At 40.4% G+C, this 67,385-nt stretch overlaps 2 protein-coding genes across 6 annotated transcripts; one reads left to right on the top strand and one right to left on the bottom strand.

Moving 5' to 3' along the window:
* Nucleotides 1–15,405: 15,405 nt before the first annotated feature.
* KLF2 (KLF transcription factor 2) lies at nt 15,406–17,873 on the top strand. The gene is made up of 3 exons (XM_085040263.1): nt 15,406–15,562; nt 15,710–16,601; nt 16,978–17,873. The coding sequence occupies exons 1-3, from the start codon at nt 15,488–15,490 to the stop codon at nt 17,151–17,153; spliced, it is 1,143 nt and encodes a 380-aa protein (XP_084896389.1). The 5' UTR covers nt 15,406–15,487; the 3' UTR covers nt 17,154–17,873.
* Nucleotides 17,874–24,337: 6,464 nt separating this feature from the next.
* On the bottom strand, nt 24,338–65,943 carry EPS15L1 (epidermal growth factor receptor pathway substrate 15 like 1). Of its 5 annotated transcripts, none has more exons than XM_085040377.1 (25): nt 65,800–65,943; nt 61,747–61,788; nt 61,434–61,523; nt 61,136–61,183; nt 60,358–60,453; nt 59,711–59,773; nt 58,753–58,878; nt 57,189–57,248; nt 56,612–56,848; nt 55,897–56,054; nt 55,302–55,458; nt 54,511–54,573; nt 52,906–52,991; nt 52,469–52,541; nt 51,785–51,946; nt 50,761–50,958; nt 50,326–50,490; nt 48,280–48,406; nt 48,113–48,163; nt 47,637–47,713; nt 46,468–46,528; nt 46,013–46,095; nt 44,398–44,530; nt 34,260–34,465; nt 24,338–29,678 (listed from the first exon to the last, which is right to left on the bottom strand). In XM_085040377.1, exons 1-25 carry the CDS (start codon nt 65,827–65,829, stop codon nt 29,532–29,534), a joined length of 2,739 nt encoding a protein of 912 aa, XP_084896503.1. In that variant the 5' UTR covers nt 65,830–65,943; the 3' UTR covers nt 24,338–29,531. The 5 variants fall into 5 exon arrangements, with proteins under 5 accessions (XP_084896503.1, XP_084896502.1, XP_084896504.1 ...); XM_085040376.1 differs by having other exon boundaries at nt 47,577–47,713; nt 65,800–65,942; XM_085040378.1 differs by lacking the exon at nt 54,511–54,573 and having other exon boundaries at nt 47,577–47,713; nt 65,800–65,942.
* Between the last annotated feature and the right edge of the window lie 1,442 nt (nt 65,944–67,385).

Raw genomic sequence — 67,385 nt, 5'->3', positions numbered from 1 at the left:
TGCTTGCTCTAAAAAGCAACAAAAGATGAGTTATAATGCAAAAAATTTCTATCAGGCAGGAAACTGGATCTTTGCTAATATTAACAAATTCAGCACCTCATACTGACTATCCATGACTTTATAGAAAAACAGAAGGCCCTGAGTGAAAAAAACGCAAAACCTATCCCAATCCAAGGCCAGCAGAGGCAGCTTTTCACTTGCTGTTTGCAAGGAGGGAAACAACTTCTCTTGACTTGGCAGTAGTGGGAGGGAGCCAGTGTGTGGCAAGCAGCTGAGCCAGGCTGAGCTCCATGGCTTGACTTTGAGGGAAATGGGACAGAAGATGTGCACATTTCACCACGGCACTGGCTGGCTGGTATTTTATTGTAACTGGGAAGATTTTCTCTCTCTGGAGGCTTTCCCCTCTCCTCTCTGTGTGTCTCAGAAGGGAATTGAGTGTCCCATCAGAGTTAACAGAGAGCTAATGCTTGTATGGTTGGCTTACTACTCTGCTACTACATTGATCTAACCCAGATACAAATCCTAAAGACAAAGTCATACACCCTGAAGAGTTAAAAATGCTTTATTTCAGTTGTCATCCTGTATTGAGCTATTCTGGGTGCCTCAGGAAGGCTTAAGTTCTTTGGACATGCCCATTTGGGCTGGATTGGGAAGGGAGCATGTACAAAGATAAACATATCCAACAAAAAAATCATTGCTATGCTGTAGCTCCCAGTCTGGGAAAATAGGGAAAGGGCAGCTCAATTAAATGTTGGTTCAAAAATAATTTAAAAAAAAAAAAAAAAAAAGAACTCGGGGAGGGAAGGAGTTGGTCATACACATATCTTGAAGATTTTCTGCAGGTGGCTTCAGTTTCAAAGCTACTAGTGTGCTTTACTACAGAGGATGTGGCTGTCCACAGCCCCTTGAGGTTTTCTGATCAACTCTTAGGCTGCTGGAGGTAAGAGCAGGGATTTGTATTGAGGAGCTATGGAGAGAACTGACAGACATCTGCAAGCTGGCCTGGATGGATTCAATTACAGCCTTGAGACACAAGGCAACAAACCAACACCAAAGGCAAGTCACTCCAGCCTTTGAAATGCCAGTTTACAGTGTGAGCAGGGAAAAATAATACTTTGTTAACTTATTGCTTAGGAAAAAAAGAAGCAGAACACTTCCTTTAATGACACATCAGCTGACATTAGTGGTGCTTTTATGACTCTTTCCTAGTCACCAGTGAATCACTGGATGGAAGTGTACAGACTGTTCTTATCGAAGGGTTGCAATCCAGTGTTTCAGTGTCACCCAAAACAAGGTGCTTCTCTTGCTCCTGCTCTCTCTCATGTCATTGTCATCAGCAATTCATCCTGCCCAAGCTCTTGATCAGCCCAAGTTCTCATCTGATAACCCTGGAGGTCTGTGTGTCACAAGTAGATCCATTCCCAGACCAGACTTGGGGCTCTCGATACCCTCACTGCCATCACAGCTCCTGCTTCCTGCCACGAGCCAAGTAAGTCTAGACTTTACCAGGCATTATCCCCCTTGTATTCCCTTTTAATACAGTTCATATGTTTAGACATTTCCCTTCACAGACATTCATTCTTTCCAAGTTCCTTACATTTTACATTATATATCCTTGGTTTTGATCTTTTGCATCAAAAAATAGGGGTTTTTGAAGCTTAATAGTGAGGGCTCAGTGCATCTGCCAGAGTTCCTGGCACAGCCAGTGTCCTGCAGGAGCAATTACTTTCCAGTGAGTCTCCAAAATTGCTTATTTACTTCCACTTGTAGGCCAAAAATACTTTAAAATCAGGACAGTTTTTTCCAGTTACACAATCACTCAAAATATCTTGAATACATAAACTTCTACTGTAGTTCAACAGTCAATCTGAAAATAGCCAAAGCAGTTGGTAAAACATGTTAAAAAGTGCTCTCTCCTAGAATTCAGGCTTTAGAAGTGCAGTTCCATTGTCCAAGTCAACTGATGGCATGAAGTAAAATCAATTCCCCTGATTTTATAAAAACACAGGGAAAAAGAGACGGCAAAGGAGAGGGCAGCCAGTCTGTGCTGCTCTTCAACAGCTTCCTGAGTGGAATTGTTAGAACCAACCACTTCTAGAAAGTCCTTTCATGTCTATTTGTGTTTTTCCATTAGAATTTTTAAATTAATTATAGTGAGTTTATAACATTAGTGTGGGGCATCTGCTGCACCTACCGTTTTCATTTATCAAAAGCATTTATAAAACCTGTTTTGGACGACAGCAGTTTAAGTATCAGATCCCCTCCCTGTCTTGAAGGCACAGGTGACAAAGTGTCCAAGGATCTTCTAAAGACCTTCAGAAAATCTTCTAAACATCTCAGGGCACTTTGCAAAGTGAGGCTCCATTTGTTTTCCTTACTCATGCATATTTCAAATTCCCTTTTAAGTTTCAACGGCTTGCTTGGGTGTAATTCAGAACAGACTGGGGCCTTACATATTTTGCATACCAACGAGTTATGTGAGTCCAATTTCTGAAAAAAAGATTATATGAGCATTATGATGCAGTTGTGGGGTAACTGACTGGAAAAAATAATAATGCAACAAACCCAGAAGGAATTACTTTGTAATTTTAAGCGGATGTTCACAAATGAAAGCAAGCTTTGTGTCCATCAACAATGTCCAGAGGGGAATCAGCCTTTCTCCAAACCTACTGAAGAACCATGGTCTTAATATGTAGATTTAAGTTAATGGCACCCTTTATATATATATGTGTGTATATATATATATATATGTCATCTAGCCTTTAAATTATATTGAAAAAGTAGAAATAGCATGATAAACCTTCAAAGCTGAAATAAAAAAGAACCTGTGTTTTAACTTAGTGTTGAGTATTTATACAGCCGGCACCGTTTAGTCCGGCATGTTTGAATGAGTGCAAGTCTGTGGTTGCAGTTGTGTATAAAAATACTGTAGTCTGCTCCTGCTTTAGGAACTAAACTTCAGTTCCCAATAGCTCCCTCTGTAATTCTCTTTCCAAATAAAAGGACGAACTATTCCTGGCTCGTAACGGTGTATTTCTGTGGCTTCTTGAACTATAATGAAGGCAGTCTGGAATGTTAAAAATTACATACTCAATGCCAGTTCTGAACCCACGGCAATTTAAGCTTTAAATGTTTTGAAGTTTACATTTTGAGTCTGTTATTGTACAACTTTTTAATTAAAATGTTGCTGTAGTCCAGATCACTAATGCTTCTTGCTCAAAGATCCATTAACATCTATCTTAAAACCACTACCTAGGGAACTTGATAATTTTGGTATCGAGGGCTAAGGCCATCTGCTTGGAAAATTATTTGGTTTTTATTTGGCTCCTTCTAATTGTAGAAATTCAAAGACGTCTTTGATATCCACTGGATTCCAACAATGGAAACAGCAGTTCTCTTTGCATAAATGCTGCAGATCTGTCTCTGCTGCAGACTAAATCTCAATGCAGTTCAGCAAATAATCTGCCAAGCTTGTCACCAAGGAATAAGGCTTGGATTTTCCTGCAGCCACAATATTGATGTACATTATTATCTCAATGTTTTCCCATTGGAATGCTACTAAATAAATCAGAAAAATGTGACAAGCTCACTTCTAGATGTCCTTGTAACTCAGTAACAGCTATTCTTAGGATTCATAGCTCCATGGATTTTTCTTGTTATCATCTATAGAAGAGAACTCATAGACGTTTCTGTTTGAAATATGCCTTCACATTTATATCCTGTGTACAATGAAGTGAGACTTAAACCTGACTTTAACTCTTAAGTTAAAATTCCTCTCATACTCTGTGTAAACAGTGGGAATTGATTCCAGTGTCAGTGGGAGACACAAAACCTCAAAGCTGAAGTTTTAGTGGTGCTTGGGGTGGGTTTTCTTTTGGGGAGGTAGGGAGATCCTTCCTAAAGCCAGTGTAGGAGCTGGCCCAGTTTTTGAAGGAAATTCCCTCAAGGATTTCTCAGCAAGGCCCACAAAACATATCAACTGACTACAGGAATAACTCAGCAGGACAGCAATGGCTTTGTGATAATTCTGCATATCGAGGGGGAAGAGCTTTCCAGATGTTCCTTCTAACTCAGAAATCTATTTACATTTAGTCCAGGTTTAGATAATTTTGGTATTAGCAGAGGGCTAAGGCCATCTGCTTATAAAACTGTCTGGTTTTTATTTGGCTCCTTCTAATTGTAATACCTGTACAATGTAAAATCACAGAGCTATTATTCTGTTTGCATTTACTAATCATTGTACAATAATAACAATTTCCAGTGTAGCACCCACAGGATTCTCGCACAACTGCACATGCTGCCTAAATGCCTAGAGAGAGAGCTCTGCACAGCTCTAAAGTAGTAAGGAAATAAAATCCTTTCCCATCTGAAACAGCCACTCAGCCAAAAGGTGCATTGAAAAATAGAGTGGACCTCTCTAGTCTTTGTCTGTGTTGACTGTGAAGGCTTCAGACCTTGACTTTTACCACCCCACGCCTTGATATTATGTACTAAGAGCAGCAAACCCCCTCTGACATGACAATTAGCATGAGTTGTCTTCATAGCAATCACATGCTTTCACACCCAGCGCATCTCTTGCTGTTACACGGAATTCTGCATTGTATCTGATTTTTTGCTATGAATTTTGTTTTTCAGGTGTAAGTAAAATGAGGTGTTATTATTTCCACCTAATCAAGGCAAAACCAGTTTCACTTTCTTTGAAGCCTTTTATCTCCCTAGAACTGGATTTGAATCTCTGACTTCACCACCACAACCCCAGAGCCATAACCACAAGGCCACATGGTCCCAGAGCTGTTTTTGGAGGTGGTAGTGATGTGAGTTATTTTAGAAGCTGCTAGCTATAAATTTCAGTTATATTTGAAGGAGGGTAAGTGAGCTTTGAAAGTCTTTAGTCAGCCTGTCCTTCAGTGACTAGTAGGCAATTACTGAGGCCACTGGCAAGAGTGGGAATGGAAGTGTCGTCCTGCAGATTCTACCAGAAACCACTGAGTACAAACAAACAGCAATTGTGAACTACAGTTAAACTAATTGTCCTTGTTGGTATTACTGTCCCAAGACGGGTTGTGACGCAGAAAGTCAATCTGCACAAAGTCAGTTTTTCATTACAGTGAGCTCCAAATAGCATCAAAACAAGTAATTTTTAGACCTCTGGGCCGCATGTGATAAACGCAGCCCAACCACCTTGATTCTTTTTTAAAAAGGCTTCACCCTGACCCTTCAGTTCATGAGGCATTTTTGCACTCCTGGTTTCCTGCCTGAAAATAAACGTGAATCTGCTGTTCCATACCACTTGTTCCATAAACTACAAGGGAAAACGCTGGTAGCTATGACTGGAACCATTTTACATTTGCAAAATAAGGGTCACTTGCTAAAATGATACACTGGACTTAAAAGCCTCATTTGCCAGGGTCTATTCAAAGGAGAGCAGCCTTGACACAGCCAAAACTCCATCGTTTGGTATGACATGAGACAAAAGCCCCAAAAAGCAACAACTGAACTACACAACGAGTTATTAAAAGCTAAAAAATGTGGAATTCGGTTCTTTCACATGTAGGAACTGTTTACAATTTTCCTTTGTCATTAGAGTGATTTTCAACTGCACAAGTTAGCCATATCTGTGTGAAATGCAGATAAATCAGGGAGTAAAAGTGATTTCAATCAGAATAAGGGTCATTGTAGAGATGGTGGCTGAGAGATGGTGATAGTTACTTATTCAAGATCGTGCTTGATACACTCAGCTCCCAGTTCAGTATTTCCTTGTTTCTGGTATACCAAAGCACAGCTGTTTGAGCAGTGTTATTGAGACCAGTAAAAGACAATAATTTTGCTCTCTTCCTCATGATATAGGTGAGCTTTCCCATTGGAGATGCTCCCATACAATAGCCAAGCTCCAAAGGAAAGGCAGAGGGCAAAAATGATACTGCCCTACAAACCCCACAGAGATGGTCAACCTCAAAAACAGAATAATAGGCATAATCTAGTGGTTCAGGGCACAACTAAGGGAGTGAAGGTAATCCTTTAAGGAAAAAAATAGAAGATAATTTCTCCAATTTGTAGAGATGGAATAGTAATAGATGTAATTGCCTTTGGCTGGGTAAGAACTGTCCTTCTCATCCTAGGGAGGGATGAATTCTCCATCACTTTCTCCTTCAAGTTACCATTCCTAAGTCTCTCCAGCTCAGGCTGGAGATGATTAAAACTGGGAGGGGAGAAGAAAAATACCTTACTGCCCAGAAAATGGGCAAGCCAGGGAAATCCTCCTGGTCCAGTGAACCTGCTACCACCAACTGCTCTGAGACAAACACTGGAACTAGAAAGGACAGAAAGAAGTTACTGATGTTTCCTGTACATGCCCAGGGCAATAAATAACCTTTAAGGTGATGCTGATGCAAAAAACAATGTGAAATACTGGAAACACTCCTAGAAAATGAGAAAATCTCATCAGTCTAATAATCTGGATTTATTATCTATGATTCCAGGTCATTTTTACTGACAGATATAAGAAGTCACTTCATGTTAAGATATCTTAGGATGCTGTACAATGGCAATGCAGGAATAAAACAGCATTCTCAGCAATGACGGTCACATCTACTTTGATACTTGAAAGCAATTTTGGAAGTAGGAGTCCCTTTGGAATTGAAGTGAAAACCCTGCGAGAAAAAATTCAATACAATTTACATTACATGTAAAATGCATGTGTGAAGTCGGTGATAAAGTGCAGTTGACCTCTCCTGTTGTCTCTCAGGAAATCAGAACTCAGTCATGCCTGTTATAACTATTATTTAATCGTTGGGGAATGGCAGCATTTAGAGACTTGTGCTCAGTGTTGGACAGAGGTCTTTCAGTGAGGAACTCAACAACAGCCATTTTGTCCTGGTTTCCGGGAAGAAAAGGTTGCTCCTGGAGCCTAAGAAAACTGTCACAAAAATCTCAAAAGAAAAAAGAAAACATAAAAATCCAAACAAACAAGGAAAACATTTCACTAGAACCCATCTTTGGAAAAATATGAAAATATTTTTCCACCCAGAGAAATAACTATAAATAATGTTTGAACTATTAAAAGAGTGAACACAGAAAAAGGCTATTTACATAGGAGTGTTTTGTGCTGTTTCAGTCTAATTTGTCACTGATGTAGGAGCCTCATACGTTGGCTGGAGGAAATCCAGAGTTTTCAAAGGTTTTCTGTCAGGGCTTGAAAAGTTGCCAGTTTTTTTAATGGAGCCAAGCAGTCTCAGGCCTGTTGTTCTCAGAGATTTTGTGAGCCAGAGCTGAATGTTAGCAGGAAACAGAGCCAAGTGGGCTTCCTGAGCGTCTGAGAGAGGAAACACTGTAATAAGCATGGAGGCTGTGGTTAAAAATAACTCTGGTATATAAAGGCTGCAAAGGATCCCCTCTCACTCATACTCGCTGCTGCCTCTTGGCTGCTGCTTCCCGCTGACTCCATGTGAATGAGATGCTTTGCCATCCCCTCGGAGCAGGTGGTTTTTGAGCAGAAGAGGACAGAAAACAGCCAGCAGAGAAAGTGAGCACAAGGCGGCTCTTACTGAGTTTCCAGCAAGCAGGATCCAGGCTTTATTTCAAGAGCATTGTCAGGCTGAGCTGAGCCACAGCCACGGATATGGAGCATTTCAGTGTCTAACTTTAGGCTGAAGTAAAAGTTATGTTGAAAAAAATAACTCGGTTCTCTGCGATATGAAACCTGAAAAGGGGAACAGGGCGAATCATGCAAGGTCTTGAGCAATAGGTGAAAGGGCCCCCTAAATTGTTACCACCAGGCCCAGTGTGGCTTATACCACTTCTGCTACAGAAGGTTTAGTCCCACTCTGTGCTCCCCTAGCCCAGCTGGAGGAGATTGATGTGGCAACCACGAGCTGGAGGATTGGCCACCATCAATCAGAGATCTGCAGTCCCTGTGCCTTGGTTTCTCACCCTGCTTCTCCTCACCACATGCATTTTGCATGGGATTAGGCCCATCTCTTTTCTCTCAAAGTAGTGATTTTCCTTGCAAATGTGGGATAAAGCCCACGCTGGTTATTTGGCAAATTTAGGCACCTTTTTCCCTGCTGTAACCTGACACTAACAGCCCCATGCACTCCATGCTGAACACATCTTTGTAGCCCACATAATGCTGTAATTGGCAAAACACATTCTTCCCAGGCTTGTGTTTTTATTACAAACATTTATTTGGCTCTATATGTGGCAAATGAAAAGAAAATTTCACAACTCATTCTACAAAGTTGCATTGTATCAGGCTGTCCCTTGAAAAAGCATTTTATTGCTCAAGAATAGCTGTAACCGTTTGAGGGATTTCAACAGCATGGTTCTCTTCAGCTACAATTGCTATATGTACTACAGCACCAAATATTAACATTTTTGATCAGTATTAACAACAGGCACTTGATTCCACCCACAGCAGTAAGTGTGACATTCCTTGCAGGCAGCTGCTGAACAATTTGGAGCAAATGTTCAGGTAAATGGAAAAAAAAAAAGCTGAAGCTTTTTTCTGAATAGAAAGCATTTTCTATGAAACACAAAGCACTGCCCCTAAGCTCAGATGTAGACAGGAATTTAAACACATAAATATCATAAAATGTAGGTATTAATATCTCAAGAAAAAAAACCAACACAACAATGGACACAAGCATCTGGCAAAAAGTCTATCCCAAAATATCCCACTGAGGTTTCAAAGCTTTATTATAACTATATAACTAATTGTGACAATGGAAAAAAATTATATACCATTCTGAATACTTCAGTGATCTAAGTCTGCAAGGGCTTGAGAGGCCAGGAAGAAAAATGAGATCAGCTGCTCTATGCATGCAGCCTGTTCTGCAGAGGTGCCTGTCTTCCTCTCACTGGCCAGTTCATACCTCTGATTCACACTTCCATGTATTCAAACAGGGAAAGTAATTCCAGGCAGCCAGGAATACCAATTAACAATGTCATGGTTAATGAAATGCTTGCTCCAATATTTCCCATTACTTAACTGCAGGACATATGACTAATAAATCATACAGGTGCAGTACAAAGAAGGTATTTTATGATGGAGAACTAAACCCCACATGTTCATCATGTTAAACAAGGCTATGTAACCTACACCCTACATGAACTCCTATTTTGTATATTTGGTGAATAAAGCTCCACTTATTAGATCCAACCATAACCTATAACCATGTTCTACATGCCAACAAGGAAAAAAACCCAAAGCCTTCCTCTCTTGCAAGTAATTATCTTCTTGTGGCTGGTTTTAAGCTTTGTCCAGTCTTCTCTTCCCCTCCCCCAGTTAAAACGTGAACTTCAAAGTGACAAAAAACTCTGCTAAGAAGGGCATCTGCATCTGTGCTGACTCAGACTGCAACAGATCTCACAAATTAAAAAGAGAGAAAAAAGCAGCTGATTAGGGCTTTGAAGTTCCCTCAAACAGAATTTTACCCCTGCATTTATTATCCCCAAACAATTCTCACTTCTGAACCCAGTCAACTAGACACATCTGACAATACTTCTTGTCCCAAGTGGACATGACAGATAAGATAGCATTTTCCTTTTTCTCCTGTCATCTCCAACCAATTATACAAATTGTTTAGTAAAATGCAGACCAGGAACAACACGACCAGTATGAACACTCAAAGTGTGACACACCGGTATTCCAGAATTAAATGAGTTTCATCTTCTTGGGTTTCTAATGTTGTAGAGCCCATTAAATATAATCATAAGAGTAATTTTTTTAAATGAAACCACACAGGTACTTCCCTATGCTCCTATTCCATGCCCTTATTGCATATCTTCACTAAATATTTGGTTCTGTAATCTAAAGTATTTGGCAGCAACTTAAAACTACTTGTCATGATCAGTGACTGACATTTCAAGCAGTTTTGCTGATGGGATTCAACATACTTGCCGAGGTTTGGAAACTGTGGTATCATTTCACAGTTCTGTAAAGAAAAATGAAAGATTTTTCAAATTTGTTTTTAATTGACAGCTGAAAGGGACATTGGCAATGCAACATATGGGCATTCAGCACACACAACAGTAAAAGCTGGCAGAAACACAGCTACATACCTAATCAAAGATGATCATTAAAAAAGTGGCTTAAGTGATTTACATTTGAAGAGTCCCCCAAACGAAAAATTCAAAAAACTCATTTATAGCGTAATGTTATATTCACTAAATAGCTGACTTTTTGCAGGATTTATTCAACTGTGAATATATTTTCTTGCCTATTTCTGAGAAAAGTTTTCTTAATGGAGTTTGACTTATTTATTTAAATAGAATTTAAGCTGGTTTCTGCCCTGCTAAAGCAGGTTGGGAGCATTAGAGCTTGAGTTTTGCTAATCTTTGGGAGCTAAGTTCATAAGGCTTTCCCTAAAAGCATTTAAGATTGCCATCACAAGGAATGGAAGGGATAGAACTATCAATAATGGCATCAAAAAAGCAGAAGTGCTAAAAAATATTTCTGTTCTCTCTTTGGGAAAAAGCCAGATGCTGTATTGAGATCAGACAATGATGTTGAAATACTTTCCATTACAGTAACTAAGGAGGATGTTAAAACAACTGCTACTCATCTCAAACAATATCAAGTTGCCAGGTCTGGGTAATTTAGAAGTGAGTGTTTCAAAAGAAGCAACTAAGGACATATCCAGATGGTTAATGTTTATTATCAATTCATTTCAGAGCAGTGGGGAAGCCCCAGGTGACTTGAAGAATGTTAATATTATGTCAATATTGCAACAGGGTAAACAGAATGACCCAGATATGCCTGTCAGTGTTACATAAACCTGGGCAGAGACAGGGAGGACTTCAGACATAAAAAGATTTCTAAATAAAGATGGTGTGGTTAATGACAATGGTGTTTTAAATAAGGATGTGCCTTGGTGCAGTGTGATTTCCACAGTAAGAAATAAGCACGTGACAAATGAACATGGCATGCACACACGAATTGGTCCAACCACAGGCTGATACATCTGGAAATGGAATTTAGATTTTAATCAAGCAGGTTATTGGTTCTTGAACTTTTTTATCATTATTCACCATTCAGTGTTGTTAACAATGATCTGTAAGAAAACAGAATTTTTTTCTGATAAAGTCCTAGATGACAAGGATCATAAAGGTGCAACATAATTTGAAGAACATGTAATTGTTAAAGGATTATTTTAACTGTCCAGGCAGACACAAACCCCACTCATGGCAATACAGAGAAGCGGAAAGCCACACTTCTAGGAATGGAAAATGCAAGCAGCCCTGCTTTTTGATATGTACAAAAATAGGTACCTACGTAGGCCAACAGGTAGAAAAACTGGGACACCAAAATTGCTCTGCCCTCAGACGTCTCTTTTCATGGTATCTTTTTGCAGCCTCTACCTTCCACCAGTGCAACGCTAAATAAGCTGGATTTCTCCCAGCAGTTCCAATTTTCTCTTGATGCTTCCTAGCCCTGCCACCAGCATTTCCATCAGGTCTCCCAGGGCTCTGTTCCACCTTCCAGTCTTCCCCCATATCCCATGTGCTCTGCTTTCAACATTGTCATAAATCTGATCTTCTCAAAAAGCCTGGTAGCCAACACTGAGTGCAGAGGGTATACGTGGTGGTGCTAATTGGAAGGAAGCTTAAAATTCATCCAGTCACACCCCCTGCCATGGGCAGCGACACCTTCCACTATCCCAGGTTCCTCCAAGCCCTGTCCAACCTAGCCTTGAACGATTCCAGGGATCCAGGGGCAGCCATAGCTTCTCTGAGCAACCTGTGCCAGGGCCTCACCACCTTCACAGGGGAAAAATTTCTTCCCAATATCCCATCTAACCCTGCCCTCTGGCAGTGGGAAGCCATTCCCCCTTGTCCTGGCACTCCATGACATGAAAGAGCTGGGGGAGAAGAGGCCTTTGCCAAGCAACTACTCACCACAAGATCATGACAGACAGCACAAGTCAAGCCCGTAAAGAGAAGTGACTCATATTTGTCTGCTACTCCACTTTTCCAGTGCTCAAGCCTCAAGAAAGACTTTGGAAATACGCAGAAAGCTCAGAGGAGAATCACTAAGAAAAAAGTATTAAAGGAAAACGTTTTCCTAAAAACTTAATGAGCTCCTTCAATTTCAGCTCATCAAAGACATGGTTCACTTTTGTCTGAGTCCCTGCATGGGAATCAGCTCCAGTCATGAAAGGTGTGGTCAAAGAGGCTCCTTTCTCCTGTTAATTCATGATGTTACTTTAATTAGATAAAAGACCTACAGGATTAAATCACTCTCCCCAAATTAAGATGTGTCTCCAACACATACTTGTATATTTAATTTTACGTGGTTTTTTACATCATTTTATCAACTTCCTTGACAGCAGATTCTAAAAAGTGTTAACTCAGAACCTGCAGTTTAAAATAAAATTTAAAAAAAATTATAGTCAACAGACCTGTGACAATTTGAGATGAAGGCAAGGAGATCCTGTGTCTCATTTCAATATGAAGGGGTTGGTCATGGTGTTACCTGTACTGTGTACTCTAGGTGCTGAGGTGTTATTTTCAGCCCGTTTACCCTGCTATTACTATTATTACTAGTTTGCTCTAGGTGCAATCAGGGTTTTCTGAGAACAATCCCTGAGAAAGGCGCTTTTTGTTTGTTTGAGTTCTGTAATGACTCAGAGCTGGGGCAGCCAGGTGACATGGGTATTGCACCAACCCATCCAACTTCAAGCTTCAGTGGGCACAGCCCAGCACAGCCCTAGGTTGGTTTCTTCTATTAACAAGCAAAGTCTTGATTGCAATCCCTTAAAAAGTTTATCCTTGATGTAAAAGCAACAAGAGCAATCAGCAGCAACACCTAGGAAAATCAGCTTTGCCATATAAAAATGGCTGAGTCCATGTTTACTTTGGCTGGAAGACAAATCACACATCATTTAGTTCTCCTCTACGCACTACAGCTTAACAAATACTTTCTAATCTCACATTCTTCACATTTATACACCAGCAGCATTACTCCTGATGTATGCTAAGTGAGATCACTGCCAGGATCTTGTGTTTAGATATTTAAATTAAGTGTTGTGACCAGTAAAAAGCCAGAAAATGTCAGCACAACTGTCACAGACCGAGTGGAAGGTCATGGCAAAGTTTTTCTCAATTTGCCCAGAACCAGTGACTCACAAGGCAAATAAATTCTCACATTTGTCTCCCCAGCTTTAGTGCAGCTTTCAATTTTTAGCCTCACCGCTTTGCTTGAAAACAAAAAGAAACTAAAGGCAGTGAATTTATCATTTTGTGTCCTTGGCTTTCATCCTCTCTACCCACTAAACGTTTCCTTTACACAAAGAAAATGCAGAGTTTGGTGACAGAACCATTGCAGGGCTATAAACAAAGTCCTTCCAGTGCCCACTGGAAGGCAGCATCCGATTGGAGCTTCTCAGTGAAAACTACACATCCAGTTGTATATCCTAGAAACAAAATATTTTGTTATAGCTGTTGCTGAAATCACAAGCACATAAACTGACACAGACATTCAGGGTGTGTTATCAAGGGAACATTCACATTCATTCTGAATTCATCAGAGTATATTTTCTTGGCTGACTCACAGCTCCATATATACATATCATTCACTTACTGACGTTTTATTAGAGGAAAAGAGTTTACATTGAAAGATTACACAAGTGTGACATTACAGAGCCATGAGTCACACAACTTTGTGTACAGCGTTACCATGCATTCAGTGTATTGATTCTGCTCCAGCCACAGAAGTTTGGCTGCTCCTTCTGGCCAACCTGTGAACTTTTAGAATGAAAACTATAGAAAGTCAAACAAGAGATATTCCTGATTTTAAAACATGCGTAGCTATTTGAAAGATCATTTACTCACCCTAGCAACTGAGCTTTCCCGAGGTGGCTAAACACAGCCACAAGCCCGGATCTGGTCTCTGCTGAACAGGCTCAAAATGCTTCAGACAGCCAGAGCCCATCAAGGGCATCACTCCTTTCCCTCCTGGGGCACGCCATGCATAAAAGTGAGAGCTGTTCTCCTGCACTCTCCTGATCTCCAGCACACTTAGAAACCCTTTTAAAAGCGATTGCAAAGGAAATATGGAGGAGAAAAGGAGAAAGTATGGCTCTTTCTTTTAACAGGCTTGCAAAGCATGAGTCTGTCCCTTGATAGATCATTGTTTTTCCCCCTTTCATAACTACCACTTTTGCTCCTGGATGATGGCCAAGCAGCCATGATCCTCAAAAACAGGAGACTGGGGCATGTTATCAGAAGTTATTGGAGAATTGCTCCTTCAGACTCGGCATCTGAGCTAGAAGCCAAGGCAAGAGAGAAGAACAATCTTCCCTTCTGAAAAATCAAGCCCAAGACCATACATTGCCTACAACCAGAGGAGATCACGAAGCTATGTGAATTTTTTCTCTCTTAACGTCACAAAATTGATCTTGACAATCTTTGGGCAGCAAATGGAAATTCTGCTACACACCTGGACTTCCGTTAAATGCAAAACTTCAGCAAAGACCATACAAGAGTAGCATCAAACACCTTTCTCAATCAGCACCAAGGTACATCTGGGACATTTAGGGTGACCAGTGCCAGAGGTCCCCATCATCAGCTCACCAGTTTACCCAAGGGAGCAGGGCATGTCTCCCTCACTGTGCTCCTGACACTTTCTACTCCCACCTTCTTTTTCTGAGTCTGATTTCACCACATGGCCCAGGGTGAGGCCAGGTTGTGGGACAGCTGCTCTGAGGTGTGGGGGGATCAAACCCCTAATTCACAGGGTCTTTCTTAGTGTCCCCAGGGCAACGACCCCTCAGTGTTACCCATCCCACAGCAAGTCCTTCATGGTCCCTGTTGAAGCTTGTAGCTATCAGTGTCTTCTCATGTCACAGATGATTCCTAAGTGTTTCCAAGTCAGGGAGCCCTCAATGCCCTCCACCCCACAGCAGGTCCCTCACAGTGTCCCTTCATGTCAGGAAGGGTCCTGTAGATGTTTCCTGGGCAGCTCATCCCGCCAAAGTCCCTCACAGTCTCTCTTGACACAGGACAGGGTGTCTCAGTTTCCCTGGAGCAGAGGCCCTCTCCATGGCCCCTCATCCCTCAGAATCCCCTGGGGGTGTAGAGGACCCCCCCCCTTGGCGTCCCCCCAGCTCACTTGGGGCATGGACCCCTCAGTGTACCGTCATTGGCCGCTGTCCGAGTTGGGGGTCGCGGCTCTACGGCCACTGCCCGATGTGGGGGGGTAACAGCCCCACGGCCACTGCCAGAGCCGGGGGTCGCTCTGGCCCGCGATCCCCGCGCCGAGGAGAGGGCAGCGAAGGGGGGCCCGTCCCCGCTCCGCTCCGCCCCGCTCGGGCTGGGACCGCCGCCGCCGCGTCCTTTTATACCGGGGCTAAATTTAGGCTGCGCCCTAGCCGCTGCCTCCCGCCCGCCCCGTCCGGGACGCGTTTCCTCCGCTCCTGCAATTGGCCTGAGGCGGCCCGCGCCCGCGTTATAAGGTGCGGAGGGCGGCCGGCCGCGCTTGTCCCGCACCATGGCGCTGAGCGACACCGCCCTGCCCTCCTTCGCTACCTTCGCCAGCCCCTGCCGCGAGAAAGCCCTGCACGAAGTGAGTGTCCCCTGCGCTCAGCACCGACGGCTCATCGCACGGGTGGGCGGCGAGCCGCGGCCCCGCTGCGCCCCGAGTCCATCCCGTCCCACCCCGTCCCCCAAGGCGAACGGCTCCTCTAACCTTCTCTCTTGTCTCTCTCCCCAGAGGTGGAAGTGCGAGCAGGAGGTCAAGACCCCCGCCGGCACCTGGGGCAGCCTCTCCCCACGCAAGGAGGATGAAGATCTCAACAACGTGCTGGATTTTATCCTTTCCATGGGCAGCGATGGCTACGGCCAGGGCGCTGCCGGCGGGGACTATCCCCCTGCCCAAGACGAAAGCGGTGGCTTTTACCCGACAAACCCGTCCCCGGGATGCTACAGTGCCATGGAGCAGGGCAGCCCCCCGCCCTACAACGCCGGCATCGTGTCGGAGATGATGCGTTCCGAGATGGACTCCAACTACTGCCCTTCTGGCAGCGTCCACGGGCGGTTCTTTGTGACACCCACCTTCGGGGGCCCGCAGTTCGTTGAGAACATTAAGCCCGAACCCGACATGGACAATTATGGACCGGTCCTGGGTCTGGTGCCTCAGGCTTGCCCAAAGATCAAGCAGGAGGGGAACGCGACCTGCATGATGGCTTATGAGCAGCCCCGGGTGGCCAGTTCCCCCCAGATCCCTGGGGCAGAGACGCCCCCGCTGAGCCCCGACGATCTCATGGTGAATGACTGCCACACACAGATGATGTGCCCCTCATCTGTGTCCTTCCAGCAAAGCTACCACCCGGCCTCCAGCTTCCACCATCCACAGACCCACCTCCAGTACCAGAACACCTCCCAGTTTGGCCTTTTCGAGGACAGCCTGCCCTTACAGCCCTCGGCTCCTAGGGGCATGCTCACACCTCCTTCCTCCCCTTTGGAGCTGCTGGACTCCAAACCAAAGCGAGGACGTCGGTCCTGGCCGAGGAAGAGGACAGCCACTCACACGTGCACGTATGCCGGTTGTGGGAAGACCTATACCAAGAGTTCACACCTGAAGGCCCACCTCAGGACACACACAGGTAAATATTGCTGATGGCCTTCATACGGAGACGCACTGTGTGCTGTTTGGGATAGCCATGTATAAAACAGCTTGCAGCCTGGGGTTTTTACCCTGTAGTCTGATAAATTCACAGCTGAGCTATAGCAGGTGGTCAGGTCTGTAACACCTAGGTGTTTACCTATATATAGTCAAAGCTTTTCTAAGGGATTCTAAAGCCCTTTCTCCAAAGATTTTCACTGGAGGTATGGGTGAGTAAAGGAGTTTAGCTTAAAAGCACTTGGATCTTGCTGTGGAAGGGCTTGGTAGCAAATAAAGGGATACATTGCGATAAAACTCGGCAGGTTGCCTGGTATATGATGCCATGCTGAGTCACACTCTCCGATTTCCCCAAACAGGTGAAAAGCCCTACCACTGCAACTGGGAAGGCTGTGGCTGGAAGTTTGCGCGCTCTGATGAGCTCACCCGTCACTATCGAAAGCACACGGGCCACCGGCCCTTCCAGTGCCACCTCTGCGACAGGGCGTTCTCCCGATCGGACCACCTGGCTTTGCACATGAAGCGGCACATGTAGCCCCAGGGACTCTGCCCTGCCAACAGTGGACCGTATTTAACTGCTCAGGTGCAGAAACGTTAAAAATCTGTAGCTGGTACTACATAGGGAGGCACCGACCGACGCTCCAGGACGGACGCTGAGGATCTGACACAAGGAAGCTTAGCCAAGCATCTCCTGCAGTGAATCTGCTGTGACTGAATCAGTGACCTGCCCGTCCCGGTCAGGAGAACAGGGGTTATTTATGCAGCTTCTGTGAAGGGTAAACTCCGTAAGACTCGATACGGATTGTATAGAAGAAGCTGTAAATATGTTTGGTTTTTTCCCGATTCTAACTGCCCAGTCCTAAGCTTTACAAGACAATGTTTGTATGGAAACTGCCTGAAGTTGACCCTAGAAGAGATAAAATGAATGTTACTGTAGCTAACGATGTTAGTTTAGATCTCAGTTGAAGGCATGGCTAAGAGAACACTCCTCTTGTTAGACTGTTTGGTTCACAGGTGCAATAATATTCTTGTTTGCCATGATCTACACTAGAAGTACAGGGCTTGATGTCTTGTAAGAAAATAACCTATTTTACTGTAATTTTTTTATATATTGTAAATAATTTTATACAAGAAATATTGTATATGTAAATAGAAGACAAATGGGTATTTTGCCTATTTCTGTTTTTATAAAAACATAATTTTTCAATGTTTGAAAGCATTTCTTCTTTTTAATAAAATAAGTTTTTAATTGCTATGATTGTTATTCTCCTTTGAGATCTCCCTGTTACTTTTTCCCTGATGGCTGGACTAGCAGCCACCTGGTTGTGTTTTAAATTATCAACAACTCTAAGAAGACACTTAAAAAAATCTGAGACATGGATTTTTCTGAAATAGATAACAGAGTAAGTCATTTATTCTCAGTGATAAATAGGACACAGTACAGTGCTTTATCAAGAAATCAAATAGGAAAGTAGATCATATTCAAAATATACTTCCTAAAAATGGTTAAGTAAGCAACACTATAATTTCAGTCTCGTTTCTAGTTTATGCTAGACTATTTTAATAGCATCCTTAATGTTTTCCAGATGCAGTTATAGTTTGCCAGCAGTGTGTGGGTTTTTACTATAAATTTAAACACTGCATTTTTGTAATTATGGAGGCTTATTTTAAGGCATTCTTGTACATAAATTATCCTTTTTCATGAGAGCTCAGTGCAGAATTCCAGTAGAACAGTAGTGGAATTCAAGCATGAATTCACAACACAGGTTAAAATACCTTCTTAACTCATTCCCCAAAACTTAAATTCACTTAATAATTTGTAGTGCCACCTAGATTTCAGGAGTTAAGAAAGTTATTAACTATTTGGGTGGGAAATCAGCCAGGAATCGAAACTCTGAAAACCAATTGCAAATGAACTGGATAATGCAACACCTATGGTGATAAAGAGAGCTCAGAAGTCAAATCGAGCTCAAAAAAAAGCCCAGAAAATGCTCAGAAGTCCAAGCAGTTTTTCTGACAGTCAGACAGGCATCCTCTGTCTTTACAGCTCTGGTATAGTGGTGAGTCGTGATACTTGCACTTCACTGCTAATCAAATATGCAGATTCAGCTTAATATTGCAGCACTTTTTTCCTTAACATCTGGATACTTGGAACTTGATTTTAATCAAGGTTGTGACCTTTTTTCTGACTTTACATGTTATAATACACAAGAAAGGACAGGAATGCATTTAGAGCAACTACAAATATAGCTGTTCTTCTGTGAAAGCAAAGGCTGAAGTTGTTCATGTGGAACAGATGTATTTTGGGCTTCTAATCATTGGCATGGAAGAATGAGTTCCACATTTCACTTTTATAGCTCTTTCAAAGTGAAATATAAGGGAGCTTTAATGTTTCTTCACTAAAAACAAAACTCATTTATTTGTTAGAAAAAAAATAAATTGCACAATCTAATTCCAGAAAGTGCAGATGACTTAAAGATGTTCTAAACTTGGCACAATCATTGTTGCAACAGTTCTAGGTATTTCCTTCTCTTTCCCCTAGCTGAATATTTTCATATTTCAGCATGTCCTTTGGGTGTTTATAACTTTAAGAAAGCAACTTCTAAAATTCTGACTCTCATCTTTTCATAGTCACCTGGCTTTCCCTTGCTTTTTCTGGATAAATGGAAATGGTTTTAGTCATTCCTAGTTTTCAGCATTCCCAATTTTTGTTATAACCCAGGTTTCAGTAACACAGTGCGAGGTTAAACTCTTCCTTTTTAATAATGCAATTTGAAAGACAAAGAGGTGTGACACCTCAATGCCCCATATCTCCCTTGGGAAGGGCCCAGCCAGAGCTCTCCAGTGGTGAGAGAGATCTTGGAAGCATCACAACTTTCACAACATGCTTACCTGGCTCTGCTTGTCCCCAGTCCTCTCCTGACCTCTGGTTGAGGCTGGGTATAGGTCTGACCAGTTCCCCTTCCAAATCCTCAGCCTGGAGAAGAGCAGGTTCCAAAGAGACCTTAGAGCCCCTTCCAGTGCCTAAAGGGGCTCCAAGAGAGCTGGAGAGAGGCTTTGGAGCTTTGTGGACCTGGAGTGACAGGACAAGAGGGAATGTTTTCACACTGCCATAGGGCAGGATTAGATTGGATGTTGGGAAGAAATTCTTCCCTGTGAGGGTGGTGTGTGACTGGAATAAAATTCCCAGAGAAATTGTGGCTGCTTCATCCCTGGAAATGTTCAAGGTCAGCTTGGATGGGGCTTGCAGCAGCCTGATCTAGTAAAAGGTGTCCCTGCCTATGGCAAGGGGTGGAATAGGATGCACTTTAAGCTCCCTTACAACCCAAACCATTCTGGGATTCTGTGATTCCAAGTCAGCTGCAGACAGTGAATGGCACGAAGGCATTGTGTGCTGCTCAGGGCCTTTGTGCAGAAATAAATGTCACCACAGTCACCAACCCCTAAAATACCCTTATGTGGCTACTCTGCAGCACCCACCACATTGGGTGCTCCTCCTCCTCCACCACTTCCACCACTTCCACCTCCTCCACCTCCTCCTCCACCTCCTCCACCTCCTCCACCTCCTTGCATGTTACCAAATAGCACTCAGACCCTGATGAGCTGTGGAGACGTGGAAAGGGGAGCAAGTGGTGGTCTCTGAGCTTTTATATTTGTGACTCAACTGAAAACATAGCAGAGGAATCCTCATACATACATATAAAAGACCTCACATAAAAATATATAAAGACAGGCCTTTGAAAGTGGGGAGGCATGGGGGGACAAAGCACTAATAAAAGTTCACAAGAAACTTTTTTCTCATTGTTTAAGGGAGGGCATATGTGACATCTGCTATGTGGTCTTTACAGGAAACTGCAGGTTCTTGAAACTTGAGCTCATCTTGTAGCAGAAAACAAAGAAATGCTGATCTCATTCTTCTTACATTCCATTACGAGTAATTGTCAACTCTTTCTTTAATTGTTTTAAATGAGTACATCCAAAGATGTGTTGCTGTAATTCCAGTAATCTACAAAGCCTCCCCTAGTCAGCAGGAAATCAGTGATGCTCCACATCTTCTAATAACTGACCATCAGGTTGTAATCTCTTAAGTAATTTTGTTCCAATTAACCATCTGCCTCCCAGGGAGCATCCAGGGACCACAACCTGCAGCTATCCTGGATTTGATTTTGACATACCAGGGAAAGGAAAAAACTACAGAAGCTGGAGTTAAACCTGACTGGAGGAAATGTAGAGTCCGTTGAAAACAAGATTTTATACTCCAGCTCACTATTATTGCAAGATGGATTGTGAGATAAGATAGAGCAGGTTAAGTGCAGAAACAAACAAATCCTGCACACTTTTCTTAGTGAAAACTTCAGTAAATATTGCCAAAGTCAGGTACCATCCAGAGCAGTCACTGCTCAGAGTCAGTGCATTCCACGTGGAGTTTCAGAATGTTGTCCTTAACTCTGCTGAAAATGGTTTTTCTTCACCCGCTGACTTTAGAAGAGTCAGCTGAACCCCTTGGAGATGGGACCTCACTGACAGAACACACCGTAATCCTGAAATGGCCCGGAGCAGGACCAGGTCCAGCTGCTGCAGGGCCTTTTGGCTCTCGAAGGTGACACAGTGCCCTGTGCTCACCTAGCACCATCCCAGCACCACTGCAACACCACACCAGCACCTGTGAAACAGCCCAGCACCGCCACCCTAGCACCACCACCCCAGCACCCTGCACACAACCAACACTACCCTGCACACAACCAGCCCCATAGCAGTGCCACAGCAGTGCCCCGTGAAACAGTCCAGCACCACACCAGCACCCTGCACACAACCAGCACCAAACCAGCACCCTATGCACAACCACTAGCACCCTGTGCACAACCAACACCCTGCACGCTAGCAGGCAGGGCACTTTCAAATCCCTTTTTTTCAACCTTAAAGTGAAAAGCTGGATTAGAAACCCTCAGGCTTTTCTGGACATTTATTTTAGATTCAGTTTTGCAACTGATCACGTCTGGGAGAGCTGAAGCTTTAGAGCTGGTCCATGGTCACCCCATGCAGGATGAGGCATTTCAACCTGTGCGAGCCCTTGGTTACTCACAGCCATTTACAAACTGCATAAAATTATTGACTGGCTCTAAACTTTGTTCTTCCATCCACAGGGATGCCAAAAAAAGTTTGTCCACTCTTCAAATTATAGGATTGTGTGGTTCTGTGGTTTTCTGTGGTAGAAGCTCTGTGGTTTCTCAAGCTATTTTGTGCACCTCTAACACAGAGTAGCTGTTAGGCTTTGCTTAAATTGAATTTTTGAAGCCAGAACCCCTAGCTCTAGCAATTTCTTTTGCTATATTTAGATAAAACAACTACAACAAAGTCATGCAGCTATCACTATGGTAACTAGCAAAAAATTCAACCCAAACCCCGTGTAATTTAACAGGGAGAAGGCAATCCCCATTCCTAGCATCCAAAATCTACTTGGTGGCATCTACAAATCTTAAAATTCCTACGTGTTCTTTGAAGCAGCTGCTCTCAGCTGAGTCTGTCCCAGGTCCCACCTGCCCAGGACATGTCCTACATGCCGTGAGTGGAGCAGTCAGAGCTCTGAACTCTTGCACTGCAGCAGCTCCTCTGCCATGGCCCAGGCTCTGGCAGAACTGTACTTTCCACTGTTTTGGAGAAGCAAGTGGTGTACAAGCCAGACACTAGTAACCTAAAGCACACAGCCATGCTCAGTTCACAGGCCCTGGAGGTAACTAGTTTAACGCACACCATCCATCAGTATTGATTCCCAGAGACATCTTAAAGCTCTGTATAATTTTATACCAATCACTTTCCCCATCACTTCAGCTGAGATTGGGAACAGCCTCTGCTATGAACCAGCACTTTCCACTTGCAGCATGCAAAGGATGCAGGGATTTATCCTAAACTTATTATGTAGAAAATATATTTGATTTACTCTTTTTTCAGTTTTTTCAGCCACAATTATTTGATCTCATAATATTTAGTGCAGACACTAAAGAGGAACTATAAGCACTGCTTCATAGAATGAAGATTCATTTACTCTGTAGCCACTGTTAACATTAGTTATCTGCTTATTTACCTGCTCCCATTGTAAGTCCTTTTTGCAAATCAGAAGTTTCCTCCCTGTTGTCATGAGCATAAATTCAGCAACACAGAAACTGCAGGTGAATTTACCTGGTACAGATTTATAATTAAATAGGATGTCACTTCAAATCACTTTTATTTTGGTTTCTTGCACTTCTTACAGGTCAGAGCATACCTGGAGTTCTGATCCCCTGTGACGTTTAATATATTAGTTGACAAGCTACTGAGCCTGAGGCTTAAACACAACCCACCCCCCCCAAAAAATATCCTCAGATCCCACAGCCCGTGTGCAATGACAGTGTAAGTGGGTTTTGTTATCGTAATGATTTTTATACTGCAGAATAAGGGATACAGAATGCCTGGATGTCCTTGCTGTGGATGCAAGGGATAGGCAGAGAGCACAGGGCTTTGTCATTCTGAAAACTGTGATCAAGGACCTTTATGGGAAGTTAAATAGCAGAAATATATCATGTTTGCTGCTGGCAGAGTCCTGTGAAATTTCATCAATAAGGAAGGCTACAGCAATTTCAACAGATGCTGCATCAGCACCAATAAAAAGTTTTAATTGTGGTCATTACATTAAAAAAATGGCAAACAGACAGGAGGGAAAAGGTACTCGGAGTGACTACATTGATAGTCACGTACAGCAGATGGGAGATTCAGCAATTCCAGAGATAAACCTGATGGCACTTCCAGTGTAGGGGTGGCACTGATGACTCTGGGAGCTCAGAATTCCAAGAGGAGAGCTGGGTTTGGAGCATATTTAGGTACAGTCAATAAATGCTACAGTTGTGTTTGAGGTTTAACAGTTGGGCTCAGACCTCGCACAGCCTTTACGTTCAAATTTCCATGTCCTGAACAGGATGGTGATGATTTTCTTACCTTCCCAGCAAAGGGCTCTTAGGCCATGCTGGGTACAAGGGGGTCCTTTGAGATTAAGCCCGGGCAATGTGGATTAGGAAAGCATTTAGGAAAGCATTTGGGAAAGCATAGGGATGAGAATGCTGTGTATGTCGGACGGCAAAAATTTGAGTGAGGAGCAACACACAGAGCACTGGGCCATGGTTTCATAAGAGATGAGGAGCATGACACAATGAGAGGAACTGGGTAGGGAGTTGTGCCCATCTGTGACACACTGCAGTCAAATCCTTCTCCAAAATGTCAACGTACTAAAAATATTGGAGAGAAACCTGCCTTGGGAACCTGCTGCTCACCTTGTCCAGGTGAGCAGGAGCAGCCATTGAACAGCTGGGAGAAGAATGAGTCAAAGTGTGTAAATGCAACAGCCCAATAGTGAGGTGTGTTTTTCCAGCAAGCCAAAGGTTTGTCTGGTGATCTCCCCAACCACTCCTGGTGTAAATTGCCAGGACATCCAGCACTGCCGTACACAGATTGCTTGGAAAGGGTGCGGCATTGTATATGGGACTGGTCTGCTCAGCCCAAGTGTGGCTGGGACAAAGAAGAAAGGAAAGGAGAGTTGAGAAAACAGTGCAGAAGGCACCAGCCAGCAGAAAAAAAAAATCAGTGCAGAGAATAGTGATCATTCAAAACAAGATTCATGAAGTTAACAGAAAAACTTGTGAAATTGTGGAAAAAAAAAAAGGTAAAGAAAGAGTGCTGAAGTCTCAGAGCTCCAAAAAGTAACTTTTCATTTATTATATTAAATAATAACATTTCTCTTATTATATTAAACAAGAAACACATGAGATGAGTTAAAATTAAAATACCTTACAATTTGTTATAACATTTGAAAGATAAATGTAACTACAATAATGTACATATTTGGAGATATTAGTCAGATTTAGGTCAACATTGTAGCTTCCACTTTGTGTTTCTACCTTTTTCAGGTCAGACTGAAGAATGATATATTAAAAGGGACACCAGAAGAGCACTCTGTAATTGCAACAGGAGAAGGAACCACAGTCACTGGGAATTTTCTTTTGAAACTCAAAATTAAGGGGGGAGGCAGAAGTTGGAAAAATGAAAATTCCATTTTATAACAAATTAGCCTTTATTTATAAAACTTTCAAGTAAAAAGAGCAGTACATCAACTGATCAAACAGGTGTGTCAATGAGTTATAGTTAATATATTTACTCTAAAAATAAATCCTCTATGATTCTATCATACTCCGAGCAAAATTCCTTTCTAGGAAAAGATGGTTGTTGTGAAGTCTACATAGATGCAATGGTTGACGCACAACAAAAACTTGGCTGTTCCACTAGTATAGGAAGATAATTGAATAGGATCATTAGCAGCACAGACCAATTCACTTCAACAGAGTTCCAGCTCTAAAGGAGGATTAAACAGAAATTAAATTCCTGAGAGGGAGGAATAAAATGCAGAAGAAAGGAGAAATCAAACTCTTACACAAGGGAAAGCAACAATTCTACTTGGACCAAAACTCTTTGGGTCACAGTTCTCTAGAATAAATATTCTTCTCAATGGAGAAACACTAAAGAAGAAATAGTAACCCCAAAAGGATTATAAGAATCCAAAAAAAGTGCATTATATTTGAGCGTAAGATGACAAAATAATTTCTACAATACTTGCCAACAGATTTCACAGACGGGAATTAAAAATAAAAAGGCTTACACAGACACAACTTGGAATTTCCTACACTTTGAGAGCACAGTACATGGAACAAGATATAGGAAGGACTGATGACCCTCACAGGGCAGAGGTTCCATATGGAAAAATTTGCCTATATAAAAATATTTTATACAGCATTATTGTGGAAGTACAACTTTTATGAGCATCTGTTTTTATTGCAGGATGACTGGGACTTTTTAGAGCAAAACAATTTGAAGATAACTGAGGGAAATCCCTCGAGGCAAATGTGAACACACAGTTCTGTGAAGGGTAATGTGGTAATTCAATACCTGTGTCCTATGTGCGCTATCTGCACACGCAGGTTCAATGTGAATAATTGTCTGTCTGTCTTGTTTAACTGCTGTGCCTCAGTGCTCTGTGCAATCCAGGGCTTTCCATGAGTCATTCCAGCAGTGACGATAGTCCGTATAAAACATGTGCCATCATAAAACCCTGCTAAACACTTAGTGATTGCTCAAGGTACCACAGAGTCAAATAATTTATCTAAGTAGAAAGCAGAATCATCCCCACTCTTTCCTCTAAGCCAAATATGCAACAAATAGTTGTTCCTCCTGAAGTAAAAGCTTAGGTGGAAATGGAGGAAGAAGAGAACTGGAATCCAGACGACAATTATGTGCAACCAATCTAACCAGAATGAAGCAAGAAAAACATGTTTTCCACCTCTGCCTGTGACTGTTTGGAGTATGTGTATGGGAACAGCTCCTTAAGAATAATTTTTTTAAAGGAAAAAAAGGAAAGAGAGAAGTGAAACTATGAATGAACATAGGAGAAAAGTCATTGCCTCAGCCCAGAGAAGAACGATGACATGCGAGATCAGCAGTTGAGCCTACATTCCAAACAGATACTTTAAAAAGTCCAAAGAATGTGAAATTACATCCAGTGCAGATGATTCCTACTTTCTGCCAGGGTTCTCTTACACCTGGCACAGGTAATGAACACAGTTTTTCATGTCAATGAAAGAAATCGTGATACAAATTGATTAGAAGTAATTTCTCCTCTTCTTTAACCAGGACTTTGACATTCTCAGACATGAGCTAATCTGCATTTCTGTAAAGATTCCAATTCTGTACCCATCTCTGGTTACAGAATTCATACATACACACAAGCTTTAATATATAGAATATATCTGCATATTCTACATATTCATTGTATATACACATTTTATGTACAGCACAAGGAACTATATACCAGACATAGCATGTGGACACGTAGAGTATATACACACACTATGATTACATTATACAATACACTATATATATATATATATATATATACACACACACACACACAGACACAAACAATATGGATCTCACTGTACACTGTTTATGCACTGGGCGTATTCACATTTTCTGTATCTTGCATTGTACATATTTTCTCTGCCCAAATAGCAACAGGTCTGTTTGTGCTTTAAATTTCACTGTTCTGGAGGAAGAAGATCAATGTCTTACAATGAAGTTTTGCCTTAAAGAGCAAGTGCAGGTATGGTACAAACACTCAGTTACAACATAGGGCAAGAATGTGGGGAATCTTCCTTTCAATATGGAAAACTATATTAAATACAAAGCAAGAAATCACAGCTAGGTTTTCTTCTACTGCAGTGACAACATTTTGAATCAAGAGTGTTTCAGTAAACTTAGGGCACCTAAATCTAATATGTGCATGGATAACATGTTGTGTTCTGTCCTTGTTCATTTGTTGGTCTGCAGTTACTGTCCAAGCAAATATGAGGAAGAGTCAATAAAAAAATACAAGAAAGAGCCCTAACACTATATAGAATGCTGGATTAATTCACCCTTCTGCCTTCCTGTTGGACATCTTGAAAACACCAGCTCATTGTCTTAGAAGCATTATGAATTCAGTATTTTAGGGCCCTGACAAAGCAGCAGAAAGTCTTATTATAGAACAGAACTTCACAAATGAATCAAACTATTTAGTCAATCCACCTGGCCCATTGGAGTAACATCATCCAATCCAGAACTGGTATTCCTTTCTAAATTTTATTGTAGCAGAAGAGACACCACAATGACTCAGGTCCAAGTGAACAGGAGGGTCTTACACGTGCATACCGTTTGTTTAACTTCACTAAGAATCCTGCGGCCACTTGCTTTTGAAAATTGCTCTTTCACAGCAAAAGTTTTATCATGTTACCTACAGACAGAACCAAGTTAGATCTCAGAGACTTCAAATTCTATACACCAATAGAAGAGAGAGCTTTTTTATGTTTTAGTATGTTTGATCATGTAATCAAACATATTTCAGAGAGAAATTACCATAATGGGAAGGAACTTCAAATCAGGTTCTGTCAAATTAGAAATAACTTCTATTTTATCCCAAAGGGCTAATTGAAGGACGGCATTAAAGATCATTATACGGTTGGTTTTGGTATTAGAAATAAGTCTTCTCCCCTTCTGAGGAGAATAAAAGGTTCACATTATTTGTAGTACCATTAGCACAGGAGACACATAGCAAAAGGTGAGTTGTGACTCCTAAAAATAACATCCTAAACATGGACACCCACCCATCCACCCACCTAACTCCCCACAAAAGCCTGAGACTACAAATGCCACATCTTGGCTGCATTTCAGAGCTGAAAACTATCAAGATGCTTAAAATGATCCAATCTGACTCCTCTGTGTAAGGAAAGCATCCAGGATAAGGCAATCCCAACAGAACAGGGAAAGGCTGTTCTCATTCACTGAACAGGCACTATCAATTGTAATATGAAAATAAAAGTAAGGAAGCAAGGACATAAAAAATAGAAATGCATTAAAGATTATGAAGGAATATCACATTAAAAAAAACAGAGAAAATATTTTAAGATAAGGGCCGCATCCATAAAAACAAAGAATGTAAAGCTTTGTATTCCCAGAGAACAAAGGGCAGGAAAGAAGACTAAGGACATTTAAAAATGTTGTGCTAGATCCCTACCCTATGAGAGAAAATTCCAAGGCAAACACAACTGAAGTTTTAGAATCCCTGTAATCAGAAAAGGCATTTCCATTAAGCAAATTAAATTCACAGATGTATTTTTTCTGTGACATGTCAAACACACTCTCTGTCCTCCTTTCCAGGTGGAAGCATTCAGTGCATAAAAAACCTGTTCCTACCTGGTCTGAGTACTGCAAACTGTATTTTAGAGCCAAACCAGACCACCAGTGCTGCCACAACTGATGTGTGAATGTGTATTTGGCAACCAAAAACTGACTCAACTTGGCTTTATTTCAGGTAAATCTGCTTGATCTGTAACACCAAAGAGATGGCATTAAAGAAGCAGAGGTAGGGGCTGTCCCGATGAGTCACTTGGATAAGACAACCTAGTCTGTATGCTGGGAGTTGGAGAAAATGAAGGTACAGTGAGTTGTAGGGGTGAGCACTCCTCAAACTTGTCAACTTTCCCACAGCTTGATCTCTTGGTGTCACATTAAAGCAGCACCCAAATGTCTATCACCATCCTGCAATCCTGTTTGCTTACCATACAGCAAAATTTTACTTCATCATTTAACTGCTTATTTATCCCATTTACTACAATTGAATTAACTCCCTCTTTTAGTCACATACAATTATTGAAACTCAATGCAAACAAATGTTTAAATTAGAAGAACTACTAATTTCTAGAGTCTTCACTTTTGTACTGTTTTATAGAGTTCACTGTTTGTATCCATCACATATACATTGCCAGATTCTTCTGTAAAAGCCACATCTCGTGGATAAAAAGGGACCATCTAAATATGAATTTATGCTTTGACATAGATAATGCAGAAGATGTACTGGTTAGCCTACCATGAATTATTAAATAAATGTAACAAGTGAAAGCTAATTCTATAAATATTCTCTTTTTATGATATTTTCTGTGAAATTCATACTGCAGCCTCGAAGACCTGGTGGAATTCAGCTTATAAAAAGCCAGATTCACAAGCTGCAGTTTACTCTATGCAACATTTGTGTTTCAGATAAAGAAACTTTCAGTATCTTAGGATTATATGTTAAATTTCTTACAAGCAATAAATTTTATCTAGAACATATAATACAGCTTATACAGTGTTTCCTGCAGATTAAGCACTTGAGAAGCCACACAGAGTCTGGTCAGATGCAACCAGCCAGTCTTGTTTAGATCTGAAGATGACTAAAATTATTTTCACAATATAAACCAAGGATTTAGTATTTTTATAAAAGCCTTGTTCCAAGGAGGCTCTTAGGGTGGAGCCAAGACCCTCTTTAAGAGTTTGGCATGTCAGCCTTACTGAGTGCAATGGCCAGCTCAAGGTCTTCTTGTTCTTGTCTCCGCAACCGAGCTAGTCTTTCTTGCTCTGCTTTTTCACTCTCCCGCTTTGCCCAGGCCAGCTGCTGTTCCTCATTTCCGAACTAAAAAAATGAAAATGGAAAATAAATTAATAAGGTTACCAACCAGCTCAAAGAAGTTATGTGAAAAATACAAAGAATCAGACTTATTAAATATACAGCTCAAGTACACCAGGCTGTCTTAGGGCAGCTCTAGATTGAGATAGAAATTCACTCACTGGTTTCCTCACTTGATCCTTTATTTCCTTAATTTCTTCCTCCTTCACTTCCTCCCTTGATTTATTTCCTTAATTTCTCCTTGCTTTACTTCCTCCCTTAATTTATTTCCTTGGTTTCTTCCTCCTCCCACCTGGAAACTAATCCACATGGGCTGCAAGTCCCTGCATCTGTGGCACAGTTGGGTATGAAAACGGCCAAACAAAAACTTCACAAACGCAAAAAAAGGAAGTTATTGGCTTGGGAGCACAGCAACTAGAGCCATTTTTAAGAATAGCAAATAGCTGGTAAAGCCAAGAATTATTTACTCTTGTGCAATTGCACTGCAGAGGGCTTTATTGCAGCAGTTCCTGCTAAGGGTGAGGGGTTTGATAAGTGATTTTGGACACTGCTGACGTGGGAAGTTTCATCACCAAATCAAAAGTTACAGAAAGTGCTTCTGTTGGTGTTCATAAAATACACACAGAGTTTCTCCAGTAAGAAATAATGTGAGAGATTCCAACTTACTTCAGCAGATAACACAAAGAAAATATCACACTTTATAACATTCAGCTCCTAAACCTGTTTGGGCTTCCCAAAACACAAGTACAGTGCAGCAAAACTTGTCCAAAATTATATTTACCACTAAAGGATGCAAAAATTTGCTTGTTTGAACTTTTTGCACAGAAACTATTTTACGGAAATCACAGCAATTTTAAACTCAAATATAATCTGTTTCCAGGTAATCTTAGCATTTGCTGAAGAGGAGGATGGGAACAGCTGCATGTAAATGTTTGCATTAAAGCTCACTTCTAAAACCTGCTTTGTGCATATTTTCTCTTTTTTAAAATTTTATTTATTTTTCTTCCCCTTTTTTGGGTTTGGTTTTTTGTTTTTGTTTTTTTTTAATAAGCAAACATATTATTTGAAGGGTTTTTTGATGAGAAAAATTTCAGCTGGATGTATACTGTAGAAGTTCCCTGTGGCCCAGGACACAGTGACTCTGAGCACAGCCTGCTGTGCCACGGCATGAACTGACGCAGCTACACCTGCCCAGACCGATCTGAAATATCGAACTGAGTGTTAAAATGCAAGTTTCAGTGCTAGACCCTGCCAAGCTGCATAGACACTATGTGATGGCCCCACCCCCGCCTCCTTCTCCACTCTGCACTGTATCTGTAATTTTTATTTTTCATGTATTTTTAAATAAATCCGCCTTTTTGAATTTCTTTCAACCCAAGCCCAATTCTCATTTACACATAGTTTAATTATGCCTCTGGATGCCAATCATTCTTCATTTTATTTCTCTCAGCGTGGCTTTCGAGATGATTTCATGCAAAAAAAAATCCTTTTCTTTATGCAATATCTCTCCTTTCATTGCTATAAAAATTTAGATTAGAATCTTTGCTTTCAGTGTTATTGAAATACAAAAGAAGTGTCACACCGTTTGATATTTCACTTTTAAAATCAAGAGACCCTCCTACAATTCCTTATTTAAATGTCAGCTGATAGGTAAGACTGAAAAGCTCACTAAGATTTTAAATAGATTATTTTTTTCAACATAAAGACAGATTCAAATGGAAGCAGGAATTCTCCACTTAGTCTAGGAATTCAGGCAGATCCTATAGCTGGGATGGAGAATGAACAGTTAGTATTTTCAGAAATACAAGAAGCTTTGGTCAAACTATCCGGGATGGTTTTTTTAATGTTGAGAAACCAGTTCTACTTCTGTAGCTTCCATTCTAGGATAAGGCTTCCAGTTTATGAGAGTCCCAATTATAACTTGTTTATGTGACACAAATTATATTTTTGTGGTTAAAAGTGATGAGTGGAAAAAAAAAAAGGAAAAATAGGCAAGTGATTCATTGGAAACAAATCTGCATGGGCCTTATTACAAGCAGTTGATACAAAGTACAACTTTCAGGAGATAACTCTGACCACTGACTAGTGAAATAAATACAGAACAGTTCATTAATGCCACTGATTCTTGAACAGATTTTCTGTAAGAAGGTAATTTACAGGTAATTTAATACAATAAGAATTTTTTTGCATATGTCCAGGTTTCAACAAGTCTATAAATATGTATCACACATGTGTAATTGCATTAAAACCCTCTTTTTCTTTTCTTTTTCAGAAGTACAGTCAGACCCAAGGCATGGATGAGGAAACCAGCAGACTGCAGCAAGACTAATCAAATCACAAAAAGCTCTACTGACTAGTGTGTACTGAATTACCAGCCTGCACTGAGACAAAAAGTTGTCCTAAGAATTCTGCTTCTTGGAAATTTAAACACTTTTTGTTGGCAAGAAAGTGGCTTTTCTTGTTGTTCTGTAAACTGCAGCTGGAACCCAGAAATACCTGAAATCTGAGCTACCAAAAGACTTTGTTTTGTTCTAGTGAATCATATTTAATTACAACAACAAAGTTAAGAATACAATGAAAATATATGTAAACTGTGGTGCATGTGTGTCGAAAAAGCACCAGATTTTCCTTCTAAAATATAATGAATGTTCTCATGTTCTTTCTTGCAACAGTCAATGATTTCAATTAAAAATCAGGTTATTTGGTTATTCAGTCCTACATGATTCTGTTCTCAGATTCCATGGACTCAAAGTAGATGTCAAAAAACCTTCTGTGAGTAAAACTGGTTTTCATTACCATTATGAACAAAGTTTCCCAACCATGAGGCCAAGAGAAGCACAATATTCTCAATGATTTCAAGGGAACTGGTACATTTAAAACATTGTACAGAAGGAATAGGAATTGTCAAGTGTAGCAGCATAATTGTTTTACAGGAATGGGAAAAAAACCCATAAACTGAGGAGAACAGGGATCAAATCTCTATCTTTATAGCCAAATTCAGTCAACACTTCTTTTTTTCTTACATGAGGAAAGGTTAATTCAGAAAACGGATTAAAAATTTATTTCATTTTATGAAATGCCATTTAAGAGGAATTATTAAGTGGCTACTGGTCATTATCTCATTTTTCCTACTTTTTCCTTATCATCTAAAGTTAATCTGACCTGAAAACCTGATGGCACAGCAAATTTGGCCCTGGAGCACCCACTAGGACTGGGATCAGAGATTTTGGTTAATCATTTGATACAATCACTCAGAGTAAAAACCACGCTTTTAACTTAAGAAATACAGTCTGGAAAGTAAGATCACAATAACTGGGTAATAGTCATTCCATTCCATCATTTGTCTTTCATTGCAGGAAGAAATTAGATGTTGTTGAAGAAATTTCAGATAAAGCAGGTTTTGTGTCTTATTTTTATTAAGAATGTCACCAGTTTGTATACAATCAGAATTTAACTGTGTAAATCCAACTAGCTGTGGTCAAACATACATCAAATCTTGAACCTGGATGTTTCAAAAGTAGTAAGTTAAGACTCTGAGACCAACTAAAGTCTGCACAGATGACCTCAACTAACAATAGGAAAGTGATACACATTGAATATTAAATAATAACTAGGAAAAAAAAATCCAAACATTAGAAAGAAACAACCTGAAAGATTCAGCTTAAATATCTCCCCTTGTTGAACACTGACCTGTGTCCAGCAGAGTTAAGGAACAGATTAAGTTCGCAATTTTACTGTGTGGCAACGTGAGAGAACAAAAACATGTGAAAGGAGGAAGAAGCTTGAGGCCGTGGATGGAAGAGATTCTATCCACTTATGGAAGCAATAAGAACCACACCACCATTTCATTTAGAATGGTTCCAAGTTCCAGCACTAAAACCAAAGCCAGGGTTTGGAAACGCCAACATTTTTAATGAATGGGGAGTTGGCTTTGCTTTCAAACCTTCTGGGACTGTTGGAGTGCAGTGTGGACCTTTCTATCTTGGTTCTACAAAACCCTTTTGTTTTCTTTGTCTTCTCTACAATACCAGTAACAGGAACAAAATTCAACAGCTAAATGTTCAATCTCTGTCTCATCTGTGTCTCTCTATGACCATATTCCATCATACACAGCAAATATTGCAACAGGATTGTCAGAATTTTCTCCACAGTTACAAGTACCTTTCAGAAACTTTCCCTTTAAGGATTTGATTCTCAGGATATGGTGAAATTGCTACAGAAACGTTTTCATCAATTGTTTTTGAGTCATTACATCATTGGCTCCCAAAATCCTTTTACAAAATAGCCTCCATGCAACAAAAACAATACACAGACTCTGCTACAAAGAATTTGAGAGTAAAGGCACACTGTACTAAAATAATTTAAATGCAAGTAAACCCTTGAAAATTTAGTATGAAACTTCTTTTTTATTGAAATAACGCCTTTTTTATTACAGAAATATTAATACAAAAACAATGAGGACAGCATGAAGGTACTGAGAGACAGAAGCCAGGGAACAGTAGGTTTGCAGGTAAGACAAAAACCCAACAGAGATTGCTGCAAGCAGAGCAGAAAGTGGTTTGCTCAGAGACAAGGAACTTAACTTACAGAGCTGAAGTCTGCAAACCCCAAGGAAGAGTCTTTAGAAGTTTTACTTGAGGAGGAAGGAGCAAATGGATCTTTTCCACTAAATGGGTCCCCAAACCCCTTTTTACTTTGAAACAGGTCACTGCTGTCAGCCCCAAATGGCTGGAATGGATCATGGGGCTTGGGAAAATCTGCAGACCCAAGGTGGCTTACAGGAGTACTTTTACCTGGAAAGTTTAGGAGAAAAAAAACAAAAGGAGAAAAAGAAAAGTTACTTACCACGGACAACGCAAAGCCCTGAAATAGGAAACTGTGCTGATACACTTTAGCATCATCCATCCTTCCTGGGGTGGGTGAAAATTTAACCAAATATAATGGTACTCATTTCTCAGTGCAAATGATATAGAACAATTGTTTTATTTAAATGGATTTATTATCTTATACATACCAAATTATTAATACCATCAAGATTTTAAATTATAAAACCCATCATAAAGGCATTTGGTCAGAAGAATTTGACAAGTACGACTTTGGTTTTCCAGGATTAGAGATATTTCAAGTTTATGTTTGGTATTACATAGAAGACAGAATACATAAAAACACGTAACGCTAAAGATAAGTCATGTTAAATAGGATTAAAGAGTAACTTAGCTGTAACTTCACAGAATGCCTGCATGAACTTCATAATATATGTTCAGATCTGTGGAAATACTTTTATCAAAGGGAAATAAAGATCAGCAAACTTGCACTAAACAAATGACCTATCCAGCAACTTCCAGTAAATCCCAGCTCAGCCCCTCCTACCCCAGGGCCAGCCAAAAGGCCATCTACCCTTGCGCTCAGCTGGCATCTATTCCTCAAAGTCAGAGGCACATGTGGACAGGGAGCTAAAGGAACTGAACAGGGAACAAGAACTGAGGGGATCAGGTTTACAGGGAGCCGAGGAAATTGCGCAGACTCTCATTAGTGCAGTGTCAACATCAGACTAGGATACAATACAGAGACCACTGGCAGGCATCAAGCTGCATGGAAGTGGGAAGCAAGGAAGTCCCCAGCCAAACAAGCAGACAGAGACATGGAAAACAAGGCACGTGCAGTAGGAGATAGAACTGGATTTTGTTTAGTCCTGGGAGTGTTCGAGGGGAATCTGATCACAATTCTGCAAATCTTCCAATCAGGTAAAAAGAGAATGGATTTAGACTGGACCAAGAGAGATTCACAGCAGACAAACCCCAACATTTTTAAAACAAGGATACTCCAGACTTCCCAGGGAACTTATCACATTCACAGAATCATAGAACATCCTGCACTGGAAGGGACCCACAGGGATCATCCAATACAACCCCTGGCCCTGCATAGACTCCACAACAATCCCACCCTGTGCCTGAGAGCATTGTCCAAATGCTCCTTGAGCTCTGGCAGCCTTGTGGCCATGACCATTGCTCTGGGGAGACATTCCATCAACACGTCCATGAGGCTTGAGAAAGAGTTTCTAGAAACCACACTTGTTAAGCTGCCTTGAAGCTGGAAGAGAAAGGAGATGTCTCAAAGCTCACCCCAGTACTATTTTCCATGGTTCAGTAAATGCTTCATCCTGCATAACAGATGTGACATAGATACACAGATGCCCCACGGTAGCAACCACCTGTGCGACTCCTACAGAAAGGCAGATCGGCCAGTGCTTTGTCCTTCATGGAATGAAGTGACATAATGTACAGAAAATTGCTCTCCTCACAGGCACCAACCCTCCTTCAGCCCAACTTGCCTTTCCAGAGGCCACGTTTTGCTCTTTGGAATGGAGTGTTACACTTCCATCCTGCCCATCTCCATGGCCTTCAGATCTCACCACTGCCGCAGCCATCCCATGCTAGGGGACTTACAAACCTGGCAAGGGATGAGCAACTCAGCATTTTGTATGTAATTCTCCACATAAAAGAGCAACTTATTTTAACTTGTTTTAAATTAAGAGTCATAGAATTCCAGAATGGTTTGAGTTGGAAGGGACCTTTAAGCTCATCCAGTTCTAACCCTGTGCCACAGGCAGGGACACCTTCCACTAGATCAGGTTGCTCGAAGCTCCATCCAAACTGGCCTTGGAGAATTACAAAGAGAATTGAACTATCTGCGTTTCCAGTTTCTGGTCAAGGCAAAACAAGAGCCCTCTACATAGTTTCTCCTTCCTCTCTTGCCAGTTACAAGCAAGAAAATTCCCTCTCAGACTTAACCCTGTATTGCTCGAAACCAATTTGGATAAATGGAGGCAAAACTGACCTATTTTAAGCTGCCCTTTTCTTAGGTTAAGTCTTCTGCTAGCGAAACCACTTTGTGGAATTGGTGACTGTTAACACTAATGCTGGGTTTGCAACGTATTTGTTCAGCAAGACTGTTTTTTTCTGGGTGGCCTGTTTAAGGTTTATGCACAAAGCCCTGGGTGGTTTTGAATCTGCAGAGAGCATCAGGGTTTCTTGTGCTTCATCTTCACAAAAGATCACAAAGAATCACTTTGCTGTAGAGGAAATGCCACCATGTAATGAGAGTTACTGCTAATGATATTGAAAGTTTTTATTTTACACCCTGAGTGCCATTTTCTTCAGGTTTTTAGATGTTAAAGAATAGAATAGGGTGGTAATTTTTCTATTGAGGAAAAAAAGTGAGAGAGAAACCCTTATGCAATCAGGTTTATCTTTTGCAGAACAATTTTAAGGGCAGCACCTACTCTGAATATGTCAACACCAGCACTCACAAGAATCTTCAATGAGCCCTAGGATTACAGAATCTCCTGAGTTTGAAGAGATCCGCAAGGACCATCAAGTCCAACTCCAAGTCCAAATCTCTCTTTTAGTGCCCTTTGTACGTTGCTTACAGTTTGCTTTATCCTGCCACACTCTGCAAACGTGGTTTTGAGGCCTGGCAGAAGTTTGTTTGGTTCAGTTAAAAGTTCAAATTTACTCTTTTATTAGCTGCAAATTAGTAATAACAACAGCAGCATTATCTTTCTGATGTCTTTGCCAACTTACAGCAGGTCTAAGTCTCCCATTGTAGTACGTGTACACTTAACTACACAAAGATTTTTGTAGTTCTTTGTTCAGTGTGTCAAGAGTGTAGGTACAGGATTTCTACAATGTAAAGCAAAAGTACCCAAACCACAATTAAAAAGTTACCAGCTGTACTCAAGGACATTGGTAAAACTCTAATACTGCAAAATATAGTCGTAACTGAGATTGTATTAATCTTCCATTTGCTGGAAAATGTTATATTTTTAAATTACTCTGCTCATCATTTTGAGATATAGCAGGCAAACAGTTGTAACCCTTATTTGATTTTTTTGCTAATAGTTTCAGGGGAAAGAAGTTCAGAAAAAAGCAAAACAGGTCCCACTCTGAAACCACAGCAGTTTCAGCAGTTACCCAAGTGGTGCACCCAAACCACACCGAGGACTCAGTTCAGCAAAAAGAGATGATGAACAAAATGGTTTACCACAGCAAGTGCTGTTACTTGGAGTGAACTCCACCCATACAAAGGGTTTATCTAATTTCATAGCCCACAGCAAACATGAGTTTGGAGGGCTGAGAATTATATTTCAAAGCAAATATAACCTCACTGGTAGGATGCAAACACAAAATTTGTCTTACTGAATAACAAGATACTGACAACAATGTGAAATTAATTTAGGGTTTTCTCAATATTCTGTATTTCAATGCTGGGCCTGACTCTCTGCTTCAGAGGAGGACCTTGCTGAATGATGAGAAGCAGCATCTTTCCTGCCTTTGAAGCCTGGATGGATCATGCTCATGGGAAAACAGGAGAGTTGAAATGACACAACTTTAAACTTTCACTGAACAGGGGCTCCTTTCCAGGAAACTATCTAAAGTGAAAGATACCCTTTAAGAAGTCAGAGTTGTGCTGCAGGGAATAAGGAGTGATAGAGTGAGTCAAATCCACACCTGTGATTATACCTGAACATATAATCCCAGGATTTCCACCTCTCCTGTCTTTCACATGGCAGAAGCATCAGGTGCCTCCCAGCACATCTTTCTCTTGGCAGTTTACCAAATTTACATCTCATTCCCAACTTACTCAGCATGTTTTCCACCATCCTGCTGTATTATCCAGCTCCTCCAGTGATGCAGAGTAAAGCGTTCATAAACTGAACTTTACAAACTTACAGAAAAATGATTACTAGTTTTCTGACTGTGCCTGAAGATTAGTTACATTAAACCAAATTTTCGACAGAATACCTGAAGGTCCTTGTCTTCAACAGAGGCTATTTCTGTGCTGTATTTCAAACTCAACGGTTTGGTGATAGTGTTCTTTGCAAAAAATCACAACATGTTATTAATAACAGAAGGGAGACGTTTTCCCATGCAAAACTCCCTCAGAAATGTTTTTGCTTAATATTTGCAAAATTTGCACCTTGAGCTCACTGAAAACTTTTGATTAAGAGAAATATTCTGACAATCTACAAACATCTTGAAAGTTGAGAAATCGTTACATGTTCAGCCCAACAATCTGCTCTGGAACAGCCTCTGACACCAGTACTGAAATATCTTTACTGTGAGAGGTAAGCATAAACAAGAGAATCAAAGCATGAAAGGAATTTTTAGCTTGTGGCCAGGCAGGTGCTCCACCCATGAGTCATTTATCCTACACAACAAGGGATGCCTGTGCTCTAATGCAACTGGCAGGTCTTCTAGACGGCATGAAAAATTAAAAATCTTTTCCTGTCAGTCACAGCTCTGAGGCTGATTTTCTCACTCTTGGCTGCAGATGAGGGGAAACAAAAGTAAACAGGCACCAGGTACTTGTGAATAACTCTAGGTGCTTAAAAGGTTCTAAGGAAACAGGTGTGTGGTATGCAGAAATAAACATCCCAACACTCCTGTGATCTCACAATGAGTAAATAACAGAACTCTATATACCCTGCTCTAGACCAAATGACTGATCCCCACAACTTCAATAAATCTATGTAATTTAGAGTTAAATCTAAATTAAATCATGGGAATTATTTTACTTTATTTTTTTCTGATTAACACAATCCTTTCTTTTGTTCCTAACTCCTGATTACATCCTTTATGCCAAACCTGGCTTCTTTCTTTTGAAATTTATCTGACTAAATACATGGAGCAAATTTCTATGCAAATCCTGGGGACACTGTACATTGTGTAAGTGAAAAAAAAAGTCCACAAAAACATGGTATTTTTAAACACTAAGTATTCGCAAGGCATCATTTTCTTTCAACAACTAAACTCAGTAAATGCACAAGACAAAGCATTCAGACTTTGGTCTGCATTTTTAAGCAAGATACTGAACAAGTTGTGAAGTCTTAATTTTGATATGAAGACACAGCTAAGGCAAACAAACTACTAAAACCTATTTATATGTCCAACTCAAAAAGCAGCAAAGAGCTAAGTTTTCTTTCCCTCACTGGAAAGTGTCAGTATGAGGTCAATGTGCACTGACAGTGCCTTAAAGATGAAAAATAAGTCTAAAATTGCAAAAACAGTCAAACCATAAAATGCCTTAAATTTAGAGAAGTGACACATACAAAAAAGAACTATATTTATCATTGACATGAAGGAGGAGGAAGCATCAAACACAAAGGAAGGGAGCAGCAGAAGCTGCACAAACATCGCCTGCACTCCCTGAGCTGGGCCAGCAGCTGGTTATGCACCGAAGGAGCACGAGGCTTCTGAAATGGTTCCAGGGGTACACAAGAAACCCCCAAAGACTGAATATAAAACTTTCAGTTGGACAATCCTGGTCCATGGAAACCTGGAGTATGTCTGCATATGTGTGACCATCTGGGCATCTACTCACTAAAGCTTTGAGGTAAAAATGCCATCAGAACAGCTCTTTCAGGATCCCTCTGTGACCGTGACCACTGGAGTGGGCAAATCTATCTGCAATCTCCCTGCACCACAGGAACAGAACTAAAAGATGCTCTGGGACTTGGCTAGTAATTTTTCTTGCATTTCTAGCTTCTCTGGGGCTGATAACAACCTTCTGCAACCACATTTCCAAGAAAAGGCAAAGGAGGGCCACCCTAAACTAGGGAATTAGTGTTTCTGTAAATGATGAATTAAAACATCCAGCACAGCTATACATTTTCAGATTGGTTCAATAAACACAATATTAAGATCCTGAAGAAATGTTACGATCTTAAACCCCTGACTCCATTTAATTTTTTTAAGCTACCAACAGGTTTAGGTATCATTTTTCTTTATCAGCCAGCTGGCAAGATGAAAAAACAGGAGTTGATCAGTCATATTTTGCTTAAATCAGCCTTTTCTGTCTTTGTTGGTAGGACAGCAAAATACATCTAGCAGTCTTGCAATTAGTACTTTGGTGAAATACTGAACCCTAACACCTCGTATGATTAAATTTATTATGAGTAACATCATTACTATTATTTTGCAACAATGTCTAGTCCCTCATATTAAACACTGCGCAAACCTTTGTGTTTGCACTGTGGTCTGGAGCTCCATAGATTCAGGCCTCTCTGAGGGATCAGGGCCATGCTTCCTAAACCAAGGCAAGGTACTGTCCCCCATATTTTTCCAATATTTTGACATTTCAAAATGATAATAAGCAATAAAAACATTGTGAGAACAAAACCGAAGCCCTTAACAACTGGCAGGGCCAGCCAGTAACATCTGTTTGGAGGATGCCAATTAGTACCTGGTGACACCAACTATATCCTGTCATATTTGTGCCATGCAGGAATACTGAATGGTGCATATGGAGCATGGGTCACTGAATGCACCAGCAGCCTTAAAGGCACTAAACCATCCCTCTGCCACGTGGGTGTGTGTGAGTTACCTCTCCCATCCCCCAGGAGGCCTACAGGAATACCCAGTGGTAAAGCCCAAGACAATGCAAAGCATCACTGGGAACTGATTATATCCTACAACCTGTTGTGCCTTGTCCCATTGGAAGCCAGGTCAGACACTCCTGTTGTGGTGCTAACTTGATGGGGAAGGAACTCTTGTGTCTGAAAGGACACACAAAAGGCAGATACAGCACCACACAGTTCAATGCCTGTGTCTTCTTCTCACGTCCTTAATGCACAGCACCAGTAAGGCAGGGCACAACCTTCTGTAAAAAGGAGGGGTCAAGTGTTGCTCATCCTCCCTGGATATACAGTGGCTTCCTTCAGGAGCTCGAGGGCCTGACAAGGAGTCCAGAACATAGAGAGTAATGTGTAAGATGCTTGTCAGTAGTGGTTAATCTCACTGGTTAACAGCGCTGCTATAACCGCAATGTGGAATGCATGGGGCTGCACTGAAAGGAAGTGGTAAGGGTGGGGCATAAGCTCTAGGTCCCACGATCAAAGCACTAGAGCATTGAATGTTACTTATAACCCAATCACTGACACCCACACAGCAACTTCCTGTACTTTAAAAAAAAAAAAAAAGAAAAGAAAAAAGAAAAAGAAAAAAAAATCTGTTTCTCTCTTTCTGTAATCAACAACTTTTACCTAGAAACTAGTCAGCGGCGAACTCTGACTGATTTCAATCTGCAGCTCACAGCAGAAAACATAATTTTTAATCTGTGAGAACCTCCAAGAGCCACTTTAACTGACAGGTTTCAGTCTATCAGTTCTTTCAGACTTTTTTATCCTTAATTACACAGAAGTCCCATAAATGCTGAAAACCTGCATAAGAAATATAAAGTGACCAGACGTTTAGTAGTGCTGAACACCACAGGCAGTCCTCTGCCAGCAACTTAGATGTACTTACAAATCTACAAAACACGGCTATGTTTTAGGGGAGTTTGAGAAAATATGGCTTGTCACAGCTCATTACACAAAGCACTGGAATGTCTTTGGTGCTTTTTGAGCATTATTCAAGGTATAACATGAAGAAATATACAAAAACTCTTCTCCAAAGAAGCCTGCAAGTTCTCCAGTAGCACCTGGTGAACATCAAATTACTCCATCCTTGTCCTAGGGGAGCCCTGTGAAATCTAATGTCCAGGTTCAGTGTTAGGAACTTCATGGATAAGAATACCTTCCTGAAGAGAAAGAACATGCACACACTCTCTGGGGATTTTCATTAGAACAGTCTTGTCAGAAGAGCTAAAGCAGTTTTTCTTGGCTGATCTTCCTCAACCTAAAGAGAATCTTAAACCATGTATGAGACAGAGATAGTGATTTTCCAAATCTTTCCATGAAACACTAAGTTGGAGCTTTGAGGTACACAAGTATCTAGGTTTGCTGCATCTGGAACACCTTCTCCTTGCTATTCTCTGCTGAGATTCACTGAGTTATTAACCTTCGTCCCAATTTTCTTTAAAGATTCTGCACTTAACCTCTAAATAGTTAGACTGAAAAAACCCTCAATAGCACATTTGACCCTAAAAACAAACACAAGATTTCTCTTGGACCAAGCAAGGATCACATTAGGACTTTGAAACATCTAAAAGATCTTGAAAGACTCCGGTCAAAAATAGAGTAAGAAAGAAGGAATATTACTTATGATGAACAGATCCTGTTTAGGTTCCACTATCAACTGCCTGGGAAATCAGTTTCCAATGCTCTGCAAAAGTATTTCTATTTTCCACTTGACTGCAGAGGTTTGAGGAGGAATAAAGTTTTCTTTTAGAGCTTTTTGCACCTACCTACCAAAATGCCAGCAAACCACAAAACTGCTTTTCAATATTAAAAATCAGCCCCAACAGAAAGAACAGTTTTACTAAAAAGAGTGTGAGCATGGAACAAGAAGGCAAATTACAGGTTTGTCTGGTAATAACTAACATTTATTCATCCTTCAGCAAGATCTTTATCAGCTACTTGTTTTTTAATTAAACAGACCAACGAGAAAGGTAAGAAACAACGGAAGTTTCTTGTCTGTTGTTTGTTTGCTGAGCAGCGTTCCCATTTCAAACACACATTTTATGTCTGTATCTCTTGCTACAATCACACTATATTACTATATAATTTCTCATGCTTTAAGTAACCACTGAAGATTGCCTATGTTGTGGAAGGAAGGGAGGAGTAGAACTGCATAAGCACATGAGGCTCATTTGCTTTAAAAAAAAACCTGTTGTTTCCTCCTCAGTCTATTTTATCATAACAAGATTTGCTTTTGGTAGAGCAGCGGAACCTCACAAATATTGTATCTCCATAGAAGGGGGGGAAAAGACACACCTAAACAATTTTTAACGAACTGATAAAAGGCTGAGTGCACATGTCTAAATTAAAAACAAATTAATGAAGCTGAATATTCACCAACATCCTCAATATGTACAAAAGGGGGAATGAGGACACAGAAATCCAAAATCCCTCATGTAGATGAGTCTGTCCTCACCTTTGCTGTTACTATTACACTGCATTTGCTAAGAGTAATCATGCTTCTAACAAGAAATAGAAAGAAACCACATATAAAAGATAACATGGGTATATTTAGTATTTGTTTGAATCGTCCAACTTTATATAGGCCCTGTTAACACTAAAATATTTTATGTAGACATTTTCCGAAACATGGCCACTTCCATTCTTTCCTTGAAAACCAAATAAAGAAAGGTAACATCACTCACAACCTGTACCCCCAAGACACACCAAGACAGTCTGTCTAACCCTGTACCTTGTTCTTGTTAGTATGTAGTGTCAGAAGCCTCAGGAAGAACATTAAAACACGATAAAGATGCAGCCATGGTCAGATTGCCTTGCTACTCAGCTACAAGGGAGCTAGCCAGCATTTTGGCTTCTGGGACAGCCTGTTGCCCATTTCTTCTGAGAATTATCTTGAGGTTTTTTAAGACCATTTAAACTTTTTTGCATTCACCATATTATTTGGCAAACACAGAAATAAATCCTAAATTTAGATTACCATATAAAAATAAACGGCTTTATTTTGAAGGTGCCATTTACTAATCTTATGTGTTGCCTGCTTAGAGAACATAGATTTTTTTTTCCCACTGTTTTTTCCTGCCACATGTGATTTTACAGATCTGTCATAGAGATCTCTCATCATATGTTTTCCAGTCTGAAGAGTTGTAGTCTGGTTTGCTGATAATTTTGCCAGTTTACTGATAACTTCATTATCTTCTGCCCATGGTTGAAATATGAGATAGATAGTAGACTGTCAACTTGTTCTTATATCCAGTAATACAGTGTAAATTGAAAGAAGTAGCTTTTAAAAGAAGGAAACCTCCTTACCACTGGGTGGCTTGGGTCGTGGAGGGACATTTTTCTTCGGTGGTAACGCTGGTGTGTCTGATTTGCTTTTGAAAGGGTCATCTGCGAATCCCACCCCTCCAAAAGAGGAGGCAAAAGGGTCTGAAGCTACTGACTACATGAGAAAAAAGAAAAGAGATGTAAGCACACTGTAGAATACCTGTGGTTTCATGAAGCTACACGTTAACTCAAGTAAAAGCATTAACTTCAAAACCTGAGGGCAGATGTAGAGAATTGTCAGTGGTGTAAGAGGCTAATGCCCAATGACAGAGTGCTAAGGTTCCATCAACATTCAAACGAATTTACACTCTTAATCATTTAAGTACTTCTAGAACTTTTAGTCCTAGCAAAAAGCTGATGAGAAAATAAAAGGAAGTAAAACTCTACTTTTTACTATGTGGCAATGAACAGTCATACCACAGCCTGACCTTCACTCATAAACAGAACCATGACAGAACCTGGAAAAACATGGCAGAAGGGATAAATTTATCCCAAGCTTTTCTGAAGGTACACACAGCTATTTGACTTTCAAGCAAAACCTTAGGGAATATCCAAAAGCATGTGTTTAATGCTTCCTATATTCTGAGAGCTTTTCTAAAGGACTCTCCTATTGATTAAGAAGCGCACAAGTATTATGCCACGCAGGGAAATTTATCATTGTGAAATGAAGAAAGAGGAATTTTGTCAGCAAAGCTAAGAATCGCAGTTAAACCTTTGCTAAAATTTCTACCTCAAGCCAGCCACGTCGATTGGTAAAGGCTGTTGCCATCTAGTGGGGAGCTAAAATAGTACGAAAAGTTAGGGGGAAAAAAAGACCCACCAAGAAATGTAATTAGTCCAAGTGAAACGATAACTTATTTTATTTTTAACATTTACTCTATAGTGTTCAAGCATTACTGTAGAAATGCTATAACGTAAGGAGTTGGGTGGTGATGTTAACAGTAAATTCCAAACTCCACCTCAGGAAAGTAACAGCAGACCAAGACCTTTCCAATTATCCATTTTTCCCATGCGTGTCCTGAACCTTTTTCTTAATCTGCTACTTAAAATGAACAGAAATTGCGTATTTAAAACATGGGAGAGAGTGACTGACTGTCAAGAGTGCAGTGGGTTTACAGTAAGATTAGTTTACATAACCTTATGTAGTGTAGTTAATGTACTGTTTCGTTAATGGTTGGACTCGATCTTAGAGGCCTTATCCAACCATACTGATTTTATGGTAAGTTTAGGAACAAGTCAGGATACTTACTATGAAGTAACCAAGAAGCAAATTCCAGGACTTAGAGGAAGGCTGGACACTGAAATAGATTAATATCTGCAACAACTACCTTTTCTTGCAAGTTAATTCCTTTTCCTGATCTGGTATTTGAAAATGTGAAAAGTTTATTTATCTCTACTGAATCTACCAGTCTTAGTAAGACTTTGCCATATTTGACAGGACTGGAAAATTCTTTGCTATATAACTGGTGATGCTGATTGGAAAAAAAAACCCCAAAACTGTACTGTCAGCTGAACAGTTACAATCATATCACACTCTTTAAAAAAGTGTCTGTACACATATTTTTAAAAGGACAGTTGCTTTCCTTTTAGTCTTTACCTTTGACATCTGACTGAAGTCTGCAAATCCCTCACCACCACTAAAAGCACCGCTTCCAAATGGATCCAGTGTTCCAAATGGATCTGGAACAGATACAGGGGAAAAAAAGTTATTTTGAGTAATACTTAAGAATTACAAAGAACGCTTCGTGGTGCCAATGACACACAAAACTAGGCAGGTGATTAAAACACACCTGCATTTTGACCTGCCATGAGAGGTTAAAAGAGAATTCCACAAAACAATATGTTTGTTACCAGCTGTTTGGAAGGAAAATACAAAAAGAAAAAAGTGAAATATATAGTGCCATAAAGACAGTCTTCATGTACTGTAACAAGACCATGATGCTCTTTGCCAGCAGTTCACAAGACTCTTTATTCTCAACTCTTATATTTTATTCTTCTTTCATAAAAAGATAGCTCCTTATTCATCTTCATGTGAAAATGTTTACTTCTTACCTGGACCTTTTGAAGAGATACTGGAAGACGTAAAGGGATCAGCGCTTTCAAAAGGGTCAGGCTAAATAAGAACAGATATGCATAATTATTTTTCTGGTGGACTGTGCACTTACCTTTTTATGCCTATCAAAATCTCTTGCTTTAAGATAAATTATTTCCAATTTCCAACCACTCTATTCAGTGGACAGAGTAGGATAAAATCATCTGATTATATGAAATTTACATTATTAGTGCATTTGGCTATTGATAGCCTTGAACACAACACCAAGTACCTGGGAGTGAGAAGAGCATCCCACTGAAATACAAGCAACATTAGTTACCAGGGCAAAATATGAAAATACACCCAGAAGTGTTCAGTCTTTAAGCAACAGAGACTGAATATTTGAGTCATGCATTCATATTATTATTAATTCAGAGAGTCTGTATATTGCTTCTTTTTAATCAGATGGTATTTACAGTTGGTCTTCAATTTGACAAGTCTGTTTTTATTTAAGTATACTTTTATATAAGTATACAATCCTATACCGCAAAACAAATTAACTTACCAGTGACTGAAACTGGTCTTGGGTGGCAACACTCAATGAATTGTGTAAGAGCGAGGAAAATACTAACAGAAACAAAACCAAAAAATTCATACCCTTCTTCCTAAACAAGCATGTACATGTACATCAGGACAGCTTAGAACTGCGACTATGGATCTAACAAGTGTGTTCTGTGCAGTCCCTCCACTGTGCTGGTTCCAGTGTCTACTGAGGGCCCAGGAATTCTTTAGCCAGAGCAGTTCCTCCATCTCATTCACTATGCGACTGCACAAATCTAAGGGATGGAGGGAGTGGTGGGAATGAGTAGGTGCTCCTGGTTTTGAAGTCCCAACGGAGAGAAAAAATATCCACCTAACAGTACCTTCATGGTGAATGTACCCCATTATCATGGAAGCAGAGAGAACACTGCTGATTGTCTTAACAATTCATACTTACATTTTAAGAATACAATTAATAATTTTTCATCAGTTAGGAGAAAAGTGTTTTATTTCACTCCTTTTAGCTTTCAGACAATAAGCCTATCAATAGTAAAGAAATCTATTAAGTGTAGATTTGAAAATTACTGACCTTTAAGGGCAAAGTGGGGGTTTTTGTGAATGGATCTGAGGTAAATGGGTCACTCTTCACCTGTTTCTTGAAGAAATCCTCAGGGGCAGAACTACGAAATGGGTCACTTTCCTTAAACGGATCTCCTCCAAAGGGATCTAGAAGGAGCATGAAAAGGTAAATAGAATGTAGCACTAATGTATCTACAAAGAACACTGTATATTTGACCTCACACTCACTGATGTAATTTTTCTTACACAAACACACAGTGTTTTGGTAAATCTGATAAACTTCCAGAGACCTCTCTACAGAGGATATTTACTAAGTCTGAACAAGCTCATATTTATATGGAGCTTTCAGACTTAATAAAGAGTTAGACACTTCTCATTAACATATTGATCCTGAATGCACACCCTGTCAGGTTTCTTTGTTTCCACATGCAAACCAAAAATCTGAAGCCAAGGAAACCGTTGTGCTTCCCTCGTGTTTGCAAATCTTTGCGTTTGGCTACGAATTGTTCATACCACACATGTCCTGCCGTTAAAAAGGGCCATTACCTGCCGGAGCAGGTGGTTGTTCTGCAAAAGGATCATGCTGGAATGGGTCACCTGCGCAGAAGAGAAAAATAATTTATCTACTATTTAGCAAGATGACAACAGTTTGTGAAAATGTAATTTACTGAACAACTGGCCTTTAAGGTCTCACGTAAGCACTTGTCACTTACTGCCTTTGAAGGGGTCTGCTCCCTTAAATGGATCAGATTTGAAAGGATCTTCTGACTGGAATGGGTCTGTATGCAATTCTTGTGTATTATTGGTAAACATCAAGGATTTATTCTTAAATGGATCATCCTAAAAATTAAGAGGAGAATCATCACAGCAACTTGTCATGACAAAAATGCTCAGTTACCCCTTTAGCAGAAATTGTATGCTATCTTGGTTCCTGTTTAACAATCTTAAAAATTACTTCCTAAAGAACTTTCTGAATATGTGACTTTCAGCAGTAATTACACAGCAGAAAAAAATGTGTAGCCCAAGGCTACACAGAACATCAAAAGACAACAGTACTTATGGCAATTAAATGTTAAACTGTTGCCCATATTAATATATTCAACTCTCAAATACTTAAGTAACAAAAGCAAACCAAGCCCAAATACCACATTAGCACAAAATTCTTCCCTCCTTTATTTTACAGCTCGGCTTCAGGTGAGACACTTATTTAAAAGGAAAGGATGCATAAATAATCTGCGGACTACCAACACAACAAATTACTACTGAGTAGTCACTAGATTGCTTCTTGTTAACTCATCTTTGAGCTTAAAGCTCCAAGTACTGATTTCCCATGATAAAGCACTTCATGCAGGAAGAGTTACCCCAACATTTTGATGACAAGAGGTTTCTCAGCAGAGGTCAAATCTAAGTTTGTCAAGTTGCAGAAAATACCCTGCATGAACAAGTAACAAACCGAAGTTCTGAAACCTCCTCATGACATTCATTTGCACGATACCCCTGGTTTGGGTCTGGTTTGGAGGTCTCTCCAAACCAGAAACCCCAAGTGCAGACAGCACCTGCACAGCAGAATTCCAGGGACAATGAGCACCATTCCATCCCAATGTAAGGAATATCCAGAAGGAACTACCCACTTACACTGCCACAACACCAGAAAGAGACAGGATTTCTTTTATCATTTCCTTACAAGATGCAAATGAAAACATCTTAATTAATACTTCTCAGAACAGGGGGAGGGAGGTGGGGAGAGAAGGAAGAGGAAGGAAGAATTGAGAAACAGGAAAGTGGCACAATGGTTAAAAAAATTGCTATGAACATCGACTGGTGTTTTCTGCCAGTAAGTGACTCCCAGGCTTTGCAAGGAAGCGAAACATCTGGAAGGTTTCACTGGAAATTAAATACATTTATGCAAGCCATGCAAGTACAGGAACTAAGCACTAAAGTGTTTTAAGACCTTTAAGTCCGTGTTTCTTAATATACTGATCTCTTTTATCTACTCCTTTCTTCTTTCGATCGGTTTGTTTTTATAGAGCAAGTGTAAAGCACGGCATAAAGGCAGCAATGCCCATAATATTTACTAACATACTATAACTTAATACTAAACCCATAGCAAATACATGCTTCCATAATGAGGAAGGGCCACATAGATGTGCAAGCAGAATCAAGCAAATATGCAACTTTTATTTTTTGTCTTGCATAAGACAAGAAATAGGCTCAAAAAAAAAAAAAAAGAAAATTCTTGTGATTAAGAGGATTATTTAATATCCAAATCAAGAACAGACACCCAAAAGAAATTGATTTGGAAAATGTTTAAGAACTTGAAAGACTTTAGCATTTGGGAAAAAATGCTGATTAAAAAAACCACAGTAAATGAGAAAGATGATGCTGGAATTATTTAAGCAAAAGAGAACCATCCTTTTGGAATGGGAAATTTTTTTTTTACTGAGATATGCAATAAATATCGCTTACTGTAAAGCAAAAATTTGTAGAGCTACTTTTGGAAATAAGGAGGAATTACATGATAAAGGGAAGTTTACAGCAAGAGAAGGCTTCACCTAGGCAAGCTGGACAATATGCAAGAGAAAACAAAACACTTGAACTGGAAATAAAGCCCCACCTCTGTCCTCAGATCAAACACGTGACAGGTTACAAATCCACGAGACCATGTGCCAAATACCAAGTAAACTACTACCTCAGATTAGGTGCAAGTCAGAACCCTAATTAGTGTAAAATATGTTAAACAGCAGTTTGGTTTTTTTTACCATAGCTCCATAATTGCTTCTTTCCGTCTGTCCAAGGCCTTCACTCATGTCTGCTAAATTTGTCAGACTCCCACCATGAATCCCATTGAGAGCTTCATTGTATTCCTCAATGCTCTTATTCACTTCCTGATGGCTCTCTTGCAGCTGAGAGAGTTTACTTCTTGCCTGAGAAGGAAAAATGCTTTAGCATGTTACACACTCAACAACGCTATCATTCTTACAGTCTCCTTAAGCACTGGTGCCAGACAGTTGCATTTTATCCCCAGAAGAACTGAATGTTTCCTGACTCAAACTAGCAATTAACCTACTAAGCACCAGTCAAGAAGGCTTATTTCATGAACCAGCACTTTATCATCCTCTGATAGTAATTTTTTCTAGGCGATGTTCAACTCAGCATTTCAAGAAGCAAAAAGTTGTATAAACTACAGTGAATACCTGGTTTATTTCTTCCTGGGTTGATTTTAAAGATTTGATTATTGTTTCAAGCTGCACTTTTCCAGCCTGGATACTCTGCTCAAGCTGAGTCTCTTCTTGCTGGAGGCGATTCAGCTCTGCTTTTGCTCTATTAAGGTCATCTTCCTGTAATTTTAAATCTGATTCCTGAGACTGAATCTGCATTTTTAGTGATGAAATCTGAAACAACAGAGTAGAGAAATCAGAGTGAAATTTGGAATAAATGGGACTTATTAAATTGTGAATTTATAGCAAGTAATAGGAAGTGGTAAAGCAACCTGTCCTCTACTAAGGAAAATAATTACAACTTAATATGAAGAAATGCATGCTGCTTCTGCTGTTACACAAAATCCTCGATAAAAGCACATTCAATACAACCAAGGAATGCAATTTTAAATCAGAGAAATACCACATTAATTGTAACAGTAGTCAAAAGCTGTTTCCTAGATGTTCGCCTTCAGAACTTGGTTCCATTCAAACATTTATCAAGTAGTTTAAAGTTGAGTTTTAACTCAGGTAAGAGTTAAAATTACAGAGTTGCTTATAACCTTCCTTACAGTCTTTCTTATGTGACTTTCTTACAGAGTAAGTTTCTGCCTTAAGGTAACATCCTAGTGCCACTGGCAATTGTATCCACCTGAAATCTTGACAGTGATGACATTCAGAGTGATCAATAACAGCACCACTGCCAAGGGCTGTCTCATGTGTTAGGACTAATGCTTTTCAACTGCCTTATCGGACTGAATAAATGTTTCATAAATTTCTCAGAACAACAAAAGTTCCTGTAGAAAGGGACCCCTGGAGATCATCAGGTTCCACCCCCCATTTATGACCATTATGAAAGGTATTTAGGATAGCAAAGCTCTTTCTTGGACCTCTGTATTTTTGTGGCAATTGCTATTTATGTTAAAAAGAAAGAAAGAAAGCTTATTCATTAAATAAACAGAATTTCCCTCAACAGAAGACACAACACTCTTGAGCATGTCCAGAATTAACATACACTCACCACCTGTGTTTCTTCCTGGCATTTCTGCCTTACATCATTCAGCATATCCTTCAGTTTGGCTTTCTGCTGGTCCATCTCATCCAGGCGGTCTTGGGCATCTTGTTTTTGAGCCTCCAGCTCTTGCAAGTTACTTGTTTCCCTATCTAAATCATTTTGCAGTTCCTGAAGAAAATTCCAGTTTGTAACTCACATTTAGCTGCTGTCTTAAGGAAGGATCAGACAAAGAACTTAGCAAAATTCAACAGATTTTCTACATCATGTAGGCTACACCCTGCATCGGCCTGTTTTGTTTTTGCAAGAACTTTGGTAAGACATCAGGAAACAAATCACTGCTCACAAGAAGGAAAAGGGACTGTGACACAGAGCACATGGCATTGAGTTATCCTAATTATCAAGACCAACACTCTCCAAAAAATGATTTCCTAAATTATAGTGTTAGTTAAGCACTAACAAAAAAGACATTTCAAACTGTCTACATATACGATGCTTATATTAGCTAGCATCAGATGAAAACATTTCTGAAGGAGAACAGTGAAATAAAACTCTTTCTGTAAGTTAGAGGAAAATCCCAAGAAAGAAAGAACGACAGAAAGAATGACAGAACAACAGAATGACAAAAAACGCTCAATTGCCATACATACTTAGATTAAAATGAAAACTACTCGTGATAAACAGAATATTTACCTGAACTTCATTGGTTTTCTGTCTGATTGATTCTTCCTTTTCCCTAATGTCCTGCTCTAGAGAATATTTTTCTCTGTCAGATAAACAAGAACATGTATCTGTGATTAGTTAAATAATAAAGGACACGGGAAAAAATCAATTAAATATTATTCTGGAAACACCACACAGCCAAAAATGCCAGCCCAGGTATTCCTTAAAGGAGAAAAGGTGCATATGTAGCAATTATTCTTTTAAAAATATGATCCGTGCCCATCATCAGTTTTCTGAAGTCACCTGACAGATCCATGGGGTATCACTGGGAAATTCGTCACCAATTACAGGAACGAATCGGTGACGAACAAAGTGACTAAAAGAAAATAAAAGTAACTGACAAATCAGTACTAGGACTTATTTTGTTATTCTACACCAAGGTTTTTTTAACAGTCCACAAATATTACCTCTGGAGCTGTGCAATTTCTTGACTAATATCATCCAGTTCCTTCACCCCCGTAAATTCTCCTGATCCAACAGAACTTGCGCTATCCTGTTAAAAATGAAACTATCGATTAACACGTCAAGTTGTAACAGAAGCTCTTCCTCTAAACAAAGGTTGAGGACAGACATGGGATACAAAATCCTCATTATATGCATTTGCAAAATTCTATGAGAGACATCAAATTATTCTGCAACAAGCAGGGAACATGCCACACAATTCTAGCTGTGAGATAGGAGAATTTTAATACGTCTGTTTAACAGACAGGAGAGTTGAACACACAGCACTGAAAGGATATGCAAAATACCAATGAGGAAATTGCAGAATACAGTAGAAATAAAATTCAAAACCTAAAACTCAGTTCTGCTATAGTCAATAGTAAACTTTCCAAGGGATTTAACAAAATCAGATTGTAATTTCAGTCTTCTTGAGCCCCGCCACAAACGATTGGCAATTTCTGCAATTATACCCCATTTCCTGTAGGTCATTTCTATGTTCATTCAGGTGTAGATCGGGGAAGACGCAGAGGGCACCCCCTGCCTTCTAGATAAGAGAATCACTATCAGAAGTTAAGAAAGGATGTCAGCGTTAGGTACAAAATTTGTTATTATTATGAAAAGGATAGCTCTTTGAAAAAAAACCACTGCAACTGAGCAAAAGCTGCAGCACTGAAATCGCTGCTAGTCTGACAAACCAGGAGACCTACAACTTTTATATAGCATTTTAAAAAGAAGAATGCAGAGTTTGCTTGCTTTACTCACTTTGAGACTGTTGTGATAACCACAGAAAGCTTGGCTTTATTAAATATTAAAAAACAGACAAGAACTCAACCAACAAGCCAAGACCAGCAGAGTAAAATGTGACGTTTTTGTAGAAACAATAGATGAATATACAGTTTAAATAATTTAACGAAGTCCTCATTTTTGGGGGATAATTTTTTTGGTAATACGCCATTAAGCAATCACAAGTAACAACAACAATACAGACTAATTCTTCATGTAGCAAATAAAAAATCATTTTTATACTGTCAGGCCAGATACAGATTTGCTGAAAGACCTGTACTAAATGCTGGACAGGATCACAGCCAGGTGTCACCTAACCTGACTATAAAATAAGTTAAAATGAGCTGCTGCAGTGGTTAGGATAAGAGTCATTTAACTGAGCTCACAGCAGCATACACTTTATTTTATCTTATGTTCAGCTAAATACATACTACTTGGAAAAAAAAGTTGCAATTAACTGAAAACAGCAGGAAGTTTAAAGCTCTCACACCAAGATGTATTTACTGCTCACAGCTGCAGAGGACTAGTCCAGGAATAATTTCAACAGCACTGAGCTGCCTGTTCCAGGAACTTCCTGCCAGACCAATACATCTCCAGTTGTCGAAGGAAGGAACATCACCAGGTTGGCAGGCACTTCACATTGCTGTGACATTATCACCATGCCAAGAGCAAGTGGTGCGGTATTTGAGAGCAGACACAGGCAAAGGTGTAGAAATAAAGACTTTTTTTAAAGTTACAAAAAGCATACATAAAAAATGTGCATTCCCTTGGACATTGCAATTACTCACACGCCGCATTTCTGTTAGTGCTGAGATCTCAGTTCCTACAGGGGTCAAGTAACCTGATAGAGTCTATAGGAAAAGAATATAGGAAAAACCTTAGGAGGACCACAGCAACAGCAATAATTAAAATATATTTAGAGTTCCAAAGGTTTCTGGTTAGGGAAAGAAAAAAAAGTAAAGAAAAATACAATATTGTTTATAAAAAAGGTGAATGTATGTATGCATGACAGAAGTATTTCTTCATTAGAGTTTCAGAAATACACTGAAATGCTATTGAGGAAAGAAACAAAGCAGGGTCAGCAAAGGATCAGATGCTCCAGCAAAGTGGTGTTAGCAGCGATGGATACAGGACCGTGGATTGGCATGCTACAAAAGATGGATCCCAGAAAGTAGAACTAATCACTCCTCATTTAGCCATTAAAAAATTTTATGTTTCCATGGGAGGAATTTGGTGCTGATCATAGTCAGAGAGAGGCTGCTCAACCAGCTTTTAATATTTGCTGCTACAAGTTTCCCATCTCAACCTTCTCTATGACAAAGGATTATTTTTTATGCTAGAATTTTTACTCCTTGGTTTATGGAATATTTTACTGCCTTTTTATTTACTTACTGTCTCGGTTTTTAAAACCGTAGCTATATTTAAAATTTTTAAAAAGATATCGTAAAAGCAGATAAGAAAACATACCGGCAATTCTTTACCATAATATTAAAAAAACCCTATGCAAAATTCATACTCTAAGCACACTGCTTTTAAAGCACAGAAGTTTAGTGTTATCTACAACAAATCACTGACTTACCTGGATGGGCGTGTTCCTCTCTGTGGGAGGGATCATATCTGGAGATAACACTTGCGGAGGATCAGTCCCTTTGCTGACCTTCTGCTGAATGAGATACATGGCGAGTGCAAACTGGTCTTTGCTGAGCTTTCCCATCTGTCTCGTGTCTGCCAAAGCCCTGGCAAAAAATAGATACTTTCAAACAAGGAAATTGTATTTCGGCTCTACTAAAAAGCCTGAAATACATATATACACGTGCAATTTCCTTTGATTCATCCTCATCACAGGTTACTCATTCTAGTTAAGAGTTGCATAAACAGAGCAGTATTTTATTACACAAATTAAATTGAATAGTGTTACTCTGAAAAAATATTTAGACCACTAGAACTTCAAAAGACAATCACAATTCACAGACTGACCTATTGCCCCGCCTACCAGAAAAGCAAAGGGACTTTCTCTCTTAATTTTCCACACAGCCCACATAGTGCAGTACGTGGACAAGTATGAGGTTGGGGTTTTTTGTTTGTTTCTGGGCTTTTTAATGTTATGATCACATTCTGAATCTGAGTTCCCACATCAGCAAGTTACAAAAGCCCAGCTAGTAAGGAATTCTTACCATATGTGCGCTAGGAGATTCTGAGACAGACCTGAATGCATAAAAATGTCCTTTACTTCTTGGCCACTCACAAACCCATCCATGTCTGTGTCCGTTTTTAAGAAAATTTCATCGTATCGCACTTTTTCAGACATTGGTACCACCCAATTCACAGCTGGCTGCAAAACAAAATTCAGTATTTCAAAAGAAGAGAAACAGTCTTTATGAACACACTGAGTACGCATGACATTATCCAGAGTTGGACGTGCTGAACATCTTGCATACTCCAGTCTGATTGGTATGCATGTTTTCACTTCACACTTTCATATCTTAATAAAAACACTGAGAAACAGCTATTCATCAGTTGAAAAGCATTAATTCTTTGGAAATACAGACCTAACTAGGCATATAAACGTCCCCATGCTGAAAACAGGAGATTTAGAAGTAGATTAATGATTTATTTGGTATCAAAGCAGATACACAAATAAAACCATTTTCTATTTTCACTTTCTACATAAAGTGAAAATTCCCCCTAAATTTGCTACCTCGTGGTCACTCTGATTAAAATTCATCTGTTGTTCTTCCATTCTTCCACATCTTCCCATTCTCATTTCACCCTCTCCACCCGAATCACCCAAACACAAGTGCTCATGCATGAGGCAGAAATCAATAAGTGGATTTATTTTCCCCACAGCTTACAAATATACAAAACTACAAAAATAAGACAGATGTGTACCTGTGCTTGTTTGATGCTGTGCTTCGGAGACAAGCTCCCTGTGCTGTTCAGACTGTTGACACTGCCGTGGGATGGTGTGGAACGGAGGCTGTCTTTTGGTGGAGGACTTGCAGGGAGAACAGGAACCGCACCAGGAAAGACCGTTGTCTTCTTTCTTTTAGAAGGTGGTATGAGAGAAGGGGGCAACTGTGAAGGAACTGACTCTTTCTCAAGAGCTCTATAAACCAAATGCATTGCCTGCAAAGGCAAAAAGGTCAGATAACATTCACAATTATTAGAAAAAGCAACAAGATCTTCTCGTGTTAGCCACTTACATATTAGTAAAACAAAGACAGTAAGACTAGAGATGTAAACCAGAGCAAATAATTCTGAATGTAATTCCAACGAGTTAAATCTTGACACAGGCAAGAGTCAGCAGATGGCTTCGAGGAAGGTCATTTCATAGCTCCATGCGAACAATTTAGATTCAAATAGTTGACTGTAGCACGGAAAGCTGCAAAGCTCTTGAGAAAAAAAAATGAGCTATTTGTTTTGATAGACAGACTAGGCTGTGAATTGAGAATTTAAAGCAACCTACCACAGCAAATTCATCCTTGTCCAAGTGACCATCTTTATCAATATCACTGAGATCCCAGACCTAGAGCAATTAAGATTAAAAAAAGATTTGCAGAGCCAGTTACATCTTATGTATTCATCACATTAACATGCCCTCTAAAGACTCCTAATAGATTTCGGTGAAGATCATATTAGTTATATTATACCTATCTAATCATTTGCTGATGAAACAGACTGCCACAAGAATCAACACCAGCTCTAACAAATTCTGCTGCAACACAGGCCAGTTTTTCATCTTTCTATGATGCAATCGTGGAGTCGTCAAGTTGACTAAAAGCATTCAGAGGTGGCTTTCAGAACTGGCCAGAGGGTGTGGGCTAGCAGATCATTCCAATTCTTCATAAGAAAGTTCAATAGAAAAGTAATACATTTCTAATTCCTTTTTCATTCCTACATGATTAGGGTTTTCTACTAAAAACTAAAATTATGTGCAGCTCCCTCTGGCCCCCTGAATTTCCTGTGTGAGAAAATGTAAGCATTTATCAACTTTAGTTCATTATTAGGTCAGGCACAGTCAATGAAACTTGCAGAAGATCTAGAGGGATACAAAATCTAGTGAACTCCAACACTAGCACTTTTTAATCATCACTATGACGTAGAGACAGTAGAGCGCACAAAAAGCCAAGACTTGAAAAAAAAGTCAATTGTGAGAACTCTGCCTTATCACTGGACCCTTGACAAATTTAAGCTCCTTGATTAGTCCTTTGCCCATTTTCTCAGTCCCTTATCTTGTCCACAAATTTTTCTGGAAAAGGCAAAAGCTTCCCAAATTTCTAATGTGACAATAATAAGATAAAATCCAAAGCCTTTCAAGACTTCACGATATTCAAGCACAGAATTAAAACAAATAATACTTAAATTTTGTAGGTAATACAGAGCAAGAGGCAGTTCCTCCTGAAGAGATAAAAGTATGTAATGCAGATACGGCTCTTACACAGAATGTACTTATTCTCGGGCATATCAATATGCAAAGCATCAAAGAATGTGTTTTAAATGGAGGCAGAAAAATACTTTAAGGTCAGCTTCCTTTGCAAATATGCAGTGGATGCGCTAAACTCAAGACCTTGGAAGTATTTATAAATACACATGAAAGAAAAAAACAACTTGACAATTTGACAGCTACAATAAAGGAGGATGTTTTAAGGTATTCTCCTGTATGAACAGGGGATGGATTTAATGGTATGTCTAATAACTCATACTTGTAAAAATGACAGAACAGAGGAATCTAATGTTATAACAGATATTATGGTTTGGGAGTACAGTTTGGGCTTGTTTTTAAACAATAAAAAACAAATTTACAGCTCCTAAATGAGGCATAATGAAACCAACGTATTCTAGGGCCAAAATTACTACTCTTATTCTTATTTCTAAGCGGAAGACTTCAGAGTCTTAATGTTCCTGCTTTAAAGCATGCAAATGATGCAAAATCTCAGCCAAAACCTGATCTATGTTGATAAATTACATTTTTAACATTGCAACTACGAGAGGCTAAATAGCCACTAGCTAAATCTAGACACCTTACTTACCCTTCCGAGGATATCGAGAGGTAGCTTTGAATTCATCAGTACTGGTTTTACTTTGTCTCCTGAAAGTAAACCATTTACTGGCAAAAGGCTTTCAAAAATACCATCAAACTTTGCTTTTTCTTCCACCTAGTTGGTAAGAAATAGTCTGAATAAGTAAAAAAGTGTGTCTGTGTGAGTATTGAAAATGAGATTTTGCAAGACATTAAGACTAGCCAAGTAACGTATTCATCCTAAATTTCTGAGCTTTCTTGCAAGTGTATTTATTTAAATGTAAACCCATGTAGAATGCTCTGAAAGTAGACTCCTAAATCTAAAGTTACGGGAGCTGACAGATTTTACCATGCGGCAGACAAGGTGTGCTTCTCTTTTAAAGAAGCGTTGATAAACTCTGTAGAACTAAAACCTATTTTTCCCAAATAATCGGCTTCCCACTTTAAAGTACACGGAACTACACTATATTTTATTAAATTTCTACCTTTTGGGAATGTTTGCATTTGAAAATTAACTAAACATAAATATCCCCATATCCACATTAAAAGTTCCTTTTTCCAAATGATATATATTGCTTGTATCACTGAATACTTATTAGAACACAGAAACTCAAGGTTTAAATTAATACTTCCAACTGGATTTGGTGAAATACTTTGCTGTTCCCAGTGGGGCTCCTTTATACAAACGAAGTCCCTAATTGTAGGATTCTGTAAGAAATCCAGGCAGAAGATTAAAATTCATTGTCTTAAAAACATCACACCAGTGGTTGTCAAAGGGTTGTTTAACGCTTACTGCGGATGTAAAACTACACCTCGGCGTTCTCTGTTGTGCACAAGTCTGCACAGAAAGGGAAGACTTCTGGAATGGGAAATACATTTGATACAAAATTCTCTCACTGGGAAAATTACACACAAGAAAAATATTTACTTTTAGAAAATGGATGGAATGTGTTCTCTTCTACACTTACCCTAACAGCCCAGTGAGTCTCTGTCGAGGGTGGTGTGATCAGCAAAGGACTGCTAGTGTCATGCTAAAAATTAGAGAATTTTTTATTAAATATATAAATACACGTATTTTTGTCTCTAATAACTTAATTGCATTAAGTTAGAGATGGTTATAGATGTGAAACTTAACTGTATTGAGGAAAATAGGCTGCACGCATACCTAAGCAAAAGTCACACTCCTTTTATAGCATTACGCTACTTGGGTGAGGACATTTAGTAGGTGCATTTGGTACCCAAAGACAGAACCAAGACAAGCTACAGAGGTTCTGCAATAGCTACTGCAGGGCAAAGCTGCAGTCATGCCTTTTATTACCCACTCCTGTTGACCTAGCCCCAAAATAATCTTTTTTCTTTCCTTTTCTTCATAAATTCATAGTTTAGCCACATCAGCTTCCTGATCAAGCTGACCAGACTTAAACTTGCATTGGTTTTCAGTCCAGGAAGGGGCTGTTACAAATTACTTGGGATGACAAGACTGTGGCAGCCCCGGCTGCTGTGTTCTGAAGCCCCAGAACCATGACATTTATGAAATAGAAAATTATTCCAATGTTCCAACTGAAGCCTTAGTTCTCATATAAAAAATACCTGCATTTAAGTGGATATTACTTACAAATTTAGGAGGTGGCACGGTCAGATTCAGACTGCTCAGGTTTACATCATGGCCATTCTGTGCACATGCTACAAGGCGCAACGCGACATAGAAACCCTACAAAGAATTGTGTTGTCTGTTAAAAAACAGTTTAAATCACAAAAAATAACCCACTTATGATTTTTGCTAACAGTGTACATGTGCAACTCAGTAAAAAAAGAAAAAAAAACACCAAAAACCAAAACCAGGTGTACAGCCCCATAATGACAACTACCCCTTTGCTTTTAAAGATGAGTCCTGAAAATTTTTACAGTAGCAGGAAACGAACAGCAGAAAATTGGTGGTTAGTTTTTATGAACAACTCTCTCACAATTACACTTCAACAGTTTTTCTTTAAAATTAGTAATGTTTAAAAAAAGTTTATCTGTATCTACACGTAACTTGCTATTTGATGTTCCAAGCCATTTTTAGTAATGCTAGATTTTTTCACGCAGGAAAGTCTTCCAAAATAAAATCCTATTTTGTATTTGTGACTCAATGACTGTGAACTGACATAACGCACACACGTAGATTATTTACAAAACAAAAGAGATACGGGCAATTAGAACCAAACTTCTCCTGCAGCCCCACTGAGTAATATACTTGGATATGAGCAGTGCTGGGAAAAAAACTCATCTTGTAAACAAAAACTCAACCCAGAAAAAAGATAAAGATAACTATTAGTGGTATCAGGGTTTGATTAAAACAAGGCAAATTTGGCAAAGGCAATATAAGAAGTCTACATGAACAGTTCATTTACCTGTTTATCTAAGTACCCTTTACCCTCTGGGTCAGCCAAATCCCATATCTGTGGAGATACAAAATAAAAGCCATTGCAAATTTCAATAAATATAAGTAAAACTTGACGCAGCTCCACTCTTCCTACTGCATGTCTTCTTAAGGTGTTAATTAGGCTTTTGTTATCACATACAATGTTATTGAATTGTAGAGTTAACAACAAAAATGTTGCACAGAAGACAATTTTTTTTTTAGATTTTTCATTTCACTTTAAAAAAGTGTACAGACAATTACTGTATTATCCAACTCCTTAAACTTACTTTTCCAAGGATGACATCAGAGAGACCAGATTTTTTAAGAAACAGTGCAGCTTCACTTGCCCCAACTCTCCCTGTGTATGTTGGATCTACCTGAAGGAAACAAATTAACATTTAATTGAAACATGACTGTTGTGACAGCAGAGTTAAGAAATGCAATGTATCTCTCCTCTAGGTCAAAAGGAGTAACACAAACTGCATCAACATTCAGAATTCACAGAATTTTACCACTGCAACGGGGAAAAGAAAGAGAAGGAAATATCGGGGAAGAAGAAACTTCACTTTTATTTTTACTGTTTTTTTTTAACGAACATACCTGTTTGTAGTAAGTTTCATATATTGGATTCCCAGCAGAAAACTGAAATACACGCAAGAAAACAGAATAAACAATCACAATTGACAGGAAATAACGTATAGCACTTTGTGTATTACTTCTATCGAAAACCTAAAATAGTGTGTTATTTTGCTGTTACAAACCGGACACTTGAAATTTAAGTGCGTATAACAGTGGTCCACCAAGACCACAGGCCATTGTCACCTCCTAAGACTTCTCATTCATCAATATTCCTACCTCTCCCACTTTTACTTAACGACACTACATGGTAATAAGGTTTTGTAGAATAGCTTTGAACTACTTGCCAAAGTATTTTGGATCTCAGTATGAGAACTACTGATAATGAAGGCCCAGCTTTCAACACAATGCTGACCTGACTACCTTCTGCACTGTACACATTCTTACAGAATATTTTCAAGACATACACAAACATACACACACAGAGTCCTGTGCCTGTGTTAATGCATTTTCAGGACTAGGATCTGAAACTGAAACAGAGTTAAAAAAACAAAACAAAACCAAATAAAAAAAAACAAAAACAAAAACAAACAAACAAACCCAAACAAACAACAACAAAAAGGTAAATTAACAACTCTCACAATTCCCTAACAATGGTGTTGGAGGATTTCAACGTGGTGTAATCACTGCAGTACACCAAAGCTGCAGACCCAAAGGAAGCCTTGCCTTTTCAGTGTACTGATCAAGCAGATCCTGATCCCTCTTTCTGACATTCCAGGCAGCTGGGAACTGGAATGCCAGAAGATGCAGAAGCCCTAAAACCCATCTTCTCACTTGCTTCCTACAATTGCCACGTGAGTTCTAGCCCTGTGCAGGTTATCCCTCCACACTTCTCCTCAGCCTCCATGCCAACAGCAAAATCTACGTAGTCAAGAAAAGGGCAGTCCTTAGACCACTCAGAGGCCTTAAAAAGAGAGCAACAAAACCACCCAGTAAAGAGTTTAACAAGCGAGATGCAGAGATATCACAAAACCTGCTTGGGACAGCCATTGTCCACCTCCAGGACAGCAGTCAGACACCCGAAAAGGAGTATTTCACACTAAGTCCCATCACTACTGTGTCCCCTCCCAAATGTCACCTACTTCCTTTTCATCCTCATGGATTTTCAGATGTTCTGCCTGCTCTGGGGGAAGGAAGGCAGGAACATGATGAAAGAAAAGACCAATGAAGAAAATAAAGGTTTTATTTTATGCCAAGAGAACCTTCTTGTGAATTTACAATAAACATGCCAAATCTTTGTTTAAGGAGCTATTCATAATAACTAAACTTTCTGAATCAAGCCCAAGCAAACACTGACTCTCTGAAGGTTATAGCTCTATTTGAATAGAAAAATCCTGCATTTTCAGAACAATTTCCTAAGCGTCTTAAATGTACTTCACTTATATGCTTCAACAAAATAAGCTGCTGCATTTTCCAACGTCAGCACTCTCTGGAAGCTCTCGCTCTTCCTGATGGTGGACAGAACTTCAGAAGAATGCTGCAACCATAACTCAGAAATCTGACTATTCTTTTTGCTGGCATGTAAATGACCAGCAAGTGTAAGCATTGTGTTCCCGTCCAAGCAGGAAACACATCATTCAGAGAGAAGGTGGAGGTAGGAAATAGCCTACTCCAGTCTGAATAAAACCCAGCATGTTTTCAGCCTACTATCACCAAACTATTCACCTCTTATCAGAAAGCTCAGACAAGAGAGTCAACCACCAACTACAAGCTCCTCTAACAGATGCGGTGAGTGACCTAAAGCACACAGAGACTGTATTCGTACCAAGATACAAAGCAAACCACTCTAGCAGCAGGACTGAACGATCTCATCACCAGACACTCCTGGTCACCCTCATTTGATATTGTCAGCCACGACGTGGAGCTGACTTACCTGGCAGAGGTGGTAGCAAGCCAGGGTGATGTGCTTCAATGCTGTGAAGTTTCTTCTACAGCAAATTATTCACCCAAGTGCTGCGGAAAGCACTTTGGTATCAATTCTCTACTTGCAGATTTTTACAAAGATTCAGTCTTTCTGACCGATTTACCTAAATGACTGCACCTCTGTGATGAAGCAGACCAGACAAAATGGGTTCAAGCGGTAACAATAGCACAGCTCCCTATCTACCCATCACCACACGTGACATCACTATCAAGAGGATTCTGTAATTTGGTGACATCTGCTGATGAAGGGCCTACCCAAGACTGTCAGTGATGGTAGAGACAAACATCTGGCAGAGCTCACGGCTGATGATGTCCAAGCATAACCTGTTAGAGAGGTTCAGTCTGATTAAGAGTTTAACTACCACATGGTTCCTATGCCTCGCTCTATACTCCCCTTAACATCATCTCTGACCAACACTTTGGACCATCTCCCAAACAGAGGCAGAATATCTTTCTGAGTGAACATGCCTCAACATTAAAGCACGTGTACCCTCACCTATTCCATCTAATTCCTTTTCTGTCATTTACACTAACACACATCTCCTTAGTAATCACAGAACTGAGGCTATTAAAAGAGGAAGTTTATCACTTTAAGGGAAATTCTGTTTACTGCCCTGATTACAGCTAGATTACTCTTGATAGTTCAATATAGAAAAACAAGTTTTAAAACTACAATGCTTCCATTGAATTAGTTGGAAAATACTATAAAAATAACTGATATGCTTACAGAATGTGGTCCTTTAGCCCCTAAACATAACATTTCCTATCAAAATGACTACCTTGATGCCAGTCTCTCAAATATCAATGAGAATTTAAAACAACACAGAAACTAGATTTCTAGAGTAACTAGATTTCTAGAGTAACTATTTGATAATTACTTGATTTTTTCCAATGTACTACAGAAGTTTCACAGCTACAAACTCTTTGACATCCAGAGTTTGACTCACATATTTTGCACCACGTTAGTCACTTGAAAATTTTTGAGACCAGTTTGTGTGCACATGGATGTTTTCAGATGTTTCTGAATATGTTAATTTAATTAAACAGATGTTAATCAGGCCTCCTGATATTTGGAAGCTAAACAGCAGTACATGTTCGTAGCAAGACACAAAGCAAGCTATGTTATCCAAGCATCACATAACTCCATTGAGAGATAAATGTTCAGAGTATCGCAAATAAAAGATCATAATTAAAAGGAAATCGATATATTTAAATAATTTGAACTACTAATAGGAGTAATTCTGAATTCCTGACTGGCCTAGGCACAGTGTAGAATATAGTTTTAATTTCAAGGCATTGAGGATAGTGGGGCCGTGCTGCTTTTCTTTTGCTTTAAAGCAAGCCTTTTCACAGGGCTATGGAAAAGAACAAACAGAGATCACAGTGCTTAGGCTTGAATTATTTGGGTGAGAAATCAATTAAAAAATGAGTAACAACAGAAATTAAACAGAGCTGGAAACAGCCTCTCCCAGGGGTCAAGGATATGTGTCCTGTCCCCTGCCCCGCAGAAGCTCATCGTCCTCCCGATAAGCGAACATCTCCCGCTCATCCTTCAGCCCCTTCCCGGTGTCCCCGCGCTACGGCCGCACTCCTCAGGCACCTCCTAAACACCCCGCACGGTCACGACAGCCCGTCACAACAGCCCAACAGCTCCAAGCGCCATCAACCCCCCCGCCGGTACGAACGGGAAAACAGGGTGACGTGTGGAGCCCTTGTCTTCAAACCCCCGGTCCGCGGTAATCCCGGCTGTTCAGGGTGGGGAAGCCCCAGGAGACCCTCAGCCCCTCCCCAGGGACGTTGCCCCAGGGCCTCCATGAGGGGAGGGCGCCGGCGCAGCCTGTGGCCCCCCAGGAGCGCCCGTCCCGGCCCCGGGGCACGGCGGGGGCCGCTCGCCGCCCTTGCCCCGCCCGGGTCCCGCTCCCAGCCGCGCCCCGACCCTCGTCCACAACGGGCCGAGCCCCTCCCAGCACGGGGCCTGTACTCAGCGCCAATCCCGGTCCGGCTGCACCCGCCTACGGTGCAGCCCCGCAGCCGCTCCCTGCGCCCGGCCGGCCGCCGGTGCTGAGGGCCGCGCGTTCCCCTGCAGCCCGGTACCTGCTGGCTGAGGGGGATGAGCGCCGCCATCTTCCTCCCGCTGGGTCGGGCCGCGGCCGGGGCGGGGCGAGGGGCGGGAGGCGGTGGCACGGCTGGGCCGGGCGGGCCCGAGGCGGCGGCGGCTGAGGAAGTGCACCGGACCCGCTAGCAAGTAAGTCGCCGCGGCTTTATCGGGGCCCGCAGGCGCTCGTCGTCCGCAGTTCCCGCTTCCCGCAGCGCTCCACAGAGTCACTGACTCATTTAGAACGGAAAAGACTCATTTAGATAATTGAGTCCAACCTTTGATCGATTATCACCTTGTCAACCAGACCAGAGTACTAAGTCCCACGTCCCGCCGTTCCCTAAACACCTCCAGGCATGGGGACTCCACCACCACCTCCCTGGGCAGTTGCATAATCCCAAAACGAGGGAGGTTTGAATAGACCACAGTGGGTCACCTGGTCCCATGTTCCTGCTCCAGCAGGACACCCTCCCAGAGCACACGGCACGGGATTGTGTCCACACAGTTCTGGAATATCTCCAGGGAGGGATTGCAATCTGTTCCAGTGCTTGGTCACTACACAGTAAAGAAGTTCCTTCTCATATTCAGATGGAACTTCTTGGGCATCAGTTTCTGCCTGCTGCCTCTTATCCCATTGCTGCGCCCCACGGAGCACAGCCCGGTCCATGCTCTGACCGCTCCCTGCAGACACTGACAGACAGGCGTGAGGTCCTCTCTCAGCGTCTCCTCTCAAGGCTGAACAGCCCCAGATCCCTCAGCCCGTCCTCGGCAGAGAGACGCTCCAGTCCCTTGATCAGCTTTGCAGTTCTAAACCCTGTCAAAGCAGCCTTAATCAAGTGAAGGTCCTTCATCCCTCATGAAGCTGCTTCTGGTCTAGGATCAAATTTTCGGCCTTAAATACTCCAAAGTTAACAAACCCATGACTGCAGAGTATAAATCCTGAGCAGCAGCTTGACCGAGGCTGGATCACTGTGACCACATGAAAGCTAAATCAGCATGAATCCGTTTAAGGAAAAAAAAAGGTGCAGGGCGACTGTCGTTGAGTGAATTTCAGAGCTTTAAAAGTAATTCACCCCAGGGCGTCACTGGAATTGTTTTACAGGTCTGGACCAAACAGAAGCAGAGAATTTTTCACTTCAGTCAATCCACGGGCTACAGAGTGGCACAGCTAAATCGGGGCCGCTAGGGACCCTCCCACTCCCTTTCTCCTCATCGCCCAAAATCAGCTCAGCCAGCGTCCGGAGGCAAATGAAGAGCCTTGGACTCTGAAGTCTGCCTTAATTTTATTCTAAATTTATATCATTAGTTCTTGGGGGAGGAAGGAAATGCAGTAGAGCAGAAGGACACGAGAAGGGATTGAAGGAAGTGGCTGAAAAAGTTACAAGACTGAGGTACAAGACAGGGGAGATAGAAAAATAGGCACATCATGTTTTCCAATCCATTTCCCTCATCGCATTATGGGAAAAACAAAAAAAAGGACAGTGTCCAGGCACTCTGTATATCTATTTGAGAAATGTGAAAGGGGAAAAAAATGTGTGTGAATAAAAAATTTTAAACTTCATTTAAACTTACAAGGTCGAATTTG

The sequence above is a fragment of the Lichenostomus cassidix genome, chromosome 28 (assembly GCF_008360975.1).
Source record: "Lichenostomus cassidix isolate B80296 chromosome 28, HeHo_3.0, whole genome shotgun sequence".
Lineage (NCBI taxonomy): Eukaryota > Metazoa > Chordata > Aves > Passeriformes > Meliphagidae > Lichenostomus > Lichenostomus cassidix.
The sequence above is the reverse complement of the archived record's forward strand: the minus strand, read 5'-3'. Positions and strand labels throughout refer to the sequence as shown.

Coding starts and splice junctions, on each gene's coding strand:
- KLF2 (XM_085040263.1), top strand. CDS start 15,488: ATGGCGCTGAGCGACACCGCCCTGCCCTCCTTCGCTACCTTCGCCAGC. Junction 15,563..15,709: donor GCGAGAAAGCCCTGCACGAA/GTGAGTGTCCCC, acceptor CTCTCTCCCCAG/AGGTGGAAGTGCGAGCAGGA. Junction 16,602..16,977: donor CCACCTCAGGACACACACAG/GTAAATATTGCT, acceptor TTCCCCAAACAG/GTGAAAAGCCCTACCACTGC.
- EPS15L1 (XM_085040376.1), bottom strand. CDS start 65,829: ATGGCGGCGCTCATCCCCCTCAGCCAGCAG. Junction 57,249..58,752: donor CTCTCGATATCCTCGGAAGG/GTAAGTAAGGTG, acceptor TAATTGCTCTAG/GTCTGGGATCTCAGTGATAT. Junction 50,491..50,760: donor CCCAGGAAGAAATAAACCAG/GTATTCACTGTA, acceptor TTTCCTTCTCAG/GCAAGAAGTAAACTCTCTCA.